Raw genomic sequence first — 71,577 nt, forward strand, 5'->3', positions numbered from 1 at the left:
TTTTCTGGCAAAGCGGGGAGGACACCATCGTCGCGAGGTTTCGCATCGACATACCATCATAAATACATCATGCTTGAGCAGCGAGCTCTTCCTCGAGCGGATGACCACATCGCGTTGCATGCCGACACCCAATTCCTTTCCCAAATGTGGAATGATACGCCCAGATGTTTCGCCACGAGGCCGCTCAGAACCGCACCGTTCGCTTACCTGCAATGAAGAAAGTAACGAAAAATTGGTTAGGTAAATTGACGAAACGAATTGCAGCACACAGGGAAGGTGGCGTTGGCAGGCGTAACGTGAGCAAAGGAACTAATAAAAATGTTTCAAATTGTTTTCCTCGAAGAGTTTCCTTCAGAGATCATCGCAACGGCGCGTGGTATGCTTCAGGGCACGTAAAAAGCCCATTCGAAAGAACGCTGTGTGGTTACAACAGATATTACAAGCCCCGGGAAAACGTTCTCGTGCAGGCACGTGGCAACTGAGGTGAATTAAAGTGAAGCATATCAAAGACTCGTGTTGGTTGATTTTGAGAAACAATTTTTTAGAAATAATAGCACAATCAGTACTTCGTTTGAAAACAAATAAACCAAAGCCAAGTCTCGGAGATGTTGCGAATGCCTGGAATATCATCATTGGAGCCATTATTGGCTAGAATTCGACTACAAAGAGGACGCATCGTTCGCAAGGAAACGAATTCGCTCTCTTCTGGAATGCCCGTGGAAGTAAAAACACGTGGAAAAAAAACGTAATACCTGCTCTGTCCGAGCCCCACCCAAACACAATTCAGCATAGCCACTCTTTCACAAAGCCCCATCGTAGCGAACCACTCACATCAAAGAGATTGGCTATGTGGCCCTTATAAATAGTCTCACACGCACCAGAACCTGGCGACCTTTCCGAAAATAAAACCCTTCACGAAAAACGCGAATACAAACGACGATCCGGTTGATTCTTTTTTTTTGCTTCATCCTTCCGTTGAGTAGGTCCTGTGGCCGCGAAGCTTTGAGGACCTACTTCCGTGCTCGGCACGAAACCCGTCATTCGAACATCTGCGTGCGATAGCCACCCACTCGCTCACATTTATCCTTTACCGCTTGGGTAAGGAAAACAAACACTGGTTTGGCAGGGGTGTAGAACGCATGAGATAGCGCACAGTCGCGCACCAAACGAAAACTGTTCGCGAAATGCCATAATCGCTTTTTCCAAATTGCTCTTTCACCGCGAGTCCAAAAGATAGCAAGAGTTCGTTGGTCGAATAACGGTCAACAGGGCAGCACAGGACTGCGATAGAAAGACTGCCTGTGGAGGCTTCGTAGAATTAGTCATGTTCTCGAAAGCAGAAATCAGAAAGCTCGACAACGCATTAATGAAATAAAAAGCCTAATCTCGCCAAAAATTCATCCAAATGGTAAGTCGAGCAGAGGCATCGTAAGCATGGCACGATGGCATACTCTTAAACCGTAAGCTGGAAAAACAAGGATCAATTTCCGTTCCATATAGCTTACGGTGATCCACGAAATCGAGCGATAAAAATGGCTTTGAGCGGATGCAGATAGCAATCGGTGACGTTACGTCCCTTGCAAAACAAATAAACACCAATCGCGTGAGAATACATTTGAATAATCTTAGACTAACATTAACGGAACGGGCCGAAATGTCCCAATGGCAACATGCAAACCGTTTCTCCAGCGATGATGGTTCAATTCACGCGCAACACTGACCTTTTTCCTTCACGAAAGCACGATAGCGGCTAAGATTTAGCTTTACGGCTTTATCAAGCAAAAGTAAATCATTCCATGCGTACACCGATAGGAAATAACACATTTATGAGTCGTACATTGCTACAAGTGGAGTTGGACTATATTTAGCCATGATATTCTCATTTAATTAAGGAGAGCTGCCGGTTCATGGCCAGTAAGCGGATGGCATACGCTTTCGAATTATCGCTCCCCGGCACAAGGAACAATCCTGGAGCTGGAGTCAACATTCCGGCAGGCTTCCTGACTTCGCACACCGTCACTAAAACCCTACACCCTACACGCTTTCATCCTCATTACCACGTTCGCAGTGGAACGAGAGGTATCACGGTTGGAAGAACTGAAACAGATTTGCACCAAAGGCGAAAGACGCGACCGAGCACACACAGCAACGTTTGGTTGAGGAAGTACAATAAAACACGAACGACAGGCAGGCAAAGATCCTCACCATACCGCACTTGCAGGGAAGATTTGTTCACCCTGCAGCGAAATCCTGCTTCCATTCACTCAGAAACGGGCCCACCACGCCCTTCGGCGGTGTGCTTTGCAATGCAGATTTTTGCGCACTCAAACGCGAAAAGACCAGTGCTCGAAGGCTCGCCTGGGGAGAAGGCAGACGTGAATTTTACGGCCTTCCACCGTGTGGCACGCACGCCGAGGCTTTATGTACCGAGCGAGCGAGCTCGCGTTCTACACAGGGTAGCTGGGATTACTTTAAGCGAAAAAGTTATTAGAAATGATGCTCTTGCGCCGGTGGGACGGTGGGATAATGCCGAGGTGTTCCATTAGCACACTGAGGGAAGAGCGTACCCGATTGTCCTTGGCCAAAGGCGATGTGGAGCGGTGGATACGCGACCCGGAAGAACGATACCGAGGGCAAGTTCAAGAATACGCAGGACTTCCGCACACAGCCATGCAACGGAAGGATAATCGAGGGCAGCGCGAAAGGAAAATTCTTCCCACACTATTACCACCACGCGGGACCGTTGCTGGCTCAAACGACGGAAAGGCCCTTTGAAAAGCCGGCCAAGCGGCATTATGGGCAACGAATAAAGGCAAAAAAAAGTCCACACCATTCTCTCTTGGCCCTATGGCCTTCTCCGGGTGCACCGAGAGAAATGCACGTGGGTGCAGCTGTTTTTTTTCTCCTGCTTTATCCAGGACATCGAGCGGTGCACTGGCCTTTACCCTTTCGTTTCGTGCTCAAAGCTACACTTTTCACCACAAGACCGGAAGATCGCACAACAAATGGTGGTAATAATCAAATACATCGCACACAGCTCTGCGCGAAAGGGCTGCACATTCGAATCGAGCCAAGGGAACATACGAGACCAGGAACGCTCGTAATGAGGAACCGCTTTCGGTACGCCAAAGGACGTCCCCGTTGCCAAGGGGATCCGCGTTCCGTTTCCAGGATCGCCGGCAGACGGCATTCGAAACCCCTTTTCCATAAAGGAGGTGGTACCGAACGTTGGCAGCGCATTCATTCGCCCACCGGCAGGGCAGCATCTGGGGCGAGCCAGCGCAAAATGTGGGCGGCAAAAGTTCCACGGCGGCAGACGCAAACAAATCATGAGTGTCAACCCGTGCTGATGTTGCGCATTATCGTTTGTTTATGTCGCTCGCTTGGTAGGAAAGGAGGGCTCGAGTTGTGTGCGAATGCAAGCACGGGCGAAAAGTGTACGGACGGAAATTTAAGCGTAAGGAAACATATTGAAACAATCACGGGGTTAGCAGTAAAAATGGTTGGCGTATTTATCCTGCGGTGTAAGGGGAGTACATTGTACGCTTCATGGGTTACCTCTGACAATGTTGCTCGGGAAATAGTTAATTGAAGCAACAAATCACATGAGCTTCATCTTCGAGAAGCCACTGGGAAGGAAACAGCTAACAAGTGAAGTAAGGATGTTTTTGGAAAGGAAAAAAAAATAGTCACAAAAGAAAAAAAACCTCAACAAACTTCATACTTTTCGTTTCATTTACAGCAACTGCATAATTTACTGCTCGCATGCAGCATTCATCTACAGCAGCTCATTCAGACCGCTTCAGCATCCTCCAAGGATCCAAGGATACACATTCCCCTGTCGTAAATGTGGCAGCTTCATTTGTGCTACTCACCCAAAACTCTCATTATAAGTCTCGCAACCCGCAACCGAACTAAGCGCGACAACCTCGCAGACGTTCCGCCCAACACAAAGCAACGCAGAGCCAATTTCGGGGCAGTTCTCTTTTTATGCCCGCTTCCTTTCAACCCAGACACGGAAGATGCGGGACGTGCGAAATTTCCTACCAGACGGCGACCCGACGGCTAAATTGTAGCGCTGCACTTTCCGGTCGTTGCTACCGTTGCACTTTTTAGATGACGTCGAGCGAGAGAGTGAGTGTGTGTGTGTGTGAGAGAGAGAGAGGGGGGGAGGATTTCGCCATCCCAGTTCCGGACTGTTACCGGGCGATGCAGCTCGTTCGTACTCTGAGAATGGACGTACACGTTGTTCAGCCAGCGACACACAATCGTGCCCTAAAAGCTCGCTAAAAGAACCGATCGTGGACGACAGACAACACACAGAAAAAAAAAGACCCGCCACGACAATCTACGGGAAGTTGTGTGGGAGTGAAAGGGTTTTTTTGTTGCTTCAATTTAGCGCCGTCCACACCACGCTAGCCAGGATGCCGCCAGGATGCGAGAATGCGAGTGGAGAAGGGTTTTGCAAACACGTCCACGATTGTGCTGTGGTTTTCATGCGGCAAGGAGCTGCGTACTTTCACGCCAAACCCCTCCCGCTTCCGGTGTGATGTTATTCCTGACTAGTTTCATTTTTATTAGCACACCACACCGCCGAAGTGAAAGTGTATTTTACAGCCCGCTTACGGTGCACACCTCCACCGCGTATATGGACGATCAATTTCGTTTTGGCAACGGTCAACAAACTCTTTTACATTTGGCGGCTGTCTGGGCGTGAGGGCTGACTTCATTGGACCTCCTGGATCGCAGCTTCGGAAGGGATTTCAACAGGATGCACGTGAAACGGGACGCGGAAAGGTTTCGCATAAAACAGATTAATAACAGCTCACGCCGGGTGAAGCAATAAAAAAATATAAAGGAGAGCACACAATCGCCTGCTGTCAACGGATGGAAATAAAGATACATTTGTAACGTGGCAAACCCACGGCTCAGTCGGGCTCGTGATTAAATATGCGAGCGAAAACTGCATCCAACAAAAGTCGGACACCAAAGTAAATCAACGTCAAATGCCACCTACCTAAAAAAGTGAACACAGCACAAAAGTGGGCTTTGCCCAAGATGTCCCCATTCTTTCCGTGTTATTGGCACGCTTGGCACGGGATTGCTCTCATTGCGTTATTCGGCAGTTATTTCCCAACACTCGACATTTATGTTTATTTTTGTGCGAGTGTGAGAGGTAAAATGGCCGACAAAATCCGCCCTTGACTATGCACCATTAAAAAGCTGTCCAACGCGCCCTTTTGCGTCACGCTAGAAACAATACAAACGAAACATGGCCCATGAGCTGCTCGGAACGGAAACCGATACTCTCATTTCACACGTTTTAGTAAACACCGAATGAAAACACTCTCCTCCACCCGCTGGTAGCTGACCGCAAGCCACCCCACCGGGTAGCGCTTAATCGACTTTGATCATCCGACAAATTGATTTCGGGAAATCAGCAACCATCGGAGCCACCGCGAAAAAGCCAGTACAGTGGGGGTAGAAAAAGAACGGTTGGTAGCATAAAAAAAAACCACGACCCGCCAACAACACGCGGGCAGGATTCCTTTCAGATGTCATCGGTTCGTTTAATTTGGGTGGCCCGTGTGATCGGGGTGAAATTGGATACCCATTTTTTTGTGCTGCCTCCTCTTCGGTTGCTAAATCCGCTTCCTCGGCAAGAAATCACCACTCATACACACGCATCTGATTTGATGCTTTTTTTGCTGCCCCACCGAATGGAGCACAATTCGTTCGATCATGGAAACGCGCGAAGACGGTGGAAAACAAGAACGCGAGACTCGGTCAACCGAGACGCGACCTAAGCGCGAGGAGGACCAACTTTGAGGTGGGTCGAAGGAAAGAAACCAAAAAGAAGATGGGGAAACAAAAACAAAAAGGCGAGAAAATCTAAAACCGGTCAGTGATCAGCTGCTGCATACGAGCGATCACGCGGCTCTCGAGACGAAAACGGCCCCCAGGGCGATGGAGAGCAGAAGTAGAAAGAGAGAGAAGAAGAAAAAGAAACACAACAATCGTGAACAGAAAGGCAGCATTGGCGGGGGAACGGTTGAATGGAACCTGAACACCATCCACCACATGCTACCCCCTACAAAGACCAGCTCCGACTGCAGGCTATGTTGGAAGCAATGGTCGGTGTGTGGTGTCTTCAACCAAAAAACTCCCCCTGAGCTGTGTCTTTGGCCGAAGCGAGAGAAAAAGGGGCATTTGGTTGAAACGTTACTTTGAAGTGTCATTGCTTCTTTGATGCTCGCGCGGTTTCGTTTCCTGCGATGAGTTGTGGAACGAAGCAAAACAATAACAAAGATAAGAGCGCTACAAGCCACGAAAAACGACCACGAAAAATGAAATCAAACGCACACAACACACACGCGCGCGCATGGCTACACGTGCCGTGTGCCGTCTGAGCATAAGACGCGCGAAGACGACCCTTTGGCCCAACATAACTGATGCGTGGTGGTGGTACCATCACCAGGCGATAGAAGATCGCCTTTAGATGTATGCTGCCATGCTACCATGCTGCCTTGGAGGTCGAAAAAGAATGAATCCAGCTGCTATCGGTCGATCGCCCGTTTGTTTGGGAGCGGAAAAACACCACCCCCAAAAAAGAATAGTACACTTTCATCTCCAGCCGATGCAGTTTTCCAACTGTTCTCAATGCCCTTTAGGGTTATTTTTTCTCACCCACCACAGCATTTTGATGCTGGTTCGAGAGACCTTGAACGGCGGCGGATGACAAAAACCCATCGCGGTGGAGAAAAGAAAAAAAGATTTCCCTTTTCGAACTTATCACCATCGCACCATCGACACGATTTTCACCTTCAGATTGAGCCGGTGACGAAAACGAGGGATCGTTTTTGAACATTTTTTTCCAGGCCCCTTCGCATCATGAACGCCCTTTCCGTCGCGTTTAACGTGACGATGAAATTACGGTACGCAATCTGTTCGCGATACAATCTATGGGACCGCGCGTTGAACGAGGAAACGTTTTCATCACTCACTCAGCCGAGCCGGCGTCCCGCGAGGATTTACGGCGATAACTTTCATTCTTTGTGAGTTTCTTTTTCACGCCCGCTTGCTTGCATTTTTGTTTCTTTTCGGGTGAGCACCTTCTGCTGATGGTAAAGCCCCGCGAGCGGCCAGTGTTAGTGCTTAGCTTGTGTTTTTGTTAACACCAGCTCGAGCAAAGCCCTTGGAGGCTTGCGAGCGCGTCTTGCTCTGTGGTCGCGCAGCATGCCGATAAAGGGCCGCCAAGGAAAAAAGGGGCCAGTAGCAGCTGCCACCGATCCACGCCCGTGTTCCAGCCTGTGCTAGACAGCGTGACATCATCTGCAGGCAGCATACTCTGTCGGGTTTTTAATGTTTGCCGAACACCGAACGAGGTATATGCTATTGCTAGCGCGAGATGAGTGAGCTTGGGAAGAAGACGGTCTCTGTCAAACACACCTCTTTTTTTTGGTGAGGTTGTGAGCGATTCCACAACCATGTGGTGTTGAGAAAATTTGTCATCAAAGCCGAACCACGCAGTCACGCATGCTGCGTGGTAGGGATGTTCTGGATAGAAATGTCGCGGTCTGGTTGTGATGTTTTGATACGAATTCCATGCCACGGGTGTTGGCTCAGCTTGTTGAATTCCTGTAGCTCCCAACCTGAGTAAAGGAGGAACAACAAATAACACAACACCCGCGCAGAGGACTGGGTTGAGACATCCACCGATGCTCTTGAGATCAACCTACTTCAACAACGAGCCGTTCGGTTTTGGCAGTTGATAGGTGAAATTCTATTTTCCTCACGTCCTCTCGGGGGTCATTTGCCGGGGCACTATTGACCACTCAGCTGCACGCACGCATCAGTGACACAAAATCGTACCCATCAACATTTAGACGTCACTCCAACAAACAGAAGAAAAAAAACCAACAACATCGTTCCCCAAAAAACTTCACCAAACTCTTGCAGTTCCTCGAGAGCCCGGGGGATAGGGAAATGATTCAGGGAAAACTTCCACACGCGACGCCAACACAACGCTGCTTTCCCTGCCAGCCAAGAGGAGAAAGAGCAGACCTAGGAGTTGGACCTAAAGCCAGGGGGAAGGCGAAAACGCATGCGTGGGCAATGGAACGGCGAGTGGGAGAGCCATTCGTTGGGGCATTCCACACCTCTCGGGGCAACGAAGCTCCAATTCCGGATCCGCACATCAACGAAAAGGGGGTTCTCCTGTGCAAGGGGTGTGGTAGGGTTGAAGGGATAGAAAGGGTGCATTCCTGCGTGAGAAATTCGGACATCGAACCAGTTGAGCGATGGAGCAAATGAGGCGAACTATTGATAAGGTTTCTACGAATCTGGCGGGTATTACCAACTTTCCATCAAATGTTAGTTGATCATGATTTTTTATTGATCTAATATCAGCTAATCAAACTTTTGCCGCACCTCCGAAAAGTGGCAAAACTAGCCACGTGTTAGATAGATAGAACTGCGTTCTGAGAAAATGGAAATGTTTGATGACGTCAAATTTCGAACGTTGATTTTTTGCTATGGAAGCCTTTTGAGCATATATTGCTTATCAGCGGAAGAGCAATTGTTGCTTTACGTTCGCCTACCAAATGTGGGTACAATTTTTGTAACCAATAATCGGAGGCTCGAATGGTTACTTATTTGGAAAGAAACATATTTAAACGTAAAAGCAAGACAGTTTGTTACAAAATAAAGCTAGATTAGATAGTTTTTTTTTTACCTTTCCCGCAGTGTTGACCTCGGTGTAGTAATCCAACGTCGAGGAAGTTCACTACAGACTTTTATTTGCAAATTTGTTTTCCGTCATGCTGTGATTTCTCTTCCAATACGCACACGAAATGAAACCACTCGACGTCTGATAACTTCGTTTCACTACCAGCGCGTAGTATTTCTTCGGCTAATTACACTTTATACGCACTTCACTTTAGCATTATTGATTTTCATTTTTGCACAAACACTTTTTTTCTAAAATAAACGGAAGGGCAACATTCGTAAACTATGGTTGAAGCTTAAATTATGCTGCACTCACAACGCCACGATTAAAAGACCCTTCTACGGTTCGGGATGCATCTCTGGACCGTCTTGTCTTCGTCAGGAAATTCCGTAAGGAATAACATTAACATGGAAACATTTTCTTCTTTCAACATACCGGGAACTAGCGAATGAAAATTCCTCAAAACGCAACTACTAAACTGCAGGCGCCCTTGCCTCAGCAGACGTGAAAAATTGAAAATTCTTCGAACCAAAACCCACCATCGGACGCCTGGACTGCTGAAGCGAGACGCCAAAGGACATGCAAGTTGGCGATTTAGGGAAATAAACACAAATTGCTTCTCGCATTTCCTGCACATTTTCTTCCGTCAATGTCTACCGATGGGGCTGGTATTTTTCGCCTGATGGATTCGTCCGCCACCTTCCACCCCCGCACACGGTTGATTTCCACGCAAAAAATACGGTTGCTACTTGTTTCAATTTTCCGTTTCGCACAGGCACACACATACCACCCCCAGTGCCGCGTGTTGTAGGGACCCCGGAGCCTTAAGCTCCATCGTGTGTGGCGCGTTGTTTCCTGTTTTTGTTCCTTGTTCGCACGCGACCCAAAGGAAGAAGACAGAAAACCAGGATTCAACACCAACACGCCCGAAGCGATCGCAATACGCCACCAACACACACTCCGATGCTTCCGGTTGCCTTTCGGTTTCCAGCAAGGATATACTTTTACTCTCCCGCACAACATCCTCTCTCGCTGTCGCTCTTTCTTTCTGACTCTCGTTTTAGTCCTTTTTCCTTCTGCGATCAGAAACAGCAGCTCACCACAAAATCATGCAATGCCCGGTCCGTTGTGCGTGTGTGTGTATGTGCGGGTGTTGTTTAGCTCCAGCGCTTCCGGAAAGCTTTCCCAACGTTTTCTCCCTTTTTCTCAGACATTCCCTCTCGATAACAAATGCGCCGATGAAAATTTCCCGAATCATTATCTCTCGCCCTCGCCTCCAGCGTGGTTCTGGTGGGTTTCCGTTCGTCCTGTTTCATCTGCTCCTGAAAGGACTCTCTTTTGGCATGGTAAGCATGTATGCGTTCATGGTGACACAACGCGTATACCCTCGCGCACTGGCGGATATTTGTGTGCGTTCGGATAACGTTCTACACGGGCTTAATGTTGCAATTTAGAACGTATAATTTGTCCATTCGGTTTTGCATAAACTTTGCGTACAGCATGGAACTAGTAAACGCGCTTATATTCTTCCCATAAGTTCGCTTAATGTTTTCCCGTAATGATTTGTAACCGTAGTTGAAGAAGTACCGCGCCTCTGCCTTCTTCGCTAGTTGATAGAATTCTCCCAAAACCCCACTCGGGGAGGCCCGCCTGCTTAGATTCACCAACACGAATGAACACGCCAGCCGCCCTTTTCGGTTTGTTCGCTTGCCCCAATCAATTGGCCCCCGTGCGTACGTACGTACGTACACAAAAACGCACAACGGACACACGCACCAACGCACGCGCACAGTCGCAAACGCACCCCCAGGGGGTTGGTGCTGGTAAATGCCGGTGCAACGAGATTTGACGGGGCCCAAATCGGGCGTCCAACCAAGCCCCCCTGAGGGAGTAAAAAAAGAAGGAAAAAAAACACAACAACCGTTTGCCGTGTCTAAAACAAAATGAGCTGCGACGGTGCAGCTACACATCGGAAAATAACAACGGCAGGCAGACGGCACAAGAGGCAATCGAGAAGGTTGAGGAAGCGTTTGGCCCGGCCACGGGGGCTTGAAGTGAGCTGAGAAATGCGTCGAGCATAAATAGCTTAATAGGAAATTACCCGCACCACGAAGCGAAATAATTCCACGCTGTACCGGTTTGGCGTTCATGAACAACTACCTTCTCGTCAGGGCGAGCATAAGTAGCCTATTTCGGAGCATATATGGGGCGGCATAAAAGCGATTTTTGGGTAATGAAACCAATTGAGGCACTAAAACAATGAATCAACTGTTCAGGTAGCTTCCCGATAGTAGAAAACGCTGTAATGCGTAAAATATTTGAATGATTTCTTTTCTCCAAGCGTACTACCGTTCAAATTCAGTTCCTAGGACTGATGGGTTTGTCTCGATATGCACACGTACGGGGCCTTTCCATTCGCCATCGGCAGTAGTGTGTTTTTTCGTTGCTTTTCCGTACCGTTTTCCACTCCCTTATCAACCGAGGCCCATCAACCTTCGGGCGGCGGCTACCAACGGCAACCGGGGGCGCTATTGTATTCCTTTTTTGGCACTTCTGTTGCGGTTCCGGAACCTCGGAGACCCAGGCCATTTGTTTTGCCCCACGCCTAAAGGCCATCGAGCAGATCCTTCAACACTGCTGACGGAAAACGCACACACTCGCTCTTGTGTATTGCGCGGAGAGCGCGACCACAGGAAAAACATGGTGCCTACTGCGTTAGGTCCTTCATCCTGCAGTAATTACTTTTGCTATCCGTAATCTTGTTGCATTTCTTGCCTCACAGCGAACAAATGTGAACCTTCGCTGGGCTCTAGGATTCTATTGTTTCAATTGTTGACTACGAACTCACACATCCAATCCTCAAACGGTGTACGGACGCACATTCACGCACCAGTGGCCGTCTTTTCCACGCACTCACAAAGAGTAAAAGAGTCCTAGACGGGAGCGCGCGCACACACACACGCAAGAGTCCTTTTGACAGAGTTTGATGTTGGTTGGTTGCTACGGTTGCGAGGTGATATGCGCGCACACAACACCAACTCGCACGACGCATACACACGCGAAAGGAAGTGAAAATTGAACTATCAAAGTAGGAGCCTGCTTCAAGCGGAACATTTTCCAATGGGAAATTCAATGTTTTTCTCAAAGTGTGCTTAAAAAATGGGATAATTTTCATGCGCCGGTGATTGTCAGAAATATCCTTATTTGGTCGCTGGGGTTCATTATGATTATCCCTTGCATCCCAGGGCGCTATTTCTATTCATTTACTTCAAGTCAGCTGCATCACTGGCTCCGTTCCGTCCCTGGCCCTTCTATCGTAGAAGTTAGATTTAAACCTCGATAAAACCCCACTCGGTAAATTACGCTTTTCCGGCCTAACGTTGAAATCGCGCTTGATGGAGAGGCACTACTGAATGGCGAATTGTATTAGGCGGCAAGGGTTTCGATTGCATGTACGTATCCTAAGTCGTATGGCGACACCCGGTCACTTGCACAATTTAGAGGACTTTTTCAATCCTCAATCTCATGTGTATAGCGGAGAGTAGACATGCTTTTAGAGGGCCACAAAATACAATTGCCGAATCACTTATTACCTCAGCAGGAACACGCTAGGGCCATATCACTGTTCACCATGTTATGCTACGAATTCGGTGACCTCCGCACTGTTACTAAAAAAGGATTTACTTTCATTGAACACTGCTCATCTAACGGTTGTTTTCACTGTGAGCGCTTTTGCGGGACAAGACACTAGACGCAGGTACGCTCGCCATGCGGGATCGATTCGACAGTAAGGCAAAATTAAAGCACACCGAAACAAGACAAAAAAAAACGTCCACTCGCGATCATCCACTCCGCAGACAAGGAAACAACCGGTACCAAAGCAGATTAGTATTCAAATCGTCAACACTAACCGTTTGATTATTTGTTCTATTTGTTTAGAGTGCATGTCACGTTCGATCCGAAAATATACTATTATGATGGAAATACGTACGTTTGCCACATGGTATTACCGATCTTCACTCACAACTGTCTTGCATTAGAAGGAACAATAGAGCGAACGCGAAGCACGGACCGAGCCAACGGAAACTACGTCCACTCGCGAGCAGCTTTATCGAAGAAATGATACTTATGGGTGGGATTTGACAATACCGTGACAGAGGGAAGCGTTTCCAACTATGTGCCCAAAAAACAATTAGAACGCTTTGAATTTTGCCTTCATATGGAATATATCTGAACAAATTACAATAAAATATTCAATCGGAAGATGCCCTCAATCAATACTGAATTTAATAAAGAAGATACAAGAACGAATAAACTTGATCACCGTATTTAAAAAAACTCTTAAGATGATCAGACAAAACGATCGAAAGCAAGGAAACTTTCCATTTCTAGGTCGTAAAAAAATAAACAACATTTTCAAACTGCAACGTTGATCATTTGAAATAATAAAAGCATTAAAAATGCACATGTAGGTGGCTTAAAAAATCCAACATAATATCAATAAAAGGTCTTATCTATAGATATAGATGTATAGCACAGTTTTAGCACTCGGTGATCTAAAACTAGTTTCATGCTAAAGAAAGCGTTATTTTGGTCTAAAAGATGAAAATTGGTCTAAAACATTGACATAACGTCACAAAATACAGCAAACCCGAAGCGTGCGGATGTGCGTCGTCCGTGCTCGCGGTTAGTGTTTTGTTCAAATATCCTGTTTGAGCGCGAATAGTGAATTTAGGCTAGTATGAGCTAGGACACTGTTTGCTAAAAATAATTCCGTTGTGAGCTTTCGAATTCATCACGTGCACTCTCGTGTGTTGCGAAAACACGCCCGTTTATTTGTGACAGTGCACTTTACCGGTGTAACATCCCAACTGCTTGTGTTCATTTTCTCATTTTTATCATCAATACCTCAAATTCGCTACTGCTTATTTGAGGATTATCAAGTTCCGAAGAAAATTTTATCGTTCCTGTACTAGCATCTTTATCCTTTAGTGCAACAAAGTTTAAGGCATCTTCGAAGTAAAGGTCCAAAATGCAGTCACATAGCAAAAAACGCGTTTGCTATTACTACGACAGTGAGTAATGAGATTCATTTAACCATGCTACCTTACTAATATGCGGTATTTTCCACACACGGTGTCTAACCAGTTACTTCCCATCGTGGTGTAAATCATTTTCAAAATTTATGATCACTGACGCCTAGCGCGACTTCCACACGCGCAACCGTACTATAAACAGCCAGATGCTTCGTGAAACATTTGTTATCTCTGTCTAGCTTGGGTCGGAGAACCTTGAGAGTGAGCGAGCAAGCTATATCTACATTATTTTCGAACAATGAAATGTACGGTCGCTTGCGTTTTGCCTCGCTTCAATGTGACTGGCTTGGTGGGGTTAGCTTGACAGGAAATACGGTCGACATTTTGAAGACGGTGCTAGGCGACATTGGTCATAAATTTCAGAAACTGAAATACAAGCATCACGCCGAAATTTCAATTCATTTATCGTTTCGCAATCGAATTTCCTACTGAGCCTGACAATGGATTGCTATTTCTTTCCTCCTATAAGGCGATATCGGCAACTATTATTATGGCCAGGGCCATCCTATGAAGCCGCACCGCATACGCATGACGCACAATCTGCTGCTTAACTACGGCCTATACCGGAAGATGGAAATTTATGTATGAAGCGTTCCGAAGCATTACAACGGCCGCAGCTGCAATGCCATTGAACAATCAGCAAATAATTGTAATATCTTCCGGTGTTTTCTAGCGGCCACACAAAGCCACCGCCGACGAAATGACAAAGTTCCACTCGGACGACTATATCCGATTTTTGCGATCGATCCGTCCGGACAACATGTCTGAGTACAACAAGCACATGCAGCGATGTGAGTTATTCCGGGCAATGTGAGCCACTACTTTTTAGATTGGCATTAGTTGACCGTTGCTCTCTCCTTCCAGTCAATGTCGGCGAAGATTGTCCCGTATTCGACGGACTGTACGAATTTTGCCAACTTTCGGCCGGCGGATCGGTAGCGGCCGCGGTCAAACTCAACAAACAAGCGTCGGAAATTTGCATCAACTGGGGTGGTGGGTTGCATCACGCAAAGAAATCAGAAGCTTCCGGCTTTTGCTACGTGAATGACATTGTGCTTGGCATCCTGGAGTTGCTCAAGTACCATCAGCGAGTTCTGTACATCGACATTGACGTGCACCACGGGGACGGAGTAGAGGAAGCGTTCTACACGACCGATCGCGTTATGACGGTTAGCTTCCACAAGTACGGCGAATACTTCCCGGGTACAGGTGATTTGCGTGACATCGGTGCCGGCAGGGGAAAGTACTACGCCGTGAACATCCCGCTGCGTGACGGTATGGATGATGAATCGTACGATTCGATTTTCGTTCCGATCATCTCGAAGGTGATGGAAACGTTCCAACCCTCTGCCGTGGTGCTGCAGTGTGGCGCTGACTCGCTGACAGGAGATCGCTTGGGATGCTTCAATCTAACCGTCAAGGGTCACGGAAAATGCGTGGAATTTGTCAAGAAGTACAATTTGCCGTTCCTGATGGTGGGCGGTGGCGGATACACGATCCGCAACGTGTCCCGTTGCTGGACATACGAAACCTCCGTTGCCCTGGGGGTGGAGATTGCGAATGAGCTACCATACAACGATTACTTCGAGTATTTCGGACCGGACTTCAAGCTGCACATTAGCCCAAGCAACATGTCCAATCAGAACACGACTGAGTACCTCGAGAAGATCAAGAACCGCCTATTCGAGAACTTACGCATGTTGCCACATGCGCCGGGCGTCCAGGTGCAGCCGATTCCGGAGGATGCAGTAAACGACGAGTCGGACGACGAAGACAAGGTGGACAAGGACGAGCGACTACCGCAGCAGGACAAGGATAAGCGGATAGCTCCTGATAATGAATTCTCCGACTCGGAGGATGAAGGAGAGGGCGGTCGTCGGGATAACCGTTCGTTCAAGGGTCAATCAGGCCAGCAGCAGTCTCGTAAGCGGCCGCGTATTGAGAAGGACGGAAAGGCGGAAGACGCTAAGGACGAAAAGGAAGCAAAAAGTAAGCATTCACCATCGTTGCATCATTTTCTGTACATGTGTCTAACGATCCATTGTGTGGTTGTTATACTTTTTTTTCAGTGGATACCAGTGGCGATAAGGAGGAAACCAAAGCTGCTGAGGAACCTGCAAAGAAGGAAACGACGGGTGTTGCATGATCCACGCTTTCATCGTTTCGAAAGCAACCTCAATCGTAACTAAGCTTCATCTCCATTGCGAAATGAGCGGTTCATGTTAGGGCAAAAGTCAAATTTTCGTTCCATTCTTTAGAGTACAAGGGGCAGTTGGTGTTTGTTTGAGTGTTTTGTAAACGGAAAGCAACCCAATGGATTGCGATTTTACTTATCAGCAAAACTTTTTATTTGCTTTTATGCTTCCAAGCTGACCTACGACTGATCTAGGTAACAGAGGAAGCCTGGCGGAAGGGACTATAGAGAATGAAGTATAACAGTGCCGAATTCTACTGATCTCAGGAAGGATGATATAAATACAAACACACCTACACACGCCCCGGGAATCTTTCACAGACAAGCGGGAATACTTTGCAAATTCAACTACTTAGATTCAACTAAAATAGGACCTATAAGAATCAAAAGACCGGCATTAGGTGTAATAAAAAGGGGAAATTAGGGCAACAGACAGAAAGAAGTTCGTGTATAAGCTGCAAATGATCACTAGAATTATGCGTCTTATTAACCTTTGACAATTTCCACACAATTTGTTTTACGCATACTTTCTCGGTTCATTCATTATCCAAGTCAAGCTGACCACATGCCTTTCAAGACTGTATAATGTGGTATCACTAGGTATGGTAGCACGAAAAGCGGCAGAAGAAAGTTTTATTATTTTTTAACCAGTCGGTCTAAAGAAATGCATTTTGAGGTCTTGTAGGGCAGAGAAACGTAGTAGGCCGTTCAAGATGTCCTCCAGGACTACGCGAGGCAATCATTCTACACGATGGAATGAGAGCGATGTACGGACCGATAATTGAAAATAGATTGTAAAATAGGCGAACAAAATTGCACGTATCATATGGTGAAATGACCGCGGTCGCGCCAACCCATGGAATTAAGAAACACTAGGGGATAAAACAAACTAGCCTAGGGTAAAGCTAACCATATATCAATTCGTCGAGCGCGCGCACGCCCATGTGCGAACTTGAAACTACAAACCATACGAGATCAGAGCTCTTAGTTGTTGGGTGCAAATTACTAAGTATTACCAAGTAAATACACACGCGATTTGCGAAATATCCGATTGAATTATTTGTCTACGTGTCATCCATATTCGAAGATGCAAAATTTTCGTTTACCGTGCAGTACAATTGAAAGATTCACCGCTCATTCGGACCGCGTTTCGAATGATTTTAAATTGCAGGTCAACACAGAAACTATCGTGTTTCGGTTTATTCGATTTATTTCCTTTTCGTTGCTCCTTCCACGAGGCTGCTGTCATGAGCGCTGCTATTCTAAGGACATGATCGAATTGAGACTAGTAATGCTAGCACCCTGACTAGATGTGACCGAGGCGCGCTTGGTAAGATCGTACCGTGGGCCACCGAGATAGCTGATCGGGTTAGCGTACTGGCGGCAATCGGGACCCAAATTGATCGGTGGCAGCTTCCTCTGCTTGAACCGCAACGGCGGCACCGGTGGACCGCTGGATCTATCCGGCGCGCACCCGGTGGCTTCTGCGGTAACGGTTACTCCGGTTTCGGTACCTGCAAGATCGAGCTGACATGCATGAGCGGACACGGGGGCGTCGGGTACGTCGAGCACGGCATCGGAAGCGTTTTTCTCAAGCACTACATCATTACGGTGGTGCGGCAGCGTATCTAAGGCCGTGGGTGGTATGGCGGAAGCGAAGGACATGTCGTGGTCCGATCGAACCCCCTGAGCTTGCGGGTCCACTATTCCATCCTAGACGAGGTGTGAGCACATGAGCGGATGAGAAAATGGAGCGAGAATTTCAGGTTCGGGGCTGCATGAGTTATGGACCCCGATTCGATGATTGGGCCTGATGATCGGTCGGTTCCCTACTGATAATCCGGATGTGTGTGAAATGGTTGATAGGACCGGTGCGATGGTGATTTATTTTTCGTTTTAGTAACAAATACAGTCCTCACCGAGGCCACTGGGAGAAAGCGCATATAGACATTCAGGAAAACAGGAAGACAGCATGGCACACGGACACGAACATGGTCGGTTGTTACTGAAATACGTGACAACAGCGAGCTGGCGTAGCAAAAATTTCATTTATTCGCCCACGTTTTCAAGCGCACCGTTACAGCTAGGGAAAACCACTGCTCAAACAATCATACGTTTTCTGCTGCGTGCTGAACACCGTACCAAAGGGGCAGCAGGTTAAGGCTATTACGGTTCGTCTTCTAAGTGAGAAAAAGGATCTCTTTACAGTTGTGTAAACGGGTAGGCTACAAACTGCTGGTCCAGTAGTCACAGACCGGGTAGAGGAACGGTATGATTCGCGTGAAGGTTTACTAAGCAGGCTGCCTTTAGTTAGCACCAATGTACATGACCCCTTTTTCAATACAGTGAGTGCACACAGCGCTTTGAGATACAATAGAGAGCGACACCCCATATTCACAATTACCGTACAATCACACACAACATACACACACGCACAAGCATACACTCAACGCAGGCATACATATAACAGATAGCGTCCTTGGACAGCTCCCGGGAGGACTCCTTTACAGGAGGTCCTACGCCGGGGATTCGGGAGTTTCGTCGATTTTGAACGGCAACGGGCTGGCGGTAATCAGTGCTGAAGGCGGTGGTGGACCCCACGAAACCTGCCGGGGACTGCGGGAGCGCAATCCGTTGGTGAGCGGGGTCGATGACGTCAGGCTGGCCGGCGGGAGTGGAGTCATGTTGCCCGGTGTCGCAGGATCCTCGCCCGGTTCGGGTGGCTGTGACAGGACCAGCTTCGGTGGAAGCTTTCGCGAGCCAACCAAATGAGGGATGGATGTGATTTGAGCGTAGCTAACTTTCACCTGTTGGAAAGTGGAAGCAGAAGGACGTCCAAGAGGTGGTCGGGGTAGGCACAGGAGCAGGACCAATCCGATGGGGCGGAAAAATGGCGTATTAGAACCGGAGCTACTGATACCCGTCCTAGTGGAACATTCATGCGGATTTCCAGTTCGTTTAAGATGGTCGAGGGTTAGCAAATGAAACGGATCGCACGGGGATGAGCCCCGTAACTGGAAGGATTATGTGGCTTTCACAGGACACCGTAGATCTGTTTCGTTTGCTATCCCCCCATAATGAATAGACAACGTTCTGCTCATGCACATACCGTAACGTTCGATGGACAGAAAGACAACATGCGGCTACACAGTCCCATTCCTGTTAAAATAGACACAATCTCGCATGCAGGACATTCGCCTCCATTGACTGTTTGAACAGAAGAACAAACGCAGCCAGGATACACAACCCACACATACAACAACACGTTACAAAAACCAACAGTGTCACGCACGGGTTAAACGGCGCCGGTGCACGGTTTTCCGTGACCGGGGCGTACACGGGGTTTTATTTCACTTCCGGTCTCCGGACTAGAACACAACGAAGGCAGCGAGCCGCTTGGGCTGCTGCGTTTGGTTTAATTAATAAATAAGTACTACAAGCGCCTACTGCAAACGGTTGCTAACGGTGCTGTTGCCTACCGTGTTACGTGCGGGTTAGTTTAAGATGGCGTTCCGGTGGCGGTTAGCGTCCCGTGACGAGGACGTAACAAGGAACGGAATAGATTAAAAGGGCTTGAAAGGTGACGAGATGAGTGCGCATAATTTTGATATGGGACGCAGCATATCTCCTTATTCCATGCACCGTGGGAGAAGGAGCGCCACATATGGGTCCGAAAATATGTAAGGATATTTGTTCGTTTTGCCTATTTTTAGCCAGCTGGCAATTTTGATCGCAACTCTCGATGGGAAAGTGGATGTGTGCGGAAAGGATCGACGAGAAGGACGAGAAGAACAAAGGATGACTGGGTGCGTTCGTTTCGGCTCATGCAGCGGCTAGGCTCTAGCGGCTCATGCAGGCTCTAGCCTAGGACTACGTTTAGACACGAAACTCCTCGCTTGGATGCAGCTGCAGGTCGCCGAGGTCGAGCTTGTTAAGCGTGACCTCGCTGATCGAGCTGAGCGGGGCCAGCGCCTGAATGCTTACCGGGTTATCGGTCAGCTCGTGATCGTCGTCGTCCGGTGCCGGTTCGTCGTCGAGATCGGTCACCCGGCGATGGTTACCGTTTGCGATGCGATGGCGTGATCCATCACCGGCTGCTGCGGAGGGATCTTGCTTCAGAAGGGATTCGTTCTCTTCGGCTACCAGCGAGTCCCACTGTAGCTCGTGGTCAATTAATTGACTGTCTACAAGAGTGAAGAGAAAAATTGGGATTTTTTAAAACGTATCCTATTCCAATTCCGGAAGGTGGATCACTTACCACGAATGCCACCAGTTTCCACCGTAAACGGAACCGTTTCCAGCTTTTCCACCGGGGTCGCGGCATTGCCATTCTTCAGTATCCCAACGAGTGGTTTCGCTCCGTTCTCCTTCTTATCGTCACCGGGAATCTGAAGTGAAAAACCGGTAAAATAAGGAAGCAAAAGCTCACTCGTCTCAACACCAGGACTAACCGATTTGTAGCCGAATCCTTTCACACTCGTCGTGGATTCGTTCTGCATTTTGGCCGCCTGCTCCTTCGACCAGATGATGTCCTCGTCCGTTTGGCGCTCGATCCGTTTCCGGTACTCTCGATCGGACCGGTACACCTCGATCAGACAACACACGACGATGATAACGAAAATAGCCGTTAGCGTGATGAACACGACCTGCGTTTTTTCCTCCTTCGTCGACGGATCGAAGTGGACGGCTTTGTACGGGACGCGAGTTGGCGCATCCACCACCCAGTTCTTATCGATAACCTGCCCCCAAAAGGGGTGGAAAAAAATGGAGAAAATCCACATTCACCAAACGAAACTTGCTACCGAAACGCCACAGCGAAAGGACTGCGCCCAATTTACCGAAGTCATGTTGAGCGCCGGCTCGTTAAAGGGCGTCAGCTTCTGGATGACATCGAACTGCTTGCACTGAGCGGACCGAACACCCTGCGAGTTGATGACGGTAATCGTTTCCGCCTCGCTCTTCGTGAACAGCATGTACTCCTCGAGCGGTTTCATCGTTTCGTTGTTCACCTGGATGAAAATGTCTACCAACCCCGCGAGGACACGCGCATTAGTAACCGCTCGTTTGGAATTCGAACTCCCGCGCCAGGATACTCACTCGACAGACACCCGTCGTAGCTTTTGTACACGGCGAACCGCGGATCCGTCGTATTCACACCCCCAATTTGTACATGGTTCGCCCCCGGGTCGGACACCGACACGAGCGGCTTGTTGGGGACGGTCTTGATGGGGATCTGAACCCGGTCAACGAGCAAGGACGCTGTGTCTCCGTGCCTCGTGTAGTACACCGAATGGCGCGCGTCATCCATGAAGTTGCCCTCGATACGGGCCGCATGGGTAGCACCTTCACGGTCCTCCTCAATGTACAGATGGTTGTCGGCCGTGATGGCCACCATCAGGTAGTAGCTGCGGTCATTCCGTGATTGCAGCAGCAACATGACCCGATTCGCTCGGCGCATATCGTGACTCGAAAACGCCAACTGTAAACGGACGGAACCGACGGTTTCGGCCAGGGCTAGGCGACGCAGGAGTGTTGCTTCCCCGCTGAAACTTGCACCCTTTTCCTCCGAACAGAACTCTCCCAGGAAGCTGGTGTGCTCGCAGTTGCAAGTGCTTTCCTGCCGCACGAAGTTCTCCGTGCAGATGCCGCCGTTTTTGCACGGTTCAGCGTCACACTTCATCTGGCAACCGTTCAGGACGCCCTCGGTGACTGTAACGAAGCAAAAGTGGGGCTTTAGCACGGTGTGGTGGTATGCGTTGCTTACTGGTGTGAGAGAGAAAGGCCATTTCTGGCAGGATATTGCATTTTCAAGCGAGATGACGCGGCTGGAAGCTAACAAGCGATACACTGGCTTTTCGCAAGCTCAGCGTTTTTGATTTGGTCTTTTGGAACGGGGCATTATTTAGAAGGGCCCTATTATTTGGAAATGCCATTGGCATACCACGAAATCGCTCATATGAGTCCGCTCTTATGAGTATACACATTGATATTTACAGTACACTGCCGCTTGAACCTTTTCTAATAAGCTTCGAATGGATCTTACCGTGGGCGTTGTTTTGGGTGGCCATTTCTCGCAGCGATATCAGATTCTCGCCAATCTTCAACCCGCGGATGCATCCGATGTAACCCTCAAGCTCAGCCGTGTCCTGATTCGGGCGAAGAAGATTTGCCGGATCGTACCCACCGATATTAAACTGAAAGTATTCCGTGGGCGGTGCCGGTGGTCGATGGGGTGACAGGACCTCTGCAACAGAACACACCAGGTGGGATGTAATTAACTTCAATTAATAGCTATACTTCAGTGACAAGCAACCTACCAAGCTCTGGATTTGTCCATGGTTTGTTCGAATACTCGTCGAGCAGCAGAAACCCGCGATCGATCGTGACATTCTTCTCGTTGACGTACAGCGTTGTGTTGGCGTCGGTGCGAATAACCGCCACCTGGATGCTGCGTGCATTATGCAGCTCACTATGCTCGATCGTCAGATTCACGATATCATTGCCGTAGTTGTACAGGTACACGATCTCACTTCGATTTGTGAGGTACAGATGGATGAAGTTGTTGTAATGATCGTTGGCGTACAGCACAAATGCGTGCCGATCGTACGTACGCAGGTTCACCAACAACGAGGCGCTCAATATAGCCCGCAGTCGTTCACGCTCGTCTCTCATATCCTCCGGATCGGAGAGGTAGTTTCGCTTCAGATACGATTCACGGCTGATGAACGTCAACGCGTCCTCGTTGATGTCTGTCAGAAAAACGAAAACGATCGTAAAGAACTTGATGTCCTTTTTCACCTTCGCCACAGGATACTCACTGGTCTCGCAGTGCTGGCCAAGATGCGCCCACCGGTTCTGGCATACGCACTCGAACGTGCTCCAGAGCTCTCGACAGTATGCGCCATTTTTACACGGGTTTGGCACGCAGGATGGCTTACAGTCCTTAATAATCTCCGACAGATGCACCGACATGAAGCTGTAGATGTCAAGGATCTCACCGTTCACGACCAACCCTCGGAAGCATCCGATCAGTCCCTGCTTAACCGTGTACTTCTTCGAGATTTCGCTGCGGATCGCGAGGTAAGAAAACAAAACATGAATACTTAACTACCGACCGAGTCCTTGGTCACTACCAAATACTCACGTAGGAGCACCACCGATGAACATGCTGCCCTCAAACGGACCAAACTCCTCCTCCGGTTGCAGATCGACCATGCGCGTGTCCGTGTTGATCATGAACCGCACGTGATGCTCGTTGTAATCGATCCAAATCTTGTGCCATTCGCCACCGTTCAGCTTCCGGTTCGTGTCGATGACGAGCGTCTTTGGTGTGCCGGTGTTGAGCGTGAAATTGAACGTCAGCTGATAGTCACCAGTTAGTGCCACCATGAAGGAAGGATAATTCGATCGGATCGGCGGTTGGAACAGCAAGATCGCCTTCTCACCCGTCGTGCGGAACGAGAACGCAATGTCACCTTTACGCCATCCCGGCACCTCGATGTATGACTGGGACGTCGTGAAAGTGACGACGTACTTTTGCGTGTCTGTGGAAGAGATGTGAGAGGATGCCATGCGTGTCTAAAGGATACGATTGTACCGGTTCACTTACTGGTCTCGACGCACTCCAACGGGCCAAGCGTGATGCGCCCTTGAGACTCCTCATCTAGGCCCTTCTGCTGGAGGAAGTACATCTGCGTGATGCCCAGACTCGGCGGTTCCTTGTAGTATCCTTCATCCGACAGCCACCGGTTGAGATTCGCATCGCAGTTGCACGACTGATTAACGTCCTCACAGTTCTTCCCGATCGCACAGGAGCACGTTCCTCTGATGAAGAAACAAATACCCAAAAACACACACACGCAAGATGGTTAGGAAATCGTACACCTACACGATTAAGCTTGCGATTGGCACCTTTTCACCTCTCCCAGCGAGTCGACCGTGTTATTATTTCGTGACGATTTGAACCACGTCGAGGAGTGCAGCTCAAGCGGCGCCTTGATGCAGTCGTACTTGACGTACTGCGTGCAGTAGAGCGAATGCGAAATCAATTCCTGCAGCATCTCGGCGCTAAACTCGCGATACTGAATGTGGAAGCTAAAGTCTTCGTCCGTGGCCGATCGCACGTCCACCTGCGATGGCAGGTTGTGTTCGACGATCGTCTTCGTGGCGTTGGCCAGACTCTGAAAGTCACACTTGACACGTGCCGGTGGGAAAACCCCATTTCCGTCGATGTCGATCGAGTAGACGTCCGATTTGGAGTACCCGAGCAGTGCTAGCTCCTCGCATGTCTTTCGGAACTTTGTAAAGTGACAGTTCTTCCCGATGTACCCGGTGTCCTTGCAGTCGCAGATGATGCCGTCATCTTTAACAGCGCATTTTCCTCCGTGTTCACAAGTGTTTGGCTTCTTGCACGGATCTACGTACTTGCAGTTGTCGAGCGAAACGTCACCAACAACGCGTTCACTTTTCACCAGGTACCGTGGTTCGATTTCCACGCCGTTGATCTTGAGATCGCGCAAGCATCCAACCAACCCAGAGGCGGCCGCTTTCAGGCTGCTACCGATGATGAGCTTATCGCCGATGTTGAACGATAGCCCGTACATCTGCGTCACGGAGTGGCGATAGTCGACGACAAACCGGATGTCGTTGCGTTCGTACGTCAGCTGGATCGAATGCCAGGAGGTTGGGTTCTCGATGCGGATGTACGTCGTGTGCGTGACGTTACTTTTCACGTCCGGGCAGAGATCGAAGCTCAACCGATCGGTCGCTAACCGAAGCTGTAATGGGTGAAAGGGAAATTTCTTGAAAATGCCTACTAAAGGACACAATCTGCAGCGCTGCTTTAAACGTGTTCAAGGCGAAAACCAACCACCAGGGAATGGATATGTCTCGAGATTTTACCACCCCCAAAGGTCGGTTTCGGGTGGTGAAAATCAATAACCCCTTATTCCGAGGAAAACAAACCAACACCCACAGCGGGGGTGGTACGTACGAGAGAGTGAGAGAGAAAGGATTAACGAAAGCACAGTAATTTGATAGCGCACCATATTAAAAAACTTCTACCCCGTCCAAAATCAAAACACCTTATTGGGCTGGTATCGTGCCATCTAAACCGACCGTAACAAATTCAAAGGTAAGGGTTTCAGTTACCACCTGCTAGGTTTGGGGTCGGGCGGGTGAGATTAAAATGTCATTTTTACCGGTGGCTTACACGCGCCCTGGGCCCCCTCTTTTGGTATGCGACATTATCACATGCAATCACGAGAGCGTGATGTGATCGTCCCCAACCGCATGCTCCCTAGGGTGCTTTGGATGGGGTGCTTATTTTTCGGTTGCGAGCCTACAAACAGGACGTTCGCAATGTGGGCTTCCTCTTGCAAAAAGGGCACCGGAGTGAACGGATTCCGGAGCGTTGGCTCGAGCCTCATGCTACATGGCTGTGGATTTTCCGTACGCCTTTCGCACGCCTTTTCGTGTGGAAAAAGGAATGTAACCCTCCAGATGCCTCGAGCGCATACCATTTGCCACGGGACTGCGTATGGTACGGAATTGAGGGAACAAAATAATATTGAAAAAACTAACATTCACCCCCGAAAACGAACCTCCCAGAATCCTTGTCCTTCGCTTGTTTTGACGTCACTGTACGCCAGGACGGCTGTCGCCTTGCTGCTCTTGAAGTCAAACTTCAGCGAGAGTGTGTCGGGGTTGTTCATTGGCCACCAGATGTGTGATTTGGCGTACGAGAAGGTGATCGGGATGACCTCCACGTTCGCTTCGTAGAATTCCTCCTCGAGCACGCCGATGTAATGCACCTTTGGGTTGCCTTTCTTCAGCTCGAACAGCACCGAAACGTCGTTGTAGAAGACGTACTTGAGCGAACCCACGAAGTTGTTGCTCGATGCAAGGCCTTTTCGCTTGCTTAGGTTAGGTCCACCACCGAAGTAGATCTCAGGGTCGAACAGTAGATTGTGAATTGGACCGAGGAGGTCCAGGATACGCACGTGATCATCAAGGATCGCGATCACCTTATTATGCTCGTGCAGGATCGTGAGGTTATGCCAGTAGTGGCGCGTTAGGTCCTGCCCCAGGGTCGCCGTCATGACACCATCTCCGAAGTCCATTTCAATGTACGCCGAGTGGTTCTTGATCGAGGCGGCAATGTACTGTGGTTTGAGGGATTCACCGCTTGCATAAAACAGCGCCGAATCATCGTAGTTCGTCTTGAACAGCATACTGATGCGGGTTAGAGGCGAATGGACGCGGTCCTTCCAATCGTAGATGCGGTACGACACGAAACTGGAGCCACGTAGGGTCAATACCGTCGCGGCTAAAACAAAACGGCGAAAGATTTCGATTAATTTACAAACATTTAGTAAACCTTTAGCTCAAGGCAGGTGAAAACACCGAAGAAAGGAATACTCACTGTAGATGTCACAATGTTCGCCCTCATACTTCGTACCGAAGCAATCGCACGAAATGTCGTAGTAATGATTAATGCACCGTGACCCGGTGAAGCAGAGATTCTGGCGCGAGTGGCATTTGTTGCGGCAGCCCTCCTTCACGTTTTCGTGCTTCGTCGCGATGAGTGGCGTTATCGGCAGCAGGTCCGAGGCGGCCTTGCCCGAGCTCAACACCACGTTCCGTATGCAGCCGACAAATGACTCAATTATGTATTTAACACCGTGCAGTTTTTCTTCCGAGCTGAGACCTGCGTGTGTTGGTAGGCGGTTCCAGGGTGGTTGCAGGATTCAACCGAAAAACCGGAAGGGGTGTTGCACAACCAGGAAGCCATTGTGGAAGACATGAAACAAAGAAGAACTGTTAGTGTGAGGCTCCTCTACGCTTATCTTGACAGCTTGCCGTTTGGTTTGAGAAATGGTTTGAGAAGTTTGTTGCACGGACGCTCGGTTACTAGGGTGCCCAGCATGTGTTGCTACGGGAGATAAATTAGTTTTAGAACGAAGAGGATGCCATGGTGCCGTGAAACTGCATCCATCTTCGCGCCAAGAGATGAAGAACAATAAAACGGAAGTGTTACATTTAGCATGGCATTGTAAATGAGCCAAATAGAAAGTGATTTCGGGACATTCCCGCCCCAAAAACGCCACGTACGTGGTTGGAGTTTTGCGTTTAAAATGGAAACAATTTCCCTTCAAGATGCCACTTTCGATTCCACCCGTGCACGCGTGTGTGCGTGTTTCGGAATCTGGCAAGCTAAAAGCGCGCGACGCATTAAAATTGGAAAACCAATTGATAAATGGCCACCAGCGAGATGGGCAACACGTTCAAGGAAGTATCGCAATTTCCCCGAAACGACGGTGACGACGACGACGACGTCGAGGACTCGGTCACACACGGGCACCCACTAAACACATCATTACACAAGCCACAAATCATTCGAACAACGCGCGTACGAGCACCCAGCCTGGCGTACGGCCATCGCAACGGATTTCGTCCCCAAGATGGATCCTTCGGACGACGTGGATTCCGCAGCACAAGTTCGTAAGCTGTGCCAACCAGACCCGTGGGCCCCGGTCCCGGTAATCGCACTCATTTATCGTTCGAACGCGTGAAAATCGGTCCGCACCGCAACGGCAAATGGTCGTGTGTTGTTTTTCGCCGCACAGTCGGCAGGAAAGTTTTTGCCGCCCATCGAGACCGATTTCCATCGGCGCCCCCGGAACGCACATAACCGTCGCCATCAATCTTATCGAAGATTAGGGCAGCCTTGTCTTGTGTGTACGTTTGTGTGTGTGTGTCGCTTCTTGGGGGTGTGAGACAGGGTGTCTTTCGGAAATGGAATAGGACATTTCGCAGTGAGCTTATCCCTGGGAGAGGTGGCAAACGAGTGAACAGACGGTTGAGAGCTTTCCTGTCGAGATGGATGGGATGATGTGCTGTTGTCGTGCAGTGGTTTTTCGTGCGCAAATTTCGTCCTTTCAGGCAGGACGGTCGGTGACCTTGAAACATCAGATCGCAAGGAAAAGACCACAACGGCCTGTTTCGACTGTATTCCCCAACCGGTCATCAGTGCGAAAAAGAGCTCAACTTCTCACGACGTTCCACTCCTGGCGACAATATCCATTACCAAGCCTTAGACGGCCATTTTGAGGACCCTGAACTACGGTGCCTTTTTTTGCTCCTTCCTTCGATCGACTTTAATCGACTCTTTAAGCCTTCCTGTGTGAGGCGTGAGTCAACCGAAATCCTACGATACACGCGAGCTTGGGAAAAGTTTTCCCCCTTTTTTCCGACTCTTAAAATGGTCCCGTAAATTCCCCAAAGGGAAAACCCCGAACTGACTGAGCTACTAGCGAACTCCGCTCTGACCCTTCTGCCATCCAAGCAGGCGGTGATGATTTAAATTAATCGTTGCCAAACACAATATTGAACGGAGCGACTTTGCCGCACGTGCTCGGTGCATTTCCGTTCGGTGGGTTGAGCCGATAATTGAATGGGCCGGGCGCAAAGCAGAACCTGGGTAAAACTCGCCAACTCGCAACAGTAAGTATGTGACTGCCCCTGGTGCGGTTGTGGCCGGTTTCTCGTGGGACCGGTGATTCCGTGCGCCCTGGTGACGTTTTTATTGGAACGACAAGTTTATTCTAATCTCTTGAGAAACTTTGGGCCCCCACCCATTGGGGAAACCCCCCATCGGTGTGCCCTGTTTCCCGAGTAAGGGCGAGAAAATTAATTTTAATGGACACATGTGGGTACGGGCGGCAAAAGTTCGTCTTGCTATCGGGTCCGGGTTCGCCGGACCGGGCCGAATTCGTGCGGCAGGATATGATAAGCCTTTTCCGGGGAACCTGCGAAGCGGAGAAATAAGTCAAAGCGACCGGTCGGAAGCCATAAACAATAAGTAACAGTTTTGCCTGCTAAGGTTCGAACCCGGCCGGCTGTCGATAGGTTCAATTGGCATTGTTTGGGTGAGGCATAAATCTCCCATCGAGCTCGTTGGTGAGAGCCCTTTCCGGAACGGTATTGAAGGGTTAGGTGAGTTTATTAAAATTTTTGGTGCGCATAGTTTGCGCAACAGCTTCCAAGAAGACTTTATTAGAGGCGAACAAACAGACATCATGAGGGTTGTGAAAGTTGCTCTTGTAGGTTTTTCCCGTAAAACAGTGTTATGATAAAAATTGGGCTTCTTTATTGCATGAAAATTCTGCCACCAAGTGGGTGGCTTTACCTACTCATGATTTTCATTAAAAGCGAACAGTTCGTGGCGTACGCATTTCACGGAAAATCCACACGGGAAAAGTTAAACTCCGATCGAAGCCAATTTTCGATAGATATTGCAAGGCAACCGATACGCGTCTCGTTTGTGCCAGCCCGAGGATGGTTAATTTCGGTGAACATGATAATTCCACCCTGGCATAAACCAATCGAAACGTGGGCTTTTTCATCCACTTGTGGGTTGAAACGAGCCGCATGTTTGATGTAAACGAGTACCAGCGCCGGGTGAATATCTCTCGCAACAACTTTTGGTGTGCCATTTGCTGGCAAACGCACCGTCAAACCCACATGTAACCGGGCTACGGGGAGTTTTCCCGCATACGATGCGCTTGACGAACACTTGACGCCTGCTAACGAGCCGTTTTCGCGGTGGAAACCATCAACCGTCGTATCAGCCTTCATGCTAGAGGCGCCCGAGGCCACTGATTTACTGCCCGACCGTGAGACAAGCTTTTGAGTTGTGCGGCTGGCACAGTATTTTGCAGTACTCACCACCGACGAGGACGACCGACATAAGATTGTTGGATACGCCGTAATTGGTTTCGTGATTTAATCCCTTCAGGTACACCTCCTCCTTGTTGTTATCGACGCGGGCTATCAGTCGGGCGCCGTGCACATCGATGCGTACCTAAAGCGGGAGGATGCGAAAGATGCGAAAAATGGAATGAGCCAAAAATAGGAACCGGAAAAAGTATATAAAACCAAAGAGAGAGAGAGACAGGCCCTCTAGAGAGGCACATTGTGGTCTGGACACATGTTGCGATGAAGATGATGCTAATTTGATGAGATTTATGCAAGCATTTACGGGGAAAATCGTTATCATTAGTGGTTTGCATTAAATCAAATGAATACTGATCAAACATGGAATAGGTTTAAAACCCTTAGATGGCTCTCGCTTACAGAAATCACTGTGTTTGCGTTCCACTCAGACCAATTGATGTGGATGAAGACAAAACTGCTTCAAGTTGAAAGAGATGCACGCGCCAAGAAGGAGCGCACTCCTTGAGGCTGTGTGATATTTTTACTTCACCCATCGCTCATCGCTATCGCCTTCCCACGAAGGACACAAACTAACGAGTGTGTGTGTGTGTGTGTGTGCGCGAGGCGGTTCTTTTATGAGAATTCCATTCCACCGCCATTCAATATTTCATGACGGCAAAATGTGTTCCACCTTGTTTCAACAACACAAAAAGAAAAAAAACGCCCCGTCTCAAGTGACGCCGAAAGGATGCGTTTCTGGTCGTCATCTGCTCGGCGTGCACCATACGCCAGGGGATCCTTCCAAGAACGGCCTCGCTGCCCGCCCGGAGCCTGTCTGTGCGTCCCCATAATAGGGCAGCCGGTAAACAGCAAAACAACTTCCCCGGTTGCTCGTGATGGATGAATGATAAGGACCTCCTCTCGAGGCGGGAACGGTGAGCCCTTTGCCGGAACCGTACTGGTGGAAATGCTCGGAAATAAAGGGGGGGGGGGGGGGGAAACCCACACACGATGGATTCACCGGCGGTTTGATAGGCTATGTGGTTCGGATCCGCATAAAGATGTGTTTTTCTCGTCACCTTCAAAAGCGCTACGCGTTGAGAATTTCCCGGAATATCCTGCCCGGTAGGTGAAGAGCATTTTTTTTTGTCGCTCACACACGTTCTACCTGCCCGCAGAGCGCTTGGTGGCTCCTTGAACTGGAATTTAATTATCACCTTTCAGCCTTACGCTTGTGGTTGCGACATTCGGGCGGCAGTCTCTTTTCTCCATCCTACTCGGTTGGCTCGATCGTAGGTGGCTTTGCGTTCTCGAGCCCGGATCGTCGTTTTTTTTTGTGCGAAAGGTGTCCTGGATGAAGACTACATGTTCTTTTTTTTTGCATAAATTACTGCCCGGACAAAAAGGGAAGGTTTCCATTTTGTTGCCAATTCGACTCACTCGAGCAGAAACGGCGCTCAGAGGCGCGTGGGCACCCATGAAGCGGATTTATAATGTAACTTTCGTCTAATACTAGATTACGATACGCCCTAGCGTAAGCCAGATTAGTTCTAATGAGATTATATTAGCCTGATGCCCTATTAGGAACGAGATTCTACGACACGCATCACTCTTGCTCTCGATCGGTCCCCACTTTGTCATCATAATCGCCATCACCGGTGAAAGAAAAGGCTACAAATTGAGTATTTTTGTTCCCTCTGCCCCACAACACAACATGATCACTCTCAATCCTACATGATGGATTTTCCGGCTGCTCGTGTGTTTTTGTCCCAAGGCCACGAATGGCTTACGAGACGCGCAACAAAGCGTGAGCGAAAAAGGATGGTGCTTATCACGTTTCGAAAGCATATCGAACGCCCATCCGATAGCACCAACCACCCACGGTGGCATGAAAAAGCGAGTTTGAGGCGCGCCGGCCACTTGCCGTCGGTGTTTGTTGAATTTTTGACGAGCCATGAAGCAACCATCTTCCATCGGTCGGGTGCGGCCAGGTGCGTTAGCTCGTTACGTCCAAGAAGCAAACCGACAAAAGCTCGAGCACCGGGCATTAGATCGGATCTGCTGGTGGACTGGACTGTCGTCTGGGAGCCCAACGGGACTTACTGTTGACTCATGGCACCATATCTCGGGAGCCATTGTGGGACGATTTTCCATCCTACCCACATACGTGTACGCTTATGGTTTGGGGAATTTCGATGGTCTTTTGCCTTCAAACGAACGGTCACACTGATGATGGTGATGATGATGATGATGGAGCGGTTGTGTGATAGCAAAAGGATAGTTGTTGTATTTTTCGGTCACCCAGTTTCCGGCCTTACCATGACACTGTGCCACTCGTCCCGGTTGAGGCCCTCGCCGACGGTGACGCTGGTCGAGTGGTTCCCAAACACATGCACCACTTTCAGCTGGCCCTTCTCGACGATGACGTACAACGCGTACGGGTCCAGCTTCACGCCGGCGGGCGTCTTGACGTTGTGATACACGAGCAGCCCGTGCGGGAGCCGCGTTCGGAACTGGAACGATATTTCGCGGCAGAGCCTGTGTGCGGGAAAGCGGAAACGGAGAAAATTAATTAAGCATCCAACAGTGGGGCTGGCTGCGAGCGGGCTACAGATATGAATTTGGTGATGGAATGGATTTTCCACCGAGCTAGGTGTTTGCGTTCGTTGAGACGAGAGGATTTTTTTCGCTTCACGCTCTGTCACTTCACAGTTAAAGAGGGCATGCGATAGGGACTAGTCAGACGGATTGTAACAGACTCGTGTTGGGTTATTTGAGGGAAAAGGAAAACGAACCATTTGACGGCATCGATTAGTGCGAGAATGTGTGAACGATTTGCATACTTGTAACAGTTGGAACGGCGTGGATTGTTAGATTACGACCGAAGAAATAATGGGACAGACGAATTATTTCACCATTAACATTCCAACTTGACGATAAAATGCAGAGTTTCTTTAAATGTTCAATTCAAATAAATCGGCCTACTACGATACGAAACGTTACTTGGCGTTAGGAAGCGTTACATGTTTTCACCAGAACGCACCATCGCCAAAAAGGAAGTAAATTAACGCTCGCGAATAATCTCAACGCTCGCCATAAACCGTAAATGTCAACCCCCGCCACTATTTACCTAAGCTGGAACGTTTGTATGGTTTCACCGTCCATCTGGATGAAGGTGTTGTTTTTCGCAAACATGAACGTTTTCTCATATCCCGTCTCCTTGAACGTCAGCTCGGAACCACGCAGCTCGTCCGGCACCGGAGCCAGCGTGCTGCTGGACGAATGCAACGACCAGGCTTCCTGCGTTTGGGTGCGCACGGTAGACGACGACGGGTCAACGGTGGTTGTTAGCGGAATCGGCGGTTGGGGTGTTTCTGCAAACGGGCAAAAGGATCCCAGATTAGTGTCGGCGTTCATTTCGGCGCCCTCTCCCAAACAGCGAACTAAAGGCTCCAGGACGAAGGGCTCGAGCCCTTTTGCTGTGTTCTGGCTCGGCTCGTTTGGGCTTATCGAGTCGATTCAATTGCGGAAAAACCACCACCCGGTTACAGCACCCAGCACGATGGAGGCGCCTAATCCCCCGTACGGCGCTTGACTCACGTGTTTCATTAGCACACTGCTGCATGCACTGCTCGTACGTTTCGAAGTTGTTCTGCAGATTCCCACCGCAACCGCCCCAGATGAACTGCGTGCAGTTGTTGATCGTCTGCTCGAAGCGGTACCGATAGTCGAACGTCTGGCACTGGCCCGGTTCACCCGGTCCGGTACATTTGGCTGTCAGGGCACCGGGGGGGAAAGACACACACACATAAAAACATATACATCATCTTCAGGCATTCAGTCGAGCGAAAACAAGCGCTCAAACAAAAAAAAAGGGCGAAAAAGAGCGAGTGAGAAACGATCATTTTCTTGCGCACATTTACGGACTTACGGTAAACTATCTCCTTCGGTGGCTCGGCGTTGGTAGGAATGGCAAGGACACGCGGCAGCGTACAAGCCATACAGGTGAGGTAAATTGTAAGCAATACTGATGCGGCATGATAGGTCATTATTTTACCGGGCAAGCTGTTGATGCTTTCTGCGGGGAGAGGCATAAATAGAGCGAGAGAGAGAGAGAGAGAGAGAGAGAGAGAGAGAGAGAAAAAATGGCATGAAACGAGTGGCGAAACTGCAGTGGGAAGAGAATACACGGCCGGCACAATGGTAAAACCCCACAAATTACGGTTATGGCTGATGGAATGGTACGGTCCGGTGCCGTTTTGCGAAAGAATAATGGTACGTGTGTGGTGTCTGTTGATGCTGCAACTCGACGGGGCTCGCCATCGCGCCGGTGTAACGTTATTCTATGCTATGAAGCACGCTGAATTAGCACTTCGGTGCTCTTGTTCATGTTTTGTTGAGCAGAGCGCTGGAGCTATGGTTTGTTGTTTATTTTATCAAGTAACACAATGGTGAACGGTGAAGCGTATTACTGTCTGTGAAATCCTAACGCAAGCTTCTGGAGTAGTCCTCGCTCGAGCTTGGTAGTTTAATTTTGGGTTTGAATTAAATCGCACAATCATGATGTTTTATCAATCTACCTCCACCCAATAAGTGCCAATTTTCGTTAGGACAATGACACACGATAAATATTTTCCCACTTTTATGATTACATCCTCGCTATCCCGGGGGCTTTTTAACGACAAAAACAATCCACCTTACCCCCTAGTTCAACGACGTGCCGGTTGAGACTCGATCACAGCGTGCTTCTACAGCCGATTCTGCTGAAAGCTTTTAGCCTAAAACACTCCTCAAGTGCTCCAATCAATTCCATCCCCCGGTGCGGGTAGGCTTACTGGGCTCACTCATAGACCCGATGGTTCTATCTCACCGAGAGTGCCGGATGGTGGCTGTCATGTAGCATAATTTCCACGGCAAATTGATTAATTTGCTATCGTTTTCAGCTGCGATACCGTACCCGGTGCACACCGGTGTGGTGCTTGAGCGCGCGTGCAAAACAACGAAACACGCATAAGCGGGGCACGGGAAAGTCCCAAGATACCCACCCCGAGTGGGAGTTGGGGGTCGATTTTTGTTGTGAGGCTTTCGTTAGGTGCCTAGGCGTCTAGAAGAATACCCGGCGTGGTTCGATGGAGGCGCCCGGTGCTTGATGGAGACGCCCAGTACTCGATGGGAGAATGAATGCCATGAAATCTCCATAATTTGCCGACCCCACCAAGACGATCCTCCCATATTCCCACGACACGAGGAAAGAAAGTGAAAATGATAGAGAGAGAGAGAGAGAGAGAGAGAGAGAGAGAGTGCGCGTGGGAAATTTATTTGTGTACGCTCGCTCGTACACTCCATTCTTCAGGCCACACATTCAGAGGATAAACTCAGCGACCGGATCGCGAGCATCCTGTCACGTCTCGAGGACACCCGTGCAAGGACGGAAGGGGATGGGAAAATCTCATAAATCTTCCCAAACCCAAGGACAGCACGGCGAAAGGCGGCAGCTCATTCGTAGTCGTGCCACTTCAGTTATTAGGAAAGCTCATTACTCTCTTCCCCGCATGTGTTCGAGGTGAGCTGTGGACATTAGAGCGCAGGGAAGCTGGAAGCTGGCCAGCGTGATTCATCGGTGTAAAAAATGCATGATAATAGAAGTAACGCTCGAACGTAGCGTGCCAGCATAGCAATGACGCTAATCTAGCAGGGAAGAAGAATGAAATCGTTTCAATTATTTCCATTTTCCATCCGATGAAAACCGCGCGAAGGTACACGCGCGGCTCCCATTTTGTTGATGGTTGAGAGCTCGGCTATGGTCGTAATTTAATATTCACTCCCCCACTCGGTGCAGGTACCCGCAAGCCACACCTCCGGAACAATACGGTGTGTTTGTGTGTGCCGTTAATAATTTATCAAGCAAATAAATTAACACACTCGAGGGCGAGTGCGCAACGGCAGCGTACAGCTCAGCTGCTGCAGAAAATGGTTCGCGTGATGAACTGCAATGTAACATGAGATTAAACAGAAATCATAACCAATCGGTAACATTAGCATGGCACGGAATCTGATGGTGCTTTCGTGTGATACGCTATGTTCGCTAAGCTCTTAGGTGCACAAACGATTCAAAATGATGAACACACTCAAATACCGTTTCTCCGAATCTTGGCCCATGCAAATAATTTTAGCGTTTAATTTGCCACTTTTAAGAGTTTTTCAGTATCCTTGCTCATGCACCCGCACATTGGAATAGGTTCGTTTTGAAGCTGGAAATTCAGTTCCAAGAGTTCTGGTGACTTTTCAAAACTCCCACCCAGTTGTGAGGCGTTTTCTCGCAAAAGATTATGAAATTACCAGCGCAGTCCGCCAACGAACAGGCCCAAGTGCGGATTGCAAACCATCGAGAAAGAGAAAGAAGAGAAATAAGGCAAAAAGAAAGAGAGAGAGCGCGGACGTTGAGAGATTATGGGTACGGGAAAGTTTCAAAGGATTTTGCACAACCTGTTTGCAATGCGCGTAATTAGCAGGGACCCCTGGCAGACCCGCTGTTCGGTACACAGGCGTGCACGGTTTGTTTATGCAAAACAAAGCGCCACGAGCGAATGTGAGGTATCACCCTGGCAGGGCCCTGGGCGGTGTAGACGAAGGTTGGTTTGCCATAACCAAAGGCATTAATGAGCTGCTTTACGATGGTGTAACGCTGCCGCGTTGTGGCGTACGGTTGGTGTGAACGTGTTTCGGTGTGAGAGCCAAACGTGGCCCGATAAGATAAGGAACGGGGTCAGTCTGGGCGTTTCGGAGATGTGTCTGGGCAAAAGCGAAGCGTCACACACCAAAACACCGGTCGTTTGGTGCATTTCGACAGCTTTGAATGCATGCCTCGCGGTGGCTCGCGTTTGCTAAAACACCACGGGATGATTCAATCAACTAAAGCCCCCAGGAAAACGCTCACTCGCTGGGCGCTTTTTGTGAGTGGATTAGCCTTGCGTTGGTATCGCGGTAACAAATTAAATCCCGCTTACAAACCACCCACGGCACGTGAGACGCACGGAAAGCCGGCTACCTCTAAAGAACGCTCCCGGGTGGCTGTTTGTGGACATTCACCTAAAAAGGACACCCTTCCAGGGTAGAATGATGCGGTTCGTGTTTCGTCTTCTACCAGCGCACGGTTGGCATGGGCAGTAAATCTCGCTCCCGGCACGGACTGGCACCGAATTATAATATTATGACTAATGGCTGCGAGGCAGCTAGAAGGCAACGCTGCAAGTGATACGTTTGGCCCGGATAAACCTCGACTCGTGAGCGGGACTCCATGGATGTCACTGTTGACGTCCATCGTCCTTTCGTCCAGGCGGACGACGTGTGTCCGTGTAGAATGAAGCCACTGCGCTCTGGCGTGGTCAAAAGGTTGTGCTGTTTGTGGCCCACGTGCAAACAGAGACTCCCTGGCCGAACCGATGGCCGGTCAGTTTGTCAGCCAACCTGGGTCGGGTTTTGGTCCGGGAATTTTCAGTGGCACGTCCCGTTGAACGTCCGGCACGACGTGGCCGGTGAGCGCTGGCTCTGGTTACGCTTGTATTTTTATTTCTATTTTTAAGATAGCTTTTCTTTTTTTGCAACGTTATCATTCCCATCGAGAGATGCCGGCGCTTTCTACGCAAGCGGTAGCATATTTCAACCCGAGCCCGAGGACGTGCCTGCGAGTTGCAAACGATCTCTACCGTCCGCACGAACAATGTAGCAGTTGAGGGCAACCAGCGTGGTTTTTTTCTTCTGTTACTGCTCTGCTTTCTTTTTGCAAAACCAGTTCCCGTTTGCCAACAAAAAAAAAGCGGATGGAAGTAGCTGGCACTTTTGGAGGAATAGAAAAGATCCCCGAACGTTCGGTGCGTTCTTACGGGCGAAACCCACAACCCCAGGATGTGTCACATATTCTGCTGGTCGCCGCATTGCAGACGACGGACGTCCTGCGGGACAGAGGACGCTGTTTGTTGACCGGTTCCGTCCACCCGGGTCTCTAAATTCTTCGAATGACTTTGAACACCACCCACCCTGGGTGGTGGGTTTTTGATGTGATTACGCATCCGGCCGGCTAGCCACGACAGCACGATTGACTGGCGAGGCGTTCGAGAGGATAGAAAGTGACACGTCTAATGTCTGTTTCGGTGAAAGCCGTCACCATACGGCGATGACGACGATGATGATGATGAGATTATATTTCCATCTCGGCAAAGACACCACCAACGCGGACAGACCCCGCCAGCGTCTAGGTGGGTAGGAAATTAAATAGAAATTCATGCACGCCCGAATGCGGCCTGTCCGTTCGAGTTGACACGAGTTGATCATATGGCGGCCGAATGGGAGATCGTCCTCTTCTGGGGGTAGTTCTCTACGTTTTGCACCAATCGGCACCGTTAATGGCTCTGCGTTTGCCGGAAGTTAGTGGCTTTAGTGTGCGTTTCTGATGCAACCGGTTCGCCTCGGGATGTGATGAGAGCATTTCAGGCAGCTTCCCGTCAGTTGGAGCATGAAATGATTGGTCGTATTTACACGTCGATGCACAACGAATCCGCAGTCGCAGCACGTTCGAATGCATCATAAAGCGAAGTAGTCGGGTTACTCGTCCGTAACGGAATGGGTGGAAGCTATTTTGGTTAGCAAACGGGTGAAAGCAATATGCGCAAGGACACCCTTTCATCCCGGCCACATTGGTGGTATCATTTCATCAAACGATTGAAAGGATGTTGGAATGGGAAATACTCCTTTTTTAGTTTAATTTTCCCATAAACATAGCACATTGCTTCACTCATTAACGGGTGTCTTTGCATTTAAATGGGATCAATAACGATTCAAAGGACCTTCAACGATCCAGGCACCGATCAATTTATTCCCCCTTTGCGTGTGTTGACAGCGGATTATCGAACGAGCGCCACATGACCTTCGGAGTAAAATCGAGCATTTACAAATCCCACCCCAAGGACCAAATACCGTTCCGAAATCAATGCCAGATGGTTTCGCGCGAACCCGCGTCTGCATTCGATAAACCAATCACGTACGGGAAGTGAGCAGGAAACAATGCGCTGTGTCCATTCCGGTTTCCCTTCGAGGAAACCCCGATCGCATTAATTGACCGTGGGCTACTGGCAGGTTCGCTTCCGTTGCTGGAGCCAGCTCAAGGCGCTTGTCCGGTGCAAAGTTTGACAGCTCTATTCCACCGCTTTGTTTCGCGCTAGTTCCACGAACCGTTGCGCCACTCGACAGGACAATTCAACACGATCGAAACAACAGGCGTGCGTAGGAATGGGGAGAGAAAAACCGGGGCACAAATCTGTGCAAGCTCGTACGCCAACGGCTGAGTCCTCGAGACGTGCCAAACTTCTCGAGTGCTAGCTCGTCTCATCGCATCCCGTTCCGTTCGGTGCTTCGGTGTCTTGATCCTTGGATCCGGGTGGATAAATCACAATCGCTTGCAGTGCAAGTGGTCCCTTTTTTTTTCTTCGCTCCAACTTCACCTCTTTCACTCTCTGGCTTGGGAAACTCGGTCCCTTTTCGCCTTGAAACCAGCGACCGGGCTGGGGCCAAAAAGATAAATATTTGTAATTGATTTATTTTCTCTCTGGCTCGCGTTAGAACGCCCGACGGGGCACGCTCGTCCTGCGACGGGATGATGAATCCCCGGGCGCTTGATCTTTGCCTCCGCGTTTTCGGGTGGCCTTCGTAAGATGTTGTATCGCTATCGAAATTTTGTGGAATGTTTGTTTTACTTTTATAACGGTTTTTTTGTTGTTTGGCGCTTGCTGACTGAAATCTTTCGTTTTTTTTTTCATTTTGAACTTTCCCACTGTTGCTGTACTTCTGTCTTAGGGGTAGAAGGAAGACGTTTTGCGTGACTTGTTCGCAAGGAATGCTGCCGTTTGTTCTGCTGTGAAAAATCGCTCCATTCCGCTTTCGCCAATGTCCAGCAGCTGCGTGAAATGAAAACTTTTCACCCCCTGCGGGTGTTGCGGCCCGCACGAGGGTACGTGAGGGCAATAAAATGGTCGAAACCCTGCCCCGAGGGCAATTCCCAAGGCGTTCGTTTAATCGAAGGCTCCACGAAAAAAAAATAACAAGAAAGCGTCGATTGTTCGTTCAAGTTGTTTGGGGGGTTGTGTCGAGAATTTAGATTTATTTTGTACAGCTTGAGAGCTCGGATATGGAGTGGGAGATTGTGTGTGTGCGTGTTTTTGATAAAAGAAACAGTGCTTGAAACACTGCTACTACTAGCCATGGGATGCTTCTACGAGAAACGATTACCAATTACCTAAACTTTCACGACTTCTAGTTACAACTGAGCATGTAAATCAAAACCAAAACTGCACATCTACATTAATAATACAAAGCGAAGGATCAAACCCTTCACGCATGGGATTAATTACAGTTTCACAAACCCCGAGCGGGTCGAGCTGCTGAATGCTTGCTCGCTCCGAAATGGTCGATTCTTTAATATGCATGATTAAGTTTACGTTAGGATTTGCGCTGGCCTTAACTTTCCCGAGCGCTCCCACCGGAACCGCAATCAGACCGGGCTGGATGAAGTTTCTCCGCTTTTCCGATAAATCGGGATTTGTTGTAATTAGTGAAGCTGCGGGACACACCAAACCCGGTGGGGTGTGTGGGCGCGAAAATTTCCCTCTCCAACCCAAATTCCAACCCATCGCCAGGTGACCGCAAAAAGCCGGGTTCCGGTTCGCATACGCGATCTCGCTGGACAAGCGGGACAAGATTTATGCGAACGATATCGAAGCTGCGAGGATCCAATTCGGTTCAGGATACCGCACGCCACAAGCACACGCCGCGCTGAGCTCGGGGATAATATTTTAGAAATTAAAGCCCACCGGAGCCGGGCCCCGGACTGGCCTCCGGAGTCGATGGGCCCACGGTTAGCACGTTCTGTAATTATGCCAATGTCGGTGCGACTTACAGTGAAATGAGCATAATTTATGGAAAACATCCACCCATCCCACTGTCGGGTCGGTCGCAATTTTCCCAGCCCGGGGAGATTATCAATTTGTTTGCGAAGCGGCGTAAGTGGAGCCGCGTATTTCATCGGATGTGTATCGGAATTAATTATTCAACGCATCCCTGGTCGGGATGGATGGGATTTGCCGCGACCTTTTTGCGAGGGATGATCAGAAAGATCTCCCCCCCTATCCTGGAATGAGCGTTCGCAGTTCGCGATCGTGCCGTGGGTTGATTGAAACATTTGCGGAATCAGGTTGCGAGCTTCCAATTCTTTTTTTTCCCATATTCATTCCCAAACGACCATACAACCGAAACCATTACTTTCACCGGTGCCGGTGCAATCTCCGATAATCATATCAATTACGCGTAAGTGCAGGGAAATTGCCAAAAACATTGTCCAAACCTCCCCCCCGAAACCGGCCTAAGCAAGAGCGCTATCGGGTGGAAAATTGTGGCTCGTACGGTATTGAATTTAATCGTGGGTAATGCATTGGATTAAATTAGCGTATCGTATCGCGCAACCCGGATCGCCCGTTTTCCAGCGCTACCGAACCCCGAGAGGGACCGAAACAGTTGACCTTGGGTGGTTGTGGTTGGTTGGCGTGTTTGGTTGAAAATTGCGCACTATTTTACACGCTCAAGCAGATAACAATGGTGCACCACTGCGAATGCGGCCTGTGGTATGCTGGAAGCGAAGCATTATTTGAAATATCTCACAATGGTCATGCCATTCGATGGGAATTTGATCTGATCTTTTACAAAACATTCCACAGCGATTCCTGGTGATGTTATTTAGCCATGCCAACCATGAGTATTGTGCATGAGCTCTTGTCACCGATCAATGGGTGGTGGTGAAAATCCTTTCACCGGTGGAATGTCCGTTCGGGATTGACAATGGAAAGAAAATGTTTCGCAATAAATGAATTTAGAGTTTAGTTTTTAAATGAATCCCTCGTTTCTCGGAAGGGATTGTGATGAAATACAGGGCTACCTTCAAAGTACCTTTAGTCTTAGAGAAACTTTCCGAGACGCGCTTGATATCGCGAGCACTGAAGCGTTCTGAATAGCACGATAGTGTGGAACCGTTTCTCCTTATCAACATTCACTTCTCTATTGGCAGCCGTTGTTGTTGTTACATTGTAGCTAGAATAAAACTCTGGAAAATAAATACCACACATGTTAGACGGTTCCGCACACCGCAATTAGGCACTAGCTCCATATAAACACACGTATTGCGCATCCTTTTTCGCACGCAGCTGAGTCACTGCGTAGTTAGAAGCACGCTAAACCGGAAGTGAAAATTGCTTAATTATTTGCTTCTTTTACGCCACTATTACACTTCCATCTTGTGCAATACTCTTTCACTGATCACTGGTGATAATATTATGTGATCTCTTGAGAATATGTTCTCACACCACACAATGGACGTTTTCTTCATTTTTCCCGATGCTTCATGCCTTCCTAAACACTATGAACTCAATGGCGAGCTCTTATCGTTTCACTTCGTTTCGATCATCTCTTGGAATGATTCATTCACTCACTCTTATTAGTTGTTACGCTACTATCTCGATCGAGTAGAACCAACACGCGTGCAGCTCCGCTTTCTTTGAGCATCCAACAAGAAGCGATTCACTTTCTTTCTCACCATTTCTGCCTTTCTGCAGGGTGATTGATCAATGATCCTTAGATTAACCACACAAACACAGGCGTGCTCACATACACACAGACCTTGCTGGAGAGTTTTCCAGAATGCATCTCGTACACGAAACACTCGTCAGCAAACGCCCAGATTGCTCTCTTTCCACGACCAGACAGAATGTCAGCCACGGTTTACACGGTTTACCCGAGAACTGCTTTCTAGTGGCGCTTTCTGGTGGCGCAAAATAAAAAAAACAAACGGCCACCGTCGAAACCGGAGCGAGGTTGCATTCCGGTCAGCGCGGATCTCCGGACGGCCACTCACGGATCCACCGCTAGACCCGGATCGCGGGGTAATTGAATGATGAGTTGTGCTTCAATTTAAATTCATCGCTCCGTGTCGCTGGCTTCTGCGCCACAGACCGAAGCGAACGGTTGATGGGATTCTTTTCAGCCCTAAGTAGTCCGATGGATGTCGCGCCGGTGGCGGGATTCGAGGTTATGATATGGTGATTCTTGTGTCAAAGAAGTAAAGCTACTTTATGCTTGCTGACGTCGTGCATCGCGATCGTTGCAGTCGTGTCTCGCGTGAAATGGGCGTGATTATTTCGTCTTGCAAATCCGACATTCCACAGATACAACCGTGCGAAAGCACAAACAAATTTGGGTAATCTTTTTGCCGGTCGGGCGAAGGAACTCCTCGCCCCAAACACGTTTTGGCAGGGAATTGTAATATTGCACGTAGGGCTTGAAAATGAAACGTTTACCGGGAACCGGGGAAAACCGCTCTAGAAAATCTCATCTTCTAAGGAGAACGTTACTGTATCCGCTACCATTACTATTACCAGTTGCCATGGAAATGGTATGGCTTGCTAGCATCCAAAATGGCACCGATGCAGTAATTGAAATGCAATAAAAAGCCAACGAAACGGCGTTGGTCTCGACTACCTACGTATCGAGTACCAGCTTCGTTCTTGTTTCGGCCATCCAGTGTTCCCGGTGAAGATTACACCATTGGCTGTGTGGGTGTGTGTAATTGGAAGTGAAATGAAACCGGCCGTGGCTTCGATCGAGCGAAAGGATATTTGTTTAATTGACCAAAAAGCGAAACCACCGCACCCCGGTGTGGGATGGAATTCAATTACCGGTACATGGGGGGAAATTACTTGCGCTAATTACGCCACTGGAAAAACACACAATTTTCTTACCGAAAGGCTAAATTGCAATTTTCCAATCCCAGCCGCGAGTTCGAGAATCCCCCGAGGCAAACCGCAGATGAATCGGTGAATTAAAACGGATCTGTGTGCTTTTTTTCGCCTCGCTCTTTCATCTCCACCACATTCTCGACGGAATGTGTACTAAGTCCGTTTAATGAGCGTCACACTCCGGGGGGGGTGGTAAATATTTTCTCAACGTCCACCCTCCGTCCGGCTACGCTGGCCAGCATTAGCCGGGTGAAGCAAAAACACGCTCATAAACACCATTCGACATTAGTCATCAATTAAGCAATTTCCATCGTTAAGCTCGCGAGACGGCGGCTACGTGCCGCTGGCGAAACGAGTTCTCGAGATCATATCGGAAGCATTAAAGAAGCGAAAAAAAACCGTCGTCATGCCATCCGCGAACTGGTATGAACTTGAGTGCGTTCCTCCGGTGGCAAGTCGCGCAGCTTGACGCACAGTTTGTCACTCGGTTGCAGATAATGGGAAAAATGACCTTAAAGATGCCGATTAGACGGTGTCGCCGCGCGGTTGTTGGCGAATTGCGCCAGAAGTGGAGACTCAACTCGGCTACTGGCTGCGTGCCGTGTACGGTTAATTGCAGTTTTGTATAAGGAGATGTTCAAGAGTGGTTTTACTACATGGCATGCCGCCATAGGGGCTGATTTATTACGCCAACTTCTTCTCAGGTGATAATGATTGGGTCGTAAACTCATCGAAACCGAGCATCGATAAAAAAACGCTGTTAATTTATCCAACAAGCAAGAGATCGTTTTTAAGAAGATGAACGATCCATACTCAAGAATCTCTTTTTTACTTGCAGTATTCCACATGTAAGTAACTACGGATAAGCCTTCCAAACGCACAAAAAAAAACCCAACGTCAACGAAAGCTATCACTTTGGTTTTATCATCCCCAACCAACGGCCCTGCGCGGCCGGATGCAACGGAACCCCATCGGCAGCAATTGCGAAAAACCCGGCACAAGAAAGGATCGCAAGGACCGCTCGGTCGCGTCGGAAAAGTTTTCGTCTTTATCAACCGAAGCATGAACAACCATTGTGCCCATGTTCGGGGTTGCGCCCGCCCACCGGCGGGTTAGCGGAAGTCTTCCGGCGATGCATCCATGAGGGCGTCGGAACTTCGAAGGCCAGCCCGGTGAAAAGTTGGCCCACCCGAAACTTTGCGCGCACTTTGGCCGACCTGTTGGCTTTTTAGCGACACTTTCCGTTCCCGATAGTCCCGGCAGCGAAAGTCGGGTAGTTGGGTTGTGAAGGAGACAGCTTAGTTTATGCTAAGTACCGTCACCGGAGCAAGCGCCCGGATCTTATCGCAGGACCTGGATCCGCCTGGCTGCAGGCTACCGGTGGTTGAAGCGAAAGAAAGGACCTTTCGCTGGAACGGAAAACGAACCGGCCGCTTATCCGCCGCACGACCCTCGGTGTCTCGTGCTGGTAGCAAAACAACACGGGGACCAGAAAATTAATTACGATCGTTTCTTTTGAACTTTTCCACTCGCACATGACATACTGCGTTGCAACCGGGCTGTGTGTGTGTGTTGTGTGTTGTGTGTTGTGCAGGGTCATGGAAAAGAAAAAAGAAAAGCACCAGTGAAGAATGAGAAAGCACTCGAACGGTTCGTTGCCACACAGGAGCGTCCTGCTGGCTGGGGGGGGGGGGATTTGTAGACAAAATGTCCCAAGGAATGTATCGAGGATTGCCCGGTTTTTTGAAACAAAAACACCCCCGGATCCGGGTGGCGAACTTTTTGGCAAAATGAGAAGCAGGAAAAAAAAATACATGCGACTGGATTCACAATTCGGAGGAAACAATGCGCCTTTCTAGGGGCAAAGTTTCCTTCTGGCAAGAAGAAATGGAATCGCCCGCAATAACGATCGTACGGTACGGTCTGATCCATCTATCCTTGTGTCCTTTTTGGTTGTTCACATACTGTCCGCCGTTGAGGGACGACAGTTTCGTTGTGTTGCTTAGCCGAGGAACTGGGTCGCTGTTCACCTCGTGTTGGGGTTTTGTTTTTTTTTGTTTCATCTAGCTGCACAATCGAGAGGTTAACTGATTGGAAATAATTTAAGAGATAAAATTGATTGAACTTTACTCGTTCCCGGTAAGTGGTTGCATCTAATGACATGGTATAAATTGTGGCCAAACTGATATTGCGGCAAGTGTGACCCTTTTTCCGAGATGGTTTGTGGCATCTCAAACCTTGTCTTTTTTTCCTGGGGTTGCAAAATTGTGCAGACAATACTTTTGTGTAATCATGCTACCTCTCGTTGCTGAACCGGTTAAATAGTTAACCGTGCTAAAGCACCAACACGCCATTATGAAAGATTCAAAGTAATCTTTTTTTCTCTCTCTCAGAAAATGGACCCTTTTTTCTGTTGCGAATCCAAAACACACACACAAAACGGGCAGCATCGTGGTGGGATTTTTAATCAATTTGCGTTTGAGTTTACCCACCGTCTGAGAACTCGCGCCATTGCTCGGGGATTGACCAAAGGGCCATTAACCCAAGCTACCCGTTAATGAGGTTGGCACGAAAGTTTTGCTTTGCCCACAAGAAATGATACTCCATTAAACTCTCGTTGTGTCTGCGTGTGTTTGTGTTTTTTCATCTTCTCCCAAATACTAATGTTTAATACGAATTTTAATGTACACTCTCCGGTACACCGCTTATTTGCTCAAGAAACTCCCTCCCGTTTTGTGGCTTTTTCACAGGATGCACCTTTTTCCCGCTTGCACCAAGCCCACGGTTGGGCGTTGGTGCGTTCCCGTGGGTCTTCAACCTGCCGGTTTGGACTTTGTTTGTAACCGTATCCGCTTATCTAATTCACTCAATTGCCGTTACTTAAGGAAGTCTTGTTTGATTCAATAATCTCCGCACCCGAGGCGCAACCGGCACGATAGCGGCAATGCCGGCAACGCAAGCGCCCTTTGTGCCCTGGTCCGTTTCGTGGCTTCCATTCCACCCAGTGGGGCTTTGCCGTCACCCAAAAGGGCACCGGGCTCGCAGGACCAAGTTCGACCGCGCGTGTGGCTAAAACCTTCGGCAAACAATTTCACGCCCCAGCCCTACGGTGGCACTTGTCGCCACGGCGGCCAGCGCTCTCGAGATGTTTGCTGAAACAATTTTGAAGCGTTACCAAACACGGCCCCAACACGGTCATCTACCGGACGGTCTCCGTACATGGCCACTGGTGGGGTCGTGAATGTTTTAGGCAGAACCGATCCACCAACCAACCGAAAAGGGCAAGCATTGTTTTGTGGATCTTCGCCATTTAGCGCCAAATTAGTGGAAACGCGGGACACCAAAGTCTTTCGCAGCGGACTGAAGATCGACCCCAGGTTAGGCCATTTGCATGCTAGCGGAACCGGGCAAATGTGCATTGCAAATCGTTGCATTTGTTGCTCGGGTCGTGTGTACGCAAATGAGTTCGTACGCCAAGTTGCCGGTACCATTTGGGGATGATGAGTAATTCCGCCCATTCTGGCTTGAGTGTCTGAGGCAGCTGGGCAGCCTCTTATCAGCTGATCACTATCTCCATCGAACACCGGCTGGCACTTTGCCGGTGGGGTTGAACGTGAGATCGAGCTCGTTGTGTCCTCTCGAAGCTCGTTTCGAGTGGCGGGAGGTTTTGAAAAAGGCCCTTCAAGGTTGTCGCGTGCGATGGAATTTGTGTTCCTTTCGAGGGTTCGAGGCCGTGAGCTTCCTTAGAACACGCTTCTATACGTGTATCAATCTAGAACGCAACTATCGTTCTTGGAAACAGCTCATAAAAAAAATCTCCTCAATCTGTTGCTTCTTAACGGCAGTCTCACGCAACCGGGCAGGTTTTCTCAAAGCCGTTCCCTGTTTCGCTTTTGCAAAAACCGTTGCCCAACCCGCACACACGTTTATCCGCAGCCGTTATCACGACGACTGGCGGTGGTTTGCGAAATTGAAATAAATTGGTCAATTATTATTTGCGCATGGTTCCGAGCATCGTGACCTCCCGCGTACCTTCGGTGCTTGGATCATCGCTTCGGCATCACTCGCAGGGCAGAAGAAGAGTGATAGCAGCAGCAGCAGCAGCAAAAAAAAACGCACTCGATTAGAGAACAAAACACCAAAGAAGGGGCTTCTTCGTGGCTCCATGCGGCCTCTGCTACGGGCTGTGACCGCGAAATGAAGGTTATTTGACGGATCAAACCTGGCCACCCTCATCAATCAACCCCCGGGAGCGTTATCGGGCAGACAACTGTGTGCTGAGAAGTGTGTTCTATTTTATTTTTTGCCCGCTCACTCGAGTGTCGCTTCGAGTTTTCGCTGAGTTGTGTGACATTTTTGGCACGATTTGCACGGTCGCGTTCTGCTTTACGGCTTTTTGTTAACTGCTGCGTTCGTTCGATACTGCACCAAAACAATTAACGACGTACAATCTTATCGGGGCCGGGGAGCGTTGGCTTGCGATGAAAAAAGCGAAATAGAAAACATTAGCAACATTATCGAAGCCTGTGTTGCATAAGCCGATCCACCTCCCGTGGGGTGGTAACTGGCGATGATTGTTATGATTTGAACGCCCGGAATCGTCATAACTCAAATGGACATACAATTTAACTGGCCTGGCACTGTTCTTATCATCGGGAACAGTTTTTTTTTCGGCCCGTTTCAAAATAATTGGACCCCGTTTATCGGCTTCATGTTTTAGGTTGATAGGATTAAATAGATAACCTCATTTCCGTGAAAGGTGGATCGATATGTCGCTTCAACTGCTAGAATCCAACTCCGCTCGTGTTCCGCACGGAACTCGCTCACAGAATGCAAGCGAAATGTGGTCACCTTTCGGAAGTGCATCATGGTCCGGTCTCGGCGGGCGGCCGACACGGTGGTGGCAATTTAAAACAAATTTGCCACCGCAACCAAACCAACGAAGCGTGCAGCAAATCAACGCACGAGGGCGAGAGCTAATCCACCGTCCAGCGCCATGTAACATGTGTGCACCCTCGCAGGGGTTTGCGTCATCGAGCCGCAAGCGCGGGACAATCGCGTTTGGGGTTTTTTTTTCCTGTTGTTCCACTGAGAACCCCCCGTAAGATGCATTGGGTGTTCATTGAAAAACAAGATTTCGTTCCCCGCTCTCTCGCGATGGCGGTAATGTGAGATGTTTCCAGTGCCGACCGGTTTGTTCCGGGGTTTAGCGCATTTATGAGGCCCTCGTGAGGCCCAAGTGTGACCCCTAAAAAGAGTACACCGATCGCGTGATAGATCGTGCAGGTGATGAAGCAACGGATGAGAAGTAAACCGATTGGGAGGTTGATTTTTTTTTTAGTGAAATTATTCGGAATTTCGTACTTTATCGGTCGATCGGGGGATCGATGGGAAAATTAAAAAGCCTTTCAAACGTGTCCCGCACTAAGCACATAGCCATTTAAATTTCCCTCAACCAAACTTAATACAATTATAATCCCGAGTGTTCACGTGGCGTTAATCTAAATCACACTTATTCCATACGTTTCAAATTGCACCAGAGAGCACTGTCGACGAATTGGGACGGTTTGATTTTTTTTCTTCAGCTCCAGCTATGTATAAATTCGAGCCCCCCGATAAAGGGTTTGTGGTTTTTCGAGCACCCTCATTCGAACGCCTTTTGTTCCGCCCTTGGGGTCTGAACCACTGGCATTAGATGCTCAACGGGGCGCAAAGGAGACGCCAAAAACCCATTAGGATTTTTCCGAACGATTGGCCGCCCGGAACACCTAACCGAGCGGCATCTCGAAATGCACCCCGTGCGGAGGCGAATTTGCATGCCGGAAGTTCACAAAGAATGTGTGCGGTGATGAGAAAGGCGAAAAGAAGCACACCCACACACACACACTCACAAAAGTGGTGGCATAAAATACATTTCATTTTTGCTCACTCGGGTCGCTTCGGGGCGGCACCTCGAGCGGGATGAAAGTTTTACATATTGGAATTTTAAATATTCTTGCCATTAGAATGCAATTTGCACCGCCACGCCGATGGCATACCGGTGTCACTCGGAGAAAAAAAAATGGATGGATGGATTTCCACCCACCGGGATTTTCTTTTTGTCGCGCCGGCCACCTATTTTTCCGCTCCATTTGGTGCCGCATCCTTTTTCCCGGCGTTTGTGGCGAACAGGCGAAGCGAGAATACGAAAATGGAGTCCCACACCCGAAACCGTCCCCGATGATGGCAGGCGAGTATTTATTAATCCTTTCGGGTGTTAGTTTGAGCGCGCCCTTTTTTTTCTCCCTCCCCCAGCTTTGCCGTACGGAATCAATCGGAAGCATCGGCGTTTTGTGCGCCTCGTTTTCTTTTTTTTGGTGCTCTTTCTCGCCGAACGTTTCATTTCGATGGAGCAATCCGCCAGCTGCACACACTTTCGGTTTAATGGATTTTTCTGATGAACATAAATCACAAATGAATTGGAGATTTCTCTTCCCGGATTCGCTCCGGAATTCGTGATGGCACTCGAATATATATACTTTTTTTATCCGCCCGTTTGCTTCAAAAGTAGCACCGTGCACTTTCCGTTCGCATGCGCCCTCTCACTCTAACACACACATACACACACACACTGCACACATTGGCTCAAGGCACACTTGGACCTAATTTCCAGTCGTCTAATCCACCGGCACCACGGGCTCTCAAACCGGATGGAGCGACACTTTTCCGAAGCCACTTAGCACACCGTCCTAAAGCGCCTCAGGGCTTAGGGCCGTAAGGAAGCACATTCACAATTCGCGTACCGGCCAGGTCCGAGATGAAGGGCGCGTTTCGCGTAACCAAACCTGACAACCCGACGCTGCTGCCTAGACTGACGGAAGCCGGGAAATCGACACTTGCACCACGAAACCCCCGAACGTGTAGGCGTTCGCAAACGATGGCGGAGATGGCCACTTAAGCCACTTAAACGCGGGTGCGCGATCACCGGCCGGTTTGTTGGCCAGTGGCCGTCGGATCAAGCGGGAAGACAAGCAAAAAGTGTGAAGTAGATACCGCGATAAGCCTTCACTGCAAGACGCTGGTTTTGGGTTGTGAGGGGGCGTGATAAGGGCGCGATGGGGTACCTCGGGATAGCGGGGGCACGATAACGATCAGTTACTTCGGATACGGGGTTGTTGGTGTGTTTTACTTTCTTCTTGTTGTTGTACTTTGGTACACACGCGCCCACGAGAGATCACTGCTCTTCGATCGAGAAGCACACTGGGGGGGGGGCGAGTAACGCATGTAACGCTTTGAATTTTGTGTGACAAATGGAAATTAAAACAATCACCACGCGGGCACACCGGCGCTCAGAAACAACACAGCGTCACCCACCCAGCTGGGCCGGGGGGTTTTCTTTCCCTTACCCGATAACACGCCAGCACCAAGGCCTGGGTCACCACCGTCGTTGGGCACTTTCGGATGCGAAATGTGAAACGGTATCGCTCAAATGGACGCAAACCTCGCGCTTCGGCCGACCAACTCGAACTGATTACGCGGAACCGGTGCGCTGATAAGCTAATGGCGCCGGTGCGCTCTCGGTCGCGCAGGTTCACGCTAAGGGTGGTTCTCTACGTGCTTGTAGTTGTGTTCGCTGGAGGATGCTGGTGTTGAAATCTGTCGCAACCACCCCTCCCCGAAGCAAGTGCGAATCGCGAGAGACGTGAAGCGCGAGTGATCGAGAGAACAGCACCGAGCGTGTGCTAATTGAGTAAATCGCGCTTTTGGTTGAGCTTGCAGGATTTTTTTTTCACGCGAAAGCTCACCAACATTGAACAAGGTCCTTTTGAAGCTTTTTCAGGTAAATGTCATTTGGGGTTAAGCTCAAGGCTTCGTTCGTTTTGTTTGTTGATGCTTTTATCAGCAAATAGTACAAACGATTTGCATTTTTACAGCTGCCAGTGTTCTTTTCGCTTAATATTTTGCGACTGTTATCGGTCAAATCGCTGCCTGTTTTCGTGTGCTGCTAAGTACAACCAAACCTCGCTGTCGCTTCAGCTCTAGTTCGAAAAGCAAATTTGCTCTAACGAATCTGATATCCAAAGCGCTTGCGTAATGCACGCTCCTTTGCGCCCGTCGGTGGCTGCTGGTGAGGCAGAAGCGCCGTGTTTGCGGATTATATTGACGCAATTCACAGGGAGGTACGGTGGCCACTTAGCACCGGCCGGTTCCGGTATTGTGGTATTCGTGAGTGTGAAACGGTCAGTTTGGTGGATCGGCTAACTGATCCACCATCGTTCGTTCGGAAATATTGTCAAATATTACGACCGGCTCGTAAGCACGGCAGATTGCTCCATTTTATGTAATTTCAATGGGCGACCATGCGCTCTGCTGCTTTTGCCGGCACAGGAAGCGAACACAAACGGCCGCGACAATTTGCCCATCCGTCGGTATTGACAAAACAGAAAAACAATTAACTGATAAGAAAATGGCATGCTACTGTTAATTATGCTGCCATAAAGAGCGCAACAGCCCGAGAGGTGCGATAGTGGCCTCGGTGGTCTAATTTTGTTCCCCGGCGAGAATACCGTCCGCTGAGGCAGGCAACAACGATAGAACCCATTGCCGGTGGGCTAGCGTAAGCAGCCAGCACCAAGGCTGCTTTTTCGCACGGTGACAACAGAAACAATTACGATCGCAAGCATAATTTATCGCTCGTTCATTGTTAAGGCGATCCCATTTATCATGAAAGTACAACGGCGTGAGTTTGCTTCGACCTCGATAGCTGGCAGGCAGGGTGGTTTTGCGAGCCCGGGTTCGTATGCAGCTCCTAATTGCGCTGGAGGTGGTGTTAGATGCAGCGGACCTCGATGATGGTGTTTTCCCGATGGAGTGCAAAGGATAAGCGAAGCATTGAGCTAAACGTTTTTACAAGGTTGTTAAAATTAACCCGCTAGCACGGCAATCATACGCGGAGCGTTTAGAAGAACGTTTTGTTTTTCGCGCAATTTACATTACCATTTATATTTAACTTCATTATAATGCTTTGACGTGCCATCAGAGATATTTGGAAGCCTTTAGGTTACGCGTTAATTAACAGGGATCAAACTAACATCCTAACTAACTAATACTTCCTAACACATTTCATGTCGTTGCAAACATATTTCTCTTTGAAAAGTTGTCACTAATGAGATGGCAAATTTTAAAGCTTCAGTAATTATGCTACATTCATGACACAAGTTTTCCAGAATGCATACATTTTTAATACTGCTTTTCTACCATGATGAAAGCTCACCCGAGAATGTTTCAAACATAACTCTGATTAAGGCAGCTTCTCAGGTTACCGTTTCCTTCCTGGTTCTCTCTGCTTTCGTGCTCGTTCTCGTGTCATAAACTAGAGTCAAGAAAGTTCATTAGGTGTCCTCTATTTAGAGGGTAGCTCATTGCAGCGACCGAAGTATAAATCACATCACCACTGAAAGTTATCACCGCACGGGGACTGTGCGGGAGTACGCTTTTTATATTCATAAGACGGCAAGCCAAGCGGTGGAAAATGCACCAGACCATTCTCTAGCAGGGAGCCCAAACGCCGTCCGGTGACACCCCAACTCCCCCGAAAGCCATGTACCGGAGAGCTTTTTTGCCTGCGATGGAGGTTTGCTTAGTGGAAAAAGATCGCACGCGTGGTGGAGCTTAGGCGTAGTCTACCTTCAGGCGGATTCACATGCCAGACGTGTCAAACTCATTTTGGTTGCGTGCGAGATGGAAAATGATTTTACTTCCAATTTTCTACGCAGCCGCTTGGTTAGGAGACTTGTTTTTCTTTTTCAAACTATAAAACACCCCAGCATCTATTGAACCCTTGATACACCAGCCATTCAGGTGCCCTACGAATGCCAACAACACCGGTACGGTTCATGCTTCAGTTTGACGTACCTGCTCTAATGGATATCCGCATATTTTATGGTTTTTCTCTCCGCTGCGCATAATTCTTTTTACCGCGCGCGCGTGCACAACTCTTGGGCCCCCCCCGTAAATCGAGCATATGCAATGCAGGAAGGTGACGATATATGCGCGTTAGTCTAAGGCGGCTTGATTTATAAGAGGAAATAATTTATAGTACCGCGCGAATGGGTGGGTATCAATTTTTGGCGAAGAAAGCCATCGTCTTTCCCAACATCCACGCGTGGTTCGAGAGCGGGAATAGAAAGCTGGGCGGGCAGATCGTTATTTATACCGAAAGTGCTTTAATTCAACCAGAAATAGCCATTCCGGGGTGGGCGATTGGAAACGCAACGCCTGACCGAGGTTCTGTTAGAGCAAGTTCTGTTATTCATTACTTGTGTTTTAGAAAACCGAAAAAAAACACACACACCAGATTCCAGCGCGCAAACGACCGTGAATGGGCGGCCCACTGAACGCACCTGGTTCGCCCTGGGAAGCGGAGAATGTGTTTGACCTTTTTTCCCTCCGGTGTCGATCTTGCCCCGTTATGATGGACGAGATCGTCACGCCGGTAAGGCGATCCTTTCCCCCCTGGGGGTGCGCTTTTGCTTTCCGTCGCTTGCCTACGCACGTGGGCAATCCCTCTGGGCGGGGAGAATAGCTTTCCGGCCCGTGGCATCTTCTTATGCGCCGCTGTTGGCCTCGTGGTTCGCTTCGCTGGCTTCGGCTCTCCGTGCTGTATAATTTCATATTTCTCGGTTTCATTACGAGCCGGGCTGCACGCTTGCATCGCTTGCCGTACAGAACGTCTCGAAGCGTCTAGTGCGAGATCGATGGAAGGGGACGGAATAGCCGCTTGGTTCGGTTTCTTCGTTGAGTTTTCGCGCCTTTTTCGTTCACTTCTTCCTCCTGCATCGACCGGACGCGATCGAGCTTGAGTTGCGGGCGCTGGGAGGAAGGCATTTTTGCGTCATTCTCATAATTCTCCGCCGCGAGGGCAGCTTTTTGCGAAATGAAACGAAATCATCTCCCTTGCGCGCAGGGCACAAGAACACACAAACACCGTCCGTAATGCCTTTCGATGCGATTAGGCACGGTTCGGAAATTAATAAATCACGCCCACCGAAAGCCTCAGCGATGTGAGGCACAGATAGGCCACGGGTGCCCCTTCGGGAACGTGGACGGGAACGGGAAACATTAAAACAACACATCCGACCTTTCGGTTCTAAAGTCAACGGTGAGAGCTTTTATTATTTCGGGCATTTTTTTTCTTCTTGCTGACGCTTAAAGAGCATTTTGCTGCATCATAATGACGGTACTTTTGGTTGGGTTGAGCCGCGTGCGTAAACCCCGTTTGAAGGGCGAATAATTTGGCGATTAAAGGTGAATTAAAATACCCTAAGTGAGGGAAAGCTTTAAATGAGTTGTGGTTAAACGCGCCAAACAAAACAGTTACTATTCTAACTGAACACGGGGAAACGGTTTTATTAAATTAAATAACTTTCCACACACAAAAACAAAGCCCTACACCTATTACGAGATGCATTATCCATTGGGAGAAAGGAAACCTTCTATCGGGTGGATGCTATGGTCAGCATGCGACCAACGATTCACCTCAGCAAGATTCCCCCGTGTTCAACGATCCTAGCGAACAAAATTCCATACATGATAAATCGATGCATTTTCCGCAGCTCCAACCATCCGTTCACCTTCCGGTTTTCGTTCTCGCACCCGGCCTAGCATTCCTAGCCATCGTATCGGCAGCCCAGGCGGTCGGGTGCTGCCAGGCGGTGTATTTACCTTTCGGTGCGATTGAACATTAAACGAACGGCATCGGTTCCCGGCGTGCCTGGGCATCCGAGCCCGCCGACGCACGGGCACGCGTATTAAATGTGCAATTAAAATTTATGAAATACTTACAGACCGGGGTGCATCTCGATCGATGAAGTGCACCGGTGCATGCGGCATTATCGCGGTACTTTGCCGGCCCACGCAATGAGACCTCCGTTTGGGAGGAAGTGGATCATTAGCAGAGGGTGGAAATTATGATGTATGTTGGCGTTGGCATGCGGCATAGGTTTGAGTGGGTTTCGGGCGAAGCGATTTGGATTGGTTTTCAACCGATCGGTGCGCTTTTGGTCGCGAATAATTGGAACAAAGCGGCATTTTGGGTACGCCAGTGTTTTTACGAGAGCCAAACAGCTGAGATCGTTGACAGCTGGGATGCAATTAATAATGCGACGAGTGCACGAGTGCTTATCAACTGCTGCTATCGTGTTTTGGTCTGGTGAAATGCAAAATCGTCACAAAAACGTTGCTTCATTCGCGACGATCATCGTTTACCCACGCCCAGCGAGAGCGTTTCTGGGATGGCTTTTTCGACGTAAAATTCAAAATCGCAAAACCTACCGCAAACGATCGGAGATTAAAGAGCCTTCAAACCGGCGGTGCCGTTTCCCACACGACGCGGCTTTGGCTTGCTGTGCGAAATAAAGCAGCGTTGGATCAAATAAAAAACCCCGCGACGCGACGGTGAGTAATCATTCCGGGCGCGTTCGTCCCCTGGTGGCCGTCCCGCGGGTCATCTCGGTGTAATAATCATGTTCTGGCATAAATTAAGTGCGGCCGAGTGCGGAGGGAAAACCAAAATAAAAGTAAAAAAAACACGCAGCCATAAACTGCACGCCACAAGGAACAACGACCGAACCAAACGTTCGAGTTGGTCGACGGATGGCGGTGGAGAAAGATTCTCACAAACTGCCACCAGCGCGACAGCCCGTTGACCGAAGGCTTGACCCTACGCGACCGTTTCGAAGGGAACAAAATGGGCCACAAAGAATGACGTCCCGAGTAAAGCTTTCGCGCGTACGGGAGAGCTTTCGCGCCTGCTGGAAAAGGCTATGGTTGACACGAGGCGTTGATCGTTTCGACTGCTCCATCACGCGGTTTGTGCGAGCTACAAACAACCCGTTTTGGCTTCTTGTGAAGGTGGTTCTAACCTTTCCCCTTTTCGCGGTGAAACAGGCCACCCCGGGGTATTGCTGAGTGCAACTGCGCCGAGTGCAACGGTGTGCTGGTCGTGGATCGATCTGGCACGGAGAACATGTTTCACTGTTTTAGCACCGATTCGCCTTTTTTTTTGCCTATGTTTGGAAGCTTGCCGTGTGCGAACCGGGTGAGTGTGCGTCACCGGTTCCGTCCGTGGGAGCGGAATAAACCGTGCTGGACGGTGTGGTGTTGCAGCGATTGTTAGCCGCTCGAGAGGTTGGCCAGTGATTTGGAGCAGCGCCACTCGAGTTGTGGAGGCTACCGAAAGGCCCACCGACTGGGAAGCGGTTGACCGTTGCGAGGTGAGATGAGATCATGTGCCGAGTGGTGCCTTGATCGGTGTTTGATGATTTAATATCGCCTTATCCTTAGGCTGCAGGCGGACGTACCTTAAAAGGATCCGTGGTGCCGAGGAAAGGTCATGATTGAATTAGGCGATCGGTGTGATTTGCATACGGGCGCTATTATGGTGTGGCTGCGTTTTTGGCCATCTCTGAAGCCTGAAGTGGAGCCGTCGTTGAGCGATCGTGTGGCAGATCAGAACACAAGGACGGTTACAACGCTTCATTATGGCGAACAGATCACTAGCATGAGGTTCGCTAGTAAGATCGCTTGATTGGAAGGCTAGTAGGTGACGCTACAGGAGAGAGAGAGAGAGAGAGAGAGAGAGAGAGATGAAAATGTATCTTTGAGTACATTTTGCTGCTAGCAGCTTGAAAATATGTGATATTATGTCTGCAAAAGTAATAAAATATAATTTTTGAGTACAAATTTTAAATAAAAATATTTTGATAGATGTTGAATTCTATTCCATTACAATTGTTCAACAACTTCTTGAACGCTGAGGCACCTTCTTTCCATAAATAAAACACTAAGCGTTATTGTGCACCTCGAATGAATCACCCTGTGGCTTAATTCAACCGCGCTTGGTTGCATTCGCGCAACGAACTCTCACGATCGATCGTGTGAGGGTTTTTTTTTGCTGTGGAGTTGCTTTCTCACCTCGACCCACGATCGAATTCGACTCATGATCATGCTCTTTTTAATCACGCTCCATACTGTGCCTTTCTCACTCTCTCCTAGTCTTGCTCTTACGCTCTCTCTCTCTCACACACTCCCATCCAACTGGCCAAACAAACTTCACGGCTAGAGATGCGATCTTTTCCAGCGATCCGGGAATGCAGGCTCTCTCCCGTACCAACAAAGGGGGCGGCTATCTTTTCTTCACCTGCAAGCCCTTGGGAACCGGGGCCTCGTGTGCCGGTGTGCGTAAAAGGGTTCGCACGGGAGCAATTACCTTTTCCGTAGGCTCCCCCACACAAGCGCTCTTCCGGCATGTAGCTCCATCGGCTGTTCGGGATGGAAACGGTACGCAGCCAACCAATTCTCTCTCAACGTAGCGCGCACGCGCGCGAGAGAGAGAGAAAGCTAAAGAGCCCAGAGAGCCCAGAGAGTCGAGAGAGCCTACAGCCCACAAAGAGCCCCACCACGGGCTCAATCGTGACGGGAGCTTTCGCGCCGCGCAGCTAAGCGCCCCATTCGAAAGATGGCCATCTGAAAAGTCGGTCGGTACGCGTGTACGGTTTGGAACGTGTTGCGCATGCGTGTAAGTACGCTGTGCGCTGCGTTGCGTTTACAGCACTTTCTCGCTTCCCGTTCAGTGTGCGTGCGCACGCAGGTTTGCTGTGACGTTTCTGCCAATGTTTTGCTGCGTCGAAACATGTGACAATAATTGTTTTTTTTGTGCAAATTAAGTTCTGAGTCAGTGCGGCTGGATTTTCCACTGGGTGCACATGTGCGAATGTGCTGTTTTTTTGGTGTTAGAAAGGTGAATATTGGTGGTCACCACCAAGCGACTGTTCGAGTGCCATTAGCACCCCCGATTAGCACCAGCGAGCCAAAAAGAACGCGCAGTTGTTTGTTTGTTTATTCGCAACTGTGATCGGAACTACTGCCCAACTGCTGCAACCGAAACGATTCGATCGATCAAAGCAACCACAGTGCAGGACCTCCGTTGCCAGGGAGCAAAAGGTACGGCGGTTCGGAAGCGACCGAGTGTATCACCTGCCTTCCGGTGAACGGTGCTTGACTCCATCTCGTTCTTGCCCGGGAATGGGTCGGCGAGTTCGAGCATAAGTAAATAACCCGTTCAACCCGGCTGTCGTCGCGGTCACGATTCGAACCGAAGAATTGATAATAATTGGTTCGCGATCGTGGATTGCGCCATCTAACGGGTTTGCGCCGGAGAGAACGCGGAAAAGAAAACGTGAGCGTTTCGCGTCGTGGAAACTTGCGAAGGGTGGTAAAGGGTGGACCTTTTCCCGGGCGCCCTAGTTAGCCGTTCGTGCCGTTTGGAACGACGACGACGATCGCCGTGGGTGCTGCTGGACACTTTCGACCGGTAAGGAGTTGGCTGCGAATAAAGCAAGCAGTGTGACTTGTGTTTGTGTGGAGGGATTCTTAAGTTAACATGTGCACTCGAGTGAATGTGACACGCAAACGAGCAGAATAATAGGCAACAAATGAGGCGCATTGTGATTGGCAGTGTAAACACAACGTAAACATAACCTCAATCGAGCAAGCGGGTTTGTTTTTGATTCCCCCACGCCAGGATGAACTGACGGCCGCAGAACGTCATGTCGTGTGGTATGAAACCGCAAATTCGGAAGTGAAAAGACGGTGGCCAAAAAAAAGCTGGAATCAGTAGCACGCTAAAGACGACATCTTCATTTCGGCTGGTGGCGTGAAAACCCCCAGGCAGGCCCTCGTGTTGCCAAGTGCAGCGCGCGGATATGAGCGTGAAGTGAAAGCGTTTTTTGCGTTTGCGCGCCCGTCCATCGCCCGTCGCACGGGAACGGACCACGAACGAAACCGCCGGGCCGCAAGAAGAGTTCAAAAAAAAAAAAGCATAACCCACCCCGAAAGAAAGCCACCCCTTTTTCTTTGGGTGAGAGCGAGAGAACGGGCAGGAAAGCCACCGTGGCCGGCTTGGTGTGGGTTTCCAAAGGGGGCAGCTTAACTCGAGAGCACAACCCGAAACTGGCGTACGCAAAAGGCGAAAGTTGCGTAAAATTGCACCTCTTCCGTGCCTCCCTTTCTGCCCACCCCAGAGGGTGGTGAGCTTTCGTTCTGTCCCGTTGGTGGGTTTATGGCGGGTTTTCTTGACGGTGATCTTTCGGAAGGGAGGCTCTTAACGGAATCCTACACCCCCAAAAAGAGCTGAACACCCGTGGAGGGATGAGAATTATTACTGTCCGCACGTATCGGTGTGTTTGTGTGGTGTTGTTGTTTTTGTTTTGTTTGAAAACGAGCATGTGTGTGATGGGGTGCCTTTTTTCTTTCTTTCTTTCAGCGATAAAAAAAGCATAAATATATCAGCCAGCGATCAGGGTGCTGCTGGGTGTGTGAGAATCTTTGAGCCGATTGTGGCAGCGGAAGCGGAAGGAAGCGAGCGCTCTGCCAAGGCGAACCGAGCATAAAAATCGACGATCCGTTATTCGACGGGCTTTTTTTTCGCTCCTTCCACGGATTTGATACGAAGTGTGCTTTCACGTGCGCGTTTGAGTGTTGCCAGTGTACGAGTGTATTTGGTGGAGCTTTTAAACAAGGGTGCAGAAAAGTAAAATTAACACCCCAAGAAGTACCGGTGCCGGTGTTTTCCGATTCGATTTTTCGGCGAGTTTTATTCGTTTTCGTTTTCCTCGAGCCAGTGTGAGTTACGTGCGGGCATCATAAATCGCATCAAATAAAATAGCAATTTGCTAGTTCGCCCCCTGTGTGGCTGTGTGGTGGACGAACACGGCAGTGAGGTGTCGAGTGAGCTTTTTGTTTTATTTTTGTTGCTTCCCCGAGGGTGGATAAAAAGTGGCGAATTAATTTCAACTTTTCTTTCCCCTCCCAGAAGAAGTGTGAGCCAGCCACTAGCGCGTGGTACGTTGGTGCGTGTGTTTTGCGAGCAAAAAAAGCGTAAAAAAACACGATAAGCTGCCGGTGATGAGTGGGTGGGTAGAAAAGGGGGAGAAAAAGCACGAAAGAAAAAGTGGTGCCGTTCATTAGCAAGCGAGGGTGATAGCGCGCGTGTGTGTGAAGGAGTGTGTACGAACTGCTGGCAGAAAGCGGAGAATCATCCAAACGCGACGCCACTGGACGTTTGAGCCCGTAGTCGCTAACTCAAGAACCGGTCCCTCGACTTTTGTTGGACTATGTTGAGAGTCACTAGCGCAACGATTGCAGCGCCGTAACCGGAAGTGAGCCGAGCCTGAAGCTTCAAGCCACAAAGGAGCAGAGCATCGAGCGCAGAAGAACTCGAACGCAGTGAAGGCACAAGTGCACAAGTAAGAGTGCTAAAGCAAGAAGCCCGCGATCCGTCCGAGTGAGCCTACGGGCAAGGTCGAAGAAGGCGTTGGAAAAAGGTAAGATAGAAATTTCATTAGTTACCGTTGCTATGCTTGCGCTTCTCGCGTTGCAAGGCGGAGAAATTTGGGGAGACAATATGGGCGCATGGGAATCATTTGAGACTATTTTAGTACCTTTCAGTATGTTTCGCACACATACGCAGACACAAGTGGATAAACTTTTTGTTGGTGCTGCGAAAAGAAACTCCAGATCCACATAATGTCTAAAATGAAGCATAATTGCATTTTATTATACATCCAGGTGAATTGCTTCTTTTTTTCAACCATTTTATCTCTTGAATTTAACTTAAACTTAAAGCATTTTCAACTCACCGGCTGAAGTAGTCGTTTACACAGCTCATTCTGCACCGGAATGTTCGTCAAACAAATTTCTTCCACCTCGTCCAAACACGCCAGCCGCTTCGCGTGTGACGCTCGGTGCAATCGCAAATGATTATGTTTTACATGACGACTTTTATTGCATTTTCTTTTGTTCCAACGCCTGTGCTCATAAAAAAGAAGCTGCTGCCTTTTCGCTATCTCTGTCTCGCTCTCTCGACTCAAATTATGCCTTTTTTGTGTTGTGATTTTATGCTTTCCGCTCGGATGAGCAACGGCCGGGTAGGTGAGTGTGTTGCAATTATGCCGCTTTATTAGCGGCCACCACCGGCCCTTATCACTTTAATGAGCATTGAGCGGTGGAGGGCCGTGGGCCATCATTTGTACCATCCACCCGCCGTATTCTTAGAGCCACCAGCCTCTCCAAACTCCAACTTTCCCTACGAACCGGGGCCGGGTTCGTTCAACCGCGCGCCATCGTAACGGCCACGGTTCGAGAAGAATTTCAATGAATTCTTCACCGGCTCGAGTGGCCACGGACTCGGTTTGTTCCACCGTAGAAGCGGCGTGATTACCTTTTTTTTTTCGGCTCACTCACTCAAGCGGCTCCTGGGGCATTCGAGTGTTCAGAAGGCTTTTCCACCTCCGTAATTTTCCGACTCGCCGGAGCGATCGAAGGCGTTCGCATTTTGCCGACGATTAATCGAAGAGGCTCAGAATGATAAGAGTATGCGGCTCTTTGCTACGATTCGATTTAAGGGCAAGTATTCTTCAACACCTCGTGCCTTTAGTGGTATGTTCCCGATGCTGGTTCAGCGACGGTGAGATTTCATTCAATTCAACTCGCAAATAGATGCTGTCGAGTGGGACTTTGAGGAATGTCGCATTTTCTATTTCGATACTTTTTTGACTTTGTTTCCTCATCCTGGTACAACTGCAGTGGACTTTGCCACTAGTATCGTACAGATATCTGCTCCAACAGCCTTGTAATGTTGATTCAGTTGGACCTGGTGGGGCATCCATTATGAGTGAAGCGTAATTTTTTCTTGTAATGCTGAAATATTCCCTTGTCTGTTTGTTTTTCATTCATCGCAAAATTGTTCACTCAAGTCGCGTGATCGCTGGAGAATAAAATTGCACTCGAGTTCGGGCACATAACTGCAAGGTTTATGCTCGAAGTCGCCATCGCAGTCGGTAGGTTAAAATCCCATTCCATTTCGTTACGATGGTCCCTCCGGAACGTGCCAAAACGGAAGCCAGGGTGCATCTTGCTCGTGACAATGTCCTCCCCAGGAAAAATGGCAATCGCAGCAGCTCCATTGTCATCACCGGGTCCCAATAACGGCGCGCCGGGTCCTCGCTAAGCGCTCGAGCGAGAACGCAAACATGCATGAAGTGACTAACAATCTGGCGGAAAAACAGCGAGCAAGTTTTCGGTCCCCAAACGAGGGTTTACCACGCGCAGAACCTGGAAGCTGACCTCATCGATTCCGGCATCGATGTAGTCCCATCGCGGCACCGTCGGTTCCGGAGCGAAGGTGCACGCGAATAATGGAGTGCATCCACTTTTAGCTCGTGGCACAAAACCCCTGGAGGCCAGTGCCCCACCGAAAAGAGTTGTTTGTGCAGGTGAACCTCGTTAAAAAGCCAACAATCCGCCAAAAAAAAAACACTCTCGCGCTAGAACCGGCTGCGAGTCGGGTGACATTTTAACCACCGTCTGGCGGGCCAAATGGATGCGGGATTATGATTGTAATAAAAAACCTGCGAATGACGTTAATTCATTTGGGGCAATTATCGTCGCACATAATGAGACCGGGATTGACGGTGTTTGGTGCATTTGCGTGTTGCGCGTATCGTACGCGTTGACGTGTACGGCCTCCCTTCACCGGGTGGAGGGTTGAAACAACTTAATGGAACATGTATCCTGGTGTAGCGGGCTAACGAGAGCACAAGCAGCAGTAAACAAGCGGGTGAAGAAAAAAAAAGATCCTTCAACAATCTCCCTTCGCGATGGTGGAGTTTGTAATACTTTTTCTTCTGCGCGACTTGAGCGACTTGTTGGGGTACGAAAGCCCCATTCGCCGAAACTCCGTACCACACCTGGCCAAGTGAGTCGCCGACCCGCCCAAGCCACGCTGTAAAGTACATTTAATTGAAAGTCATATTTCCTAAAGCGGTTAACTGGTTGGCCGCCCACCAAGCAAGTTGCACTGCACCCTCGGCCAGTTCTGTGGGGCGTACGAGTTGCATCGTCTTTCTCACTCTCTCTCGCTCTCTCTCTCTCTCTCTCGCTCTCTCTTTCATTTTCGCCAACGTGCAGCCATTTTGCCTTTGCGGAACTTGGTTTTCGCTGGCACCAGTCGAGGGCCGAGAAAGCGCAAAGAAGTGTCGAAGCAAGCAATTGCACCGCGAGCGAAAAGAAAAACGGGTCGCCGAGGGCTCGAGTTGTCCACTCTTGGGGCGTTTTTTTTTTCTTTCGCGGCACGGACTCAACTCCAGAGACGGGGAGAGTTCCGGCAGCAGTTGCAAGGTATTTCAGGATCATGGGTGGCCGTCCTTTGGGAGCAAACATTATTCGATCAAAGTTTACAGAAATATGTTTGTGTGTGACCGGGAACGGCGAAAAGCAGCACAAACTCCACCAAAAAGAAGCCCCCAAAAAGGCGCTGCCGCCCCGAAGCGAACGGCTTCGATGCCATATTTCAAGATGAAATGTTGCACCAAGTGCCCCGCTTTGGCACCGGCAACGGTGGTGGCGTTTTCGATCAATATGGCAATCGGTTTTTATTTTATTAGCAACTTTCGGCCGAAACATGCTAACGAAGTTTGGGATCAATTTTTAACTTCCCACGAGTCGAGCGCGATTTTTCCTTCCACCCAGTGGTTTTTGGGGGGGCCAGCTTCACATACGTTTTCCGGTGCCCGATGTCTGCCGACCGGAAGCACCACATATTGTAATAAGCCCTCGGCGACCGTCATGGCGGAACAGTCGCACGAGCGCCTCAAAGTAGGCGGCGAAAAAAGGGAACAGTTTTTCCTCCGATTGCTTGATTGCCCGAGCAATGGTCCACGGTGTGCGTCCGTCGTAGATTGCTTTGGGATTTGATTTTCTATGGGACGATCGTGCGAAGGAGAGAACGAGACAGAGAGAAAGAAAAGACACCTTTCCTGGAATGTGTCACTGGTGGTGTGGAATTTAGGGAAATGTTTCATTCCCGAGCCGAAACCGAAACGGAGCGTGATTCCGCCAGTGCGAGTGAGGGCCTTTTTTTTGCTCCCTCATTCATCCCCATTCGAACTTGGGCCAAAAGTTTTTCAATTTCGAATCAGCCTTCCACCCACCACCCATGCCCAAATGCTTATTGAAGTCGTTCGTCAATTGCGACAAAGTGGGAGTTGGGAGCTTTCGGGGTCGCCGGGCACCTTTCGCCGTGGCCTCGTTTGGGCCCATTCGATGTGGGGTTGCGAACTGCAAGGTGGTACTTTTCTTCGATTTACTCACCCACCCCGTGTGTGTGTGTGTGCGACAGTTCGAATTATTAGTCCTGTAATTGTTTGCGCCTCCGGGAAAACCGAAGCTCCGAGGGTGAATTTTGGCCCCGAGTGGGCGGAAAAGTTCCGCCAAAGACGCGATGGCTGCCCTGAGCCAAATGGCGGTCACACACGCAAACTAAACCGCCCACCCGGAAGCCTGCTCCCTGGTGGAGGAAAAGCATTCCAGCAGTTTTACGCGCTCCGGGGCTGCGGTGCCGATTTTCTCCGCGTGCCACGCGTGTGGGAGGCTGGTTGGCATGCAACCGCCCGGAAGTCGCCACCACCGCTCGTGTAACGTTGTAACGTACACCTTAAGGTGATGCAGGGAACGGAGATGAAACACACAAAAAAAAGAGAGAGAGAGAACAAATGCAATTAGAAAGTGAATTTAACTAACTGCACCGTTGCCGTTGGATTAATGGGGAGGACGGTGTGACGCGAAGGAAATGTGTTATGAGCACCCGTAGCATAGCGTAGGTTAGGAAGAGTGGAATGGAATAAAAAAACATGAACTACAAAAAGCGATTTTGATCTTATTTCGGAAATGGAACCGAGCGGAACAAAGGTAAAGGTCCCTCTCGGGGGGAAAGGGCACCAGGAAGCATCGGAAAGGGCATTCCTACGCCCTGAACAGGTCGAAGGTTGGTGTCACCGAACGAACAAACGTGAGAACCGTGATCGAACGCCAAAGACGGCCGAAAGATGGACTGAGCAAATGAAGTTTGCATTAATCGCGCGTGAGCGCTTGAGCTGGCCGGGAAAATGGGAAGAGAAAATAGATAGAGCAGAAGAAAAAGCAAACACTAGCACGAGACGAGAGAAAATCAGATTACTGCCTCACGAGACGGCCATTATTTCTCTGCTTCGAGTCGGCTTTGGGAAGGAAACAGATTCCAGTGGCCGAGACGACCCTCCACGTGTGCATCGTAAGCGCGCGGAAAGGAAAAATAGATAGGAAAAATAGAGCCATCCCCGTAGGATAATGTTGTTTGCCGGGCGTTTGTTTCCAGCTGCAACAATGCGCTTTGTGATGCGCCTCTCGGTTGGCTTTTATTTCTCTCGCTCTCTTATTGTTAACATTATAAACTCGTCCGACCCTCGGTGGGTTTTGGTTGTATTTTTCCGCTTCCCTTGGGGGGAGGGTTCGTTTTTCGCTGTTGGGTGGCTTTTTTTCCCCGCCTGCCTAATGAAGCATTGAAAGCAAACAAACGCCAACCCGATGGATGTTCCGGTGCGGTTGTTGTTCCCGCTGGTGCATCGCGCTACACCAGGGTTGCTAGGTAACCTCAGCTGTCAAAAGGTCAGTGGTGCTCTGACGTTTGTTTTGTTTTAATGTGCGCTGTTTTTTTTTTCTTCTTTGTGCTCTCTCCTTTCCTTCCGGTGAGCAGCGTGGCTTTGCGCGTCGATACGTGCCCGTTGGAGGACGCAAAAAAAAACCCATCCCTTTCGGACCCTTTTGCGCGCCCACATCGAAGGAAGGGGTTGGTGGATTTGGGCGAACGATCCCTTTGCCCCAGCGGGAGCCATAACAGGCCACTTTCTACTGTTGGAAGCATTTTCCAGCCGCACATTGGGCGCCACACTGATAACGATCGCCCAACCGCGCGGCCACATGATAATAGGCCGTTTGGTGGTTTTGGGAAATTCCACCCCTTTTTTCCGGAAGCTCCGTATTGAAATTGGAGCGTAGAAATTGTTCAATCTGTGTTGTGTTTTCTTTTGCTCCCCGCAGTATCGAAGCATAAGCTTTTTTTTCTTTCATCACTTCACGCAGCCTCTCTATTTCTCTCTCTCTCTTCCTGGCTTTATGCTGCGGTCGACCGGGCACAACGGGGTTTGCATTGATTTAGTAGGAAGTTATTAAACGTTGTCATCGCCCGGTTGGTCGGTTATCATGCAGCCGGCTTCGGGGTGGTTTATAATCGGTTTACGCTTACGAAACGTGGCCGTGGGAATGGGCGAGATTATAAAATTTAATCTAGTGAAAAACGGTAACGGAAGGGTTCGCCGCGGAAAAGGCACTATTTATTAGCCAGCTAGCGAGCCATGTTTTGTTTTCTGGTTTCAATGCGTTTTAATAATAAATTTATTGTTTTCACTCGCTCCGCGGTTGCGTCATAAAAGAATTGGGCGGTTTGTATTGTGCTGGTTTAATTGATGATGCACTGTGGATTTTGAAATTCATACAGTTTCCCCAACATGAGCGATGGGTTTTACGTTTTTAGGCTTTTTTTGTACAACTCGATCGTTTTTTGTTGCGAACCACGACCTGTGATGGGTTGGTTCAGCAGACTCACTCGAATGAGTGTAGCGCACCTTCGATTCTTGAGCGACGTGTCGGAACAATCGATCGCGCTATAGCTTAAGTTTGCAAGGTCACGTCGCTTCCTTCGACGGCCGGTCGATAATCCCCGTTCACTTCCCGTAGCTGTGGCGGATGCTCATGACCGACGTGCCGAAGGAAGGATGCTCGATGGAACAATGGCTTGAAATAGTGAAAGTCGCGTTCGCCTACATTTAGCAACGTGCGTAGCATTTACAGTGGTTTCATAGGTTTTAGCAGCCAAATGTAGCTACTTTGCTCGAAAAACTGCGCACCTAACCACTGAGAAAGCTCATTTTGATGTTATTTTATTTTATTTGCACTAACGTGAATGGGTATGTTTTTCTACAATTATTTTTATGACCGATTGAATGCTGATATTAGAATAAAAAGAGGACGTAATATTGAATCAACGTCATAACAGCGTTTGAATTATGTTTACATTTTCCCAGGCTTTCACGTCGTTAAAATAATGAAACCGTTAAAAAAGCGGCACCATCTTTCTTGGGGTGAAAAAAAAGCGGCACCCATCCTTATGCAGGGTGACGCTCTCTCTCCCGGCCAGTTCAGGCCAGTTGCATCCATCGCTGCAGTCGAAGTGATCGTACGCGATCACCGCCTCGGCACACGCATCTGCGTGGTGCGTGTGTGAAGCAAAGAAGGGATTGGAAAATAAACAAGAAAAGCACGCACACGGCCCACCGCGCAAACCAGCTTCCAACGAATCCAGTTTTTCAAGTCTTTGCACCCAAGAGATGGATTGGATCCGGATGGCCGGATGCAACCGCTTCGCTTTGCTGAGGTGTCGGTGCGTCTTCGCATACACACAAAAAAACAACCCCATCCCTGCGCACGCACACAACCGCGCCGACCGTACGTCTGGTACGCACACCGATCGCGCGTGAAGGTTTCTATTGCGATCGTGGCCGGTTTTGGAGCCACCGTTGCTGCTCTCCTTTCACCGAGCGCCCAAAAACCGATCAGAGCCATTCATCTGACCGGCTGGCAGCCTCCTACTGCCGAACACGTCTCGTCGGGTGGCGGTGTGTGGCTTTTCCCGGGCATCCACCAACCACCCCTACCGGCGAACCCCATCAAACCATTAACCAGGTCAAATAATTCTGGTGAAAAGCGTCGCGGCGTACATTTTTCGCATTCGATCGCGTCCGATCGCGTTCGATCACGCGGTGCGTGGTTCGGTGAGCGCGAAATCGAAACGTACACCCAATGTGATCGCGCAAAAGAAAACAGCACGCCAAGAAAAATGCCAGACGCGCAAAAGGGGGCTTTTCTTTTTCGTGCCCGCCAGCTCACGGAATTCTTCTGCGACTGCGATTGCATTTAAATCATGCCCACGTTTGGTTTCGAGGCGTCCATCATCGTTCGTCTGCGTGCCGTGGAAAGCTCTCTCTCTCTCTCTCTCGCTCATTTCGGAAGGGGAAGCTTTAGTATGTGCGTCCGGGCAGCGTTCGCGCCTACGAGTCTTACTTTCTTCGGGGCGCATAGTTTTCCCTGCGCGCGCATTTCTAGCCATTTCTCCCGTCGCCGCGCGGCTTCGATTCCAATTGGTTTTGCTTATCGATCGCTTGACGGACACGAAAGGGCCTTGCTACAGCGCACGACGGTCACGTTTTGTGCGATCGATCGCATTGTTTCGGATCGCGGGACCATCGCAGACGCGTCACCCGGTATGGAAAAAAAGGGTGTACGATGCGTTGCGGTCTGGCCTCAATCTGTCCCGTGGGCGAGCGCTAATTTTTCTCCATTTTCCCCAACACTTCCGCCTTTGGCCGTGACGCATCACCGGTAGCTGATGGTGGTTGCGTTTCACCCTACGCAGTTTCTATCGTTTTTTTTTCTTCTCCGATTTGCGAATGGCGCTTAGCCCACCCTTTTCTTCTCTATTTGACCACCGAGCGGGGGTTTATCTGTTTCATTATTTCGTTTGAAAATGAAGCGTAAAAATTAGCGCAGTGAAAATCGGCCTCTCGGGAAGTAGGTTGGTGGCGTTTTTTTTCTCTCTCTCTCTCTCTCTCTCTCTCCTTTCCATGTTTTCTTCAACGCGACATTTTACCATCTCAATAGATGCACGCTTTTAGTGACGCTTTTACCGACCGGTGAAACGTTTGCAGCAATAAATGTTGTTTGTTTGTGAAGGAATTTTGAGGGTAGCACGGTACTGCAGCGCTCGTTTACCATCGCTTGTGCGAAGCAAAGGGGAACAATTGAAGCGAACAATGATGGTTACGTGGCGTACGATCCGAAACTCCTTGAACCCTGCTCGACACGGTGCGGGCGCGAACCTTCCAGACCAGCGGAAGCTACTGAAGGCTGCCTTGTAGCCTGGCGCAACCCCATGGCAATTAAACGACGTATCTGTCCATCGGCATCTCAGAGCAAGATCGAGCAAGATTCGCCTACGATGAAGGTTTCGGGCGGCTTTGGCAACCGAAACGTTTGGTTTGGTAACCCAACACTGGCCCCCGAGAACCACTCCCTACCGTGGTAGTATAGCTCTTTCGCCTTCCGGTGCACATTCCGAACCGAACGCGCTTCCATTCCATCCGTCACGGTGCGATGGTTGCGCTTTGGGGATGGGTTTATTTTTTGCTTGCTCTATGTGGCCACCTTTCAGGTTCCACCACGCGTTTCCGCTCGCCCGGATAGCGAGCGAGGTGCGAGGGTGCGTAATGTCGATGATACGGCCAATTGTATGGCGGCCGGTGACTGCAACGCCGGTCGGTGATCGGCAAGCGACGAACCCGCTGGAGCTGGCGGCGAACGATCGCGCGAGTTCAAAGAAATTAAAAGCACCCCAAACCGAGGCGATCGATGGAACCACCGTGCACTGAAGGCCACATACTCAGTACCCGTGCGATGGAAGCGGCAAGCAGACCCGTAAATGTCAGTGGGGGCCGTTTTTTTTGTGTCGCTAGGTGAATGTTTAAAATGCGTTTCCAAGCAGGTGCCGATCGTGCGTACGGTGTTTGCGCACTGGCTAGTGTTACTTTCACACACAGTCGGTTGGAGGGTGAGCATACACGGCATTTTCAGGGGATCTGGACACCCGGCAATAAACAAGGTGACCCACCGGACCGAGCTGGTGGCATTGTTTTTCCGCTCGGTTTCTGTGCGGCAAATGTTCGAGCCCCGCGTCGTTGATCAACGATACGGCACCGGTGGTAAAGCGAGCGTATTTCTGACTGACTTTTGCCGCAGCGCGTTGTTAGGGTCGTTTTTGGGGGCAAACTTTGGCTCGGCTTGGGAAACGGTGTTTTTATCGTCTATAGATCGGCTATAGATGGTTTTGTGACGCTGATAGTGCTCTGCGATCGACGACGTTGAGTAACAGTTTGTGCGTAACAATGACCGCAACGTAGCAAATGGGCTCGCAATCGGGTGGGCTTAGGAAAAGGAAAAGCCAAAATCCTTTCGGAATGATCATTCGGAATGGTGCACCGTTACGACTGGCGCTCGGTGAGAGCGCCCTGTGTCACGTTGACGATCACGAGGAAGTGATCGACATTAGCCGAAAGGAAAATGAAGCAATTTCACGCACTCTCGCCCTGAAAACGGTGCATTTGCCGTGGATGAACTTTTTCTCTCTCCCCTGTACAAACGGCAATCGCAAGGCAAATGATTTAATGAATAAAATTTGGGCCACGCATAATTTGCTAATTACGTTCGACAGCGAGGCTGTGTGTTTCTGTGCTCCGTATCGAACGCACACGTGATTTGGCGTCCGTTGCGGCTGCATAATCCACCCGAAAGTCCCCGCGAAAGGTGGTCATGCGCCACCATCAGCCTCGGAGTCGCACCGATTGCGCCGTAATTCGACCTCCATCGAAATTCGTGTAAATAAAAGCCCCCAAAACCGGAACATTCGGTGGTGCCGGTACGCCAGCATAAGCACCCCCGACGCTGGTTCCCATAATTGAATTAGATAATTTGTTTTGTGCTAATGATGCTGCGGGTCTTTCGCAACGCCACACCGTGTTTGGGGCATAGGAAAACAAAAAAAAACACCGAGGAAAACAAAAATACTCCACACCGCAGACAAAGCGTTTGATGGCGCTGAGGCTCGAGGCGTTTACTTGGCGTTTGTTGTTTGTTTACGCAACCCATTCTGATTACCATTCGCTGGCTAGCTTCCGAGATGGCGTCGCAGATAGCAGGCGGAAGAGGTTCGCCAGCTGTCGGATGATCGCCGTGAAAACCCAACCAACGGTTGGCTGTCACTGGACCCGCTAGAAAGTGCTTTCATTCCACCGTAGTCTGGTCACAATGCGCCACAATGAAGAGAAGGTGACTTAATTTATTTAATCCAAAATTGCCGACCCCTAAAATTGGCGCCTCACGCAAAAACAAAAAAATCCACCCGCGTGAACAAAAGCCTCAACCCACCACCGATGACGACGATCGCGTAACTGGTGGCGTGAATGGTATGTGCGATCGTTCGGTGGTGAT

The 71,577-nt window shown here is 49.4% G+C and overlaps 2 protein-coding genes across 3 annotated transcripts; one reads left to right on the plus strand and one right to left on the minus strand.

Moving 5' to 3' along the window:
* The first annotated feature begins 13,760 nt into the window (after positions 1–13,760).
* Positions 13,761–17,045, plus strand: LOC128726975 (histone deacetylase HDAC1). The gene is made up of 5 exons (XM_053820829.1): positions 13,761–13,803; positions 14,294–14,406; positions 14,498–14,615; positions 14,689–15,813; positions 15,894–17,045. Exons 1-5 carry the CDS (start codon positions 13,761–13,763, stop codon positions 15,968–15,970), a joined length of 1,476 nt encoding a protein of 491 aa, XP_053676804.1. The 3' UTR covers positions 15,971–17,045.
* Positions 17,046–17,217: 172 nt separating this feature from the next.
* LOC128726832 (axotactin) lies at positions 17,218–33,783 on the minus strand. Of its 2 annotated transcripts, none has more exons than XM_053820666.1 (19): positions 33,666–33,783; positions 33,335–33,508; positions 32,865–33,108; positions 32,053–32,272; positions 29,747–29,882; positions 26,442–26,726; positions 25,621–26,345; positions 23,930–24,795; positions 23,628–23,842; positions 23,163–23,562; positions 22,837–23,084; positions 22,336–22,767; positions 22,062–22,262; positions 21,116–21,727; positions 20,857–21,041; positions 20,470–20,757; positions 20,277–20,406; positions 20,003–20,202; positions 17,218–17,731 (listed from the first exon to the last, which is right to left on the minus strand). In XM_053820666.1, the coding sequence occupies exons 1-19, from the start codon at positions 33,781–33,783 to the stop codon at positions 17,276–17,278; spliced, it is 6,135 nt and encodes a 2,044-aa protein (XP_053676641.1). In that variant the 3' UTR covers positions 17,218–17,275. The 2 variants fall into 2 exon arrangements, with proteins under 2 accessions (XP_053676641.1, XP_053676642.1); XM_053820667.1 differs by having other exon boundaries at positions 17,658–18,825.
* Positions 33,784–71,577: the final 37,794 nt, after the last annotated feature.

The sequence above is a fragment of the Anopheles nili genome, chromosome 3 (assembly GCF_943737925.1).
Source record: "Anopheles nili chromosome 3, idAnoNiliSN_F5_01, whole genome shotgun sequence".
In the NCBI taxonomy this organism is placed as follows: Eukaryota; Metazoa; Arthropoda; class Insecta; order Diptera; family Culicidae; genus Anopheles; species Anopheles nili.

Excerpts from the sequence above, each read along its gene's own strand:
- LOC128726975 (XM_053820829.1), top strand. The coding sequence starts at position 13,761 with ATGCAGTCACATAGCAAAAAACGCGTTTGCTATTACTACGACA. Across the intron at positions 14,407-14,497 it reads ACCGGAAGATGGAAATTTAT|CGGCCACACAAAGCCACCGC; the intron begins GTATGAAGCGTT and ends GGTGTTTTCTAG. Across the intron at positions 15,814-15,893 it reads GGACGAAAAGGAAGCAAAAA|TGGATACCAGTGGCGATAAG; the intron begins GTAAGCATTCAC and ends CTTTTTTTTCAG.
- LOC128726832 (XM_053820666.1), bottom strand. The coding sequence starts at position 33,783 with ATGACCTATCATGCCGCATCAGTATTGCTTACAATTTACCTCACCTGT. Across the intron at positions 23,843-23,929 it reads TCGCTGGGAGAGGTGAAAAG|AGGAACGTGCTCCTGTGCGA; the intron begins GTGCCAATCGCA and ends TTTCTTCATCAG. Across the intron at positions 21,042-21,115 it reads CTACGACGGGTGTCTGTCGA|ACATTTTCATCCAGGTGAAC; the intron begins GTGAGTATCCTG and ends CGGGGTTGGTAG.